Source organism: Cibotium barometz, chromosome 62 (genome assembly GCF_041138505.1).
Source record: "Cibotium barometz isolate CiBa-2024 chromosome 62, ASM4113850v1, whole genome shotgun sequence".
Lineage (NCBI taxonomy): Eukaryota > Viridiplantae > Streptophyta > Polypodiopsida > Cyatheales > Cibotiaceae > Cibotium > Cibotium barometz.
Window position 1 is genome coordinate 9,467,597 of NC_141107.1, and position 72,089 is coordinate 9,539,685.

Consider the following 72,089-nt stretch of genomic DNA (forward strand, 5'->3'; position numbering starts at 1 on the left):
GGCTCTTTATGGCCTTCAGCGTGCTCTTAGAGCATGGTATGAGAAGATTCATGCATATTTGATGTGAAACGAGAAGAGTCTAAAGTATGCAGGTTGAAAAAGGCTTTTTATGGCCTTCAGCATGCTCTTAGAGCATGGTATGAGAAGATTCATGCATATTTGGTTGCAAATGATTTTTTCCAATAGTCCAACCTCTATGCGAAGAGGAGTAAGGACACATTTTTGGTCATTGTTCTATACGTTGATGACATGCTGCTCACGGGACCCGATATAGATCAGATTTTAGGCTTTAAGGCTAATTTACAATCATCGTTTGAGATGTCAGATTTGGGGTCCTTGCATTACTATTTGGGGATTCAGTTTATGCAGTGCAATGATAGCATTGTTATGCTGTAGTTTAAATATATACAGAAGCTATTGAAGAGGTTTAATCTTGAAGACTATAAACCTGTGGCTACACCTACGGAGACAGGTACTCGACTTAGTCTTCAAGATGCAGGAGACTCTTTTGATGCTAGTTTGTATTAGCAAGCTATTATATATCTGCTCCATTTGGCTCCACTAATTCCACTATACAATGCAGTGCAATGATAGCATTGTTATGCTGTAGTCTAAATATATACAGAAGCTATTGAAGAGGTTTAATCTTGAAGACTATAAACCTGTGGCTACACCTACGGAGACAGGTACTCGACTTAGTCTTCAAGATGCAGGAGACTCTTTTGATGCTAGTTTGTATTAGCAAGCTATTATATATCTGCTCCATTTGGCTCCACTAATTCCACTATACAATGCAGTGCAATGATAGCATTGTTATGCTGTAGTCTAAATATATACAGAAGTTATTGAAGAGGTTTAATCTTGAAGACTATAAACCTGTGGCTACACCTACGGAGACAGGTAGTCGACTTAGTCTTCAAGATGTAGGAGACTCTTTTGATGCTAGTTTGTATTAGTTTATGCAGTGCAATGATAGCATTGTTATGCAGTTTATGCAGTGCAATGATAGCATTGTTATTTGGGGATTCAGTTTATGCAGTTGTATTAGCAAGCTATTATATATCTGCTTCATTTGGCTCCACTAATTCCACTATAAAAGTGTGTCTCGTGACCTAGTAGCTACCTTTTCAAGTGGGTTTATCTAAACCATTGGCTTGCTTTGCCTTCAAGGCAAAGTTTGAATGAGAAGATCTTGGTGGGATCATCAATCCATCCCATGGCCTAACAAATTTGATCGGGCTTCTCTAGGTACTAAATGGGATCTCTAGTTCTAGTAACTTTGGTCATCATCCTTGAGGTGGTGATTGGCTTGGTTTTGCCCAACTCTGACCTCTAGTTGCTATATTTGTCGCAACCCTCCTTCCCATTTCAAAATCCATCCTCAGCATGTCTTTTACGTAGTCACGTGGCACTAGAACATAAGGAGGTGGTTACACAAAACCCTATGTTTCAGGGTTTGATATCTCTTGCCCTATGGGATTGGTTGTGTGGTTTCCAATCGTACTTGTCCTATGCCAACCTAGCCTTGAGTCTACAGGCTTGGTGAAGCTCTGGGTACATTTTGTGAATGCTTGCATGGATCCCTTTGGTTTTGAGGCAGTTCAAGACATTGGCTCTTTACCCTTCCTTGGCAAGTTTTATATTCCTCATATGGTAAAGGCGCTTCTATAACGTGCTCCTATGGAGAGCAGGAATATTTCTTGTGTTGTGTGCCCTTGCTCTTGTACGTAATGAGGAACACTTAACCCTGGTGTTATAACAAAAGAGACATGTCCCATTCTATAGTGGGGTTGCTTATTGTTCATAGTCTACTTGGGATAAAGACAGCTGATGATCACAACACCAAATGTTTGAAACATTGTGGTAAAGATAAAACCAAATGTTTAAACATTGTTGCATCTGATATGGTTTAACTGCTTCTTGTGGAATGAATCTTGAGGTTCGTGGTCTTGCCCCCACTCCTTCACACTACAGTTGCACTTAAAGATAGGGTGGTGGAATACCTTCTTCATAAAATTTAAGGTGATGTTAATAGAGCCAATTTTGCTGAATCTAAAGCTTAGAGGCCTATGATGGCCTCTGTTTCCAGGGGTTCTATTGTTCCTCCACTTACGTCGATGTTTCATTGGCTCATTTCTTCCTAAAGCTCCTTTCTTGAGACGTGGATCAAAGGAGGAGTCTAGCCTATAAGAGAGCACTATGTTGAGTCCTACTTGTTTGTGAGGACCGAAGGCTTAGTGGCTTCTTCGAGGAAGTGTGGTTTGATGTGCACTATAGTTGACTATATTATCATTTTCAACAATTGGTCTAGATCTGGTTTACATCAAAGGTCCTTGGTGTTTCTGGTGTAGGTCTCAAAATATTTTCATCTCATCACTCCACTCAGGTACCATATCCAATTTGAATAGGCAAGCATCAAGAAGGTCATCGTCGATGCTCCATTTGGAACTCTAGACAGGTGGTTGGCCAACACATATTGTGTTCCCTTCCTTACCGTGACAATAAAGTCAAATTCTAACAACAATAGTAGCCAACGTGTGATTCTTCTTATGGTGCAAGGTTTATTCACTAGATATAGCAAAGCTTGATGGTCCACAAAAAATATGAACTTGTTAGCCAAGAGATAATGTCGATATTTCTTGACTGCGTAGACCATGGCCAATCCTTCTCTTTCGGTAGTGGTGTAGTTCACCTCTGCATCATTCAATTGACGCGACCAGCAAAGCAAACTGGATAGTCCAATTTGAACTCACCAAGTTAGGCTAGCACGCAACAATCAATTGTAAAATTTGACGCATCGATGTGTACGTGGAATATGAGATCCCGATTGGGGGTCGCAAAATGGGTGCGCTTGCCAAGGCTTGTTTCAGACGATCATAAGCCTCTTGACACTCTTTGGTCCACTCAAAGACAATGAGCAGTTTATACAAGGGTTTGGCTATCTCTGCATAAAATATGATGAAGCATCGATAATAACCCACATGACCCATAAACCTTTGCACACCTTTGTAGTTTGGTAGGTAGTGGTAGTTCCAAGATCAACTTGACCTTGCTATCTCATCAGTGGATATGCCATTTTTTGAGACTATGTGTCCCAATATCACACCATGCTTGACCCAGAACTGGCACTTCAAAGGGTTTAGTGATATCCGATATAATTGGCAACGTTCAAACACCTTCCTTAAACAGTTCAAATGATCTTCCCATCGAGAATATGCACATAGATCATCAATAAACACTTCCAACCACTTCTGCAAGTAGTCCTTAAAAGCTGTGCACATTAACCTTTGAAAGGTTGCCGGGGCATTTGTGAGACTGAACGACATTGTAAGTGAATGTTCCCCACATGGTATTGAACGCAGTCTTATGTTGGTCTTCTAGTGCTATGGACACTTGATTGTATCTTGAAAACCCATCCAAGAAGCTGTATGCTTCCCTTCCAGAGCCACTCTTTCCAATACATGTTTGGTATACGGTAATGGGTAATGGACGAGTGGCTGCATTCACTTTCTTAAGATCAACACGTACTCTTAGTTTCCCATTCTTTTTAAGTACTATCACAATAGGTGACAACCAATCCGTATGTTCAATTTCATAGATGGGTAATGGTTACGAGTGGCTGCAATCACTTTCTTAAGATCAACACATACTCTCAATTTTCCATTCTTTTTAAGTACTATCACAATAGGTGACAACCAATCCGTATGTTCGATTTCATAGATAAAGTCAGCATGCCAAACGTAACCCCGCAAGTGAGAGTGGAGGAGTCTATGATGGGCCTGCAGAGGTCAAAGAAGTAGACTTGGCTAATCCTAAGCCTGTCTACATAGTCAAGGACTTAAATAAGGCTGAGGAGGCTGAACTTGTAGCTCTCCTCTAGGAGTATAGGATTTTCTTTGCATGTACATACCATGATATAAAGGGGGTTCTCGTAGAGGTGGTACATCAAACTACCCGAAGCTAACACACTACCTGAAGCTAAACTAGGATTTTCTTTGCATGTACATACCATGATATAAAGGGGGTTCTCGTAGAGGTGGTACATCAAACTACCCGAAGCTAACACACTACCTGAAGCTAAACTAGTCCAACAATGACCCTATCCTATGAATCCCAAATATGCAAGCATTGTTAAGGACCAAGCAAAAACAACCTTTGTCATTGAGCATGGTGTATATGCTTATAGAGTTATGCCATTCGGTCTAACCCAATGCACCAGCCACATTCCAAAGACTTATGAATATTGTTTTTAAGGACTTCTTAAGAAAGTTTCTCGAAGCTTTCTTGGATGATTTGTGCATTCATTCGTCTTAGAAAGAGCATCTAGCATACCTAAAAAGGGTGTTTGAAAGGTGTCGATTTTATCGCATATCCTTAAACCCTTACAAATGCCAATTTTGGATGAAACACGGATTTATTATTGGGCATATAGTGCCTAAAAATGAGATTTCCATTGATGAGAGAAAAATCAAGGTCATCTTGTGTTGAGAAAACGTGGTGCTCATGCTAGATCATGTGTGTGGAGGAAAAGAGCTCACAAAATACAAGAACAATATCTTGCTTATTAAGTTGTTTATGCATACAACTAGGCCTTGCTCAATACAAAATGCCTCATAGCTCCACCTTTAAATAGGTGAGCAAGTGGACCTTAAGTCCATTCACACTCACACCCTTCTCTTCCCCTTCTACATAACCTTAGTCCCTTAATACCCCCCCTCAATACCAACTATGAAAGGGATCAATAACCTTGGTACCGGAGATGAATGGCCAAAAGCCTTTGGACATCATCTTGTACTTGACAAGGACTTGCCAAGTGTGGAAGCCCTCTCCCGAGAACTTCTTGATTTGAGTGTTGTCCTTTGACATTGGGTATTGAAAGAGATTATGAGAGAGTAATGGGCTGATTATGAAGAAGAAAAAACCAGAAATTTATGATATTTAGGCTTAATTAGAAAGAGAGAGGCTTATGAGAGTGCAACAACCCTAATCAAGTTGAGAATGTTGCATAAATAGGAGATTAAAATAGTAATTTTTATGGTTTAGCACTTAGGGTTTGTGCTTAATTACTAATTTTGATGGGGATTGGCTTCATTAGTGTTAATGAACACTTTGGTTGGTGATTAAGATCACCATTAGTGTGTAAAAAACACAATTAGTGCTTAAAAGCACATTTTTAGTGTCAAATGACACTTATTTTGGTGATTAGTTCACCATTAGTGTTTAATAACACTATTAGTGTTTAAGAACACTTTATAATAACCTCCTTTTATTGGATTAATAGATTAATTAGTGTTAAACAACACTATTAGTGCTCATAAGCACATTTTGAAAGCTTTGAAAGCTTGAAAGTTGATGTTGATGATGAAGCTTGTTGAGAATGAGGTTTATGGATACCTCATGTGGTTGACCACTCTTCAAAATCAAGATGAAGGTTCAGCAACACTCATTCAAATCATCACTTGACTGATTAGAGCAAGGGAGTAGGTGATTAGAGCAAGAAAACAAAACTTATGAAGCTTTAATGGAAAGCTTCATGGAGAAAGAGAAGCACCGCCTGGTTTTTTGTCTGCAAACCGGCGCGTTGATGCACCATTGGAGCTCAAACCTGAGCTGTGAAGTCCTCACTCAATGGGCTACACAAGCCCTAAAGTCCCATGGCCTATAATGGCTCACAGGCGGGGAATGGCTGTACGACCAGCGTTGCAGCAGAAACTTGGAGGCGGCGCATACAGTGACGAATGCCGCAGCAGCGCAACTACCATTTCGACAATTGGCCGTACGTTTGCATTCGCCTAGGCCTCCTCTTCATCTTCCTTGAAGGAATCTCCACGAGATATGGCCTCCACAAGTTGCTGGAAGGCCTCCACCAACAGAGGGTTGTATTGAAAGGTGGAGCTATGAGGCATTTTGTATTGAGCAAGGCCTAGTTGTATGCATAAACAACTTAATAAGCAAGATATTGTTCTTGTATTTTGTGAGCTCTTTTCCTCCACACACACGATCTAGCATGAGCACCACGTTTTCTCAACATGGTATCAAAGCCTAGGTTGATTAGGCCCTTTGTGGTGTAGATTAGGTCATAATCTCCTCAATTTTCTTATCTCTTCACTTGTGGAGCTCAACCCCCAGCCAATGGAGGCTCTCTAGCTACTCGTGGAGGCCTCATCTTGGGAAGCTATCAACTGAAGAAACGTGGAGGACATTCGGGCGCTTCAACTCGTACAGTCAATTTCTGGATTGGTCGTCTCCTCGCGGCGGCATTCTCACCTGTGCAAGCCGGCGCATTTTCTGACAACAGCAGCCGTGGCTGTACAGTAATACGCCGGCTGTAGTCTACTATAGGGCATGAGAGTGGAGGGCTTTTGAAGCCTAATGTCTCTCCTATCTACAGCTCAAGTTTGAGCTCGAATGGTGGTTTGATGCGCCGGCGGCTACAAGAAAAAAACCAAGCGGCCCTTCATCAACTCCATGGAAGCTTTCCATTAAAGCTTCAAACTTGAATTTTTTCTTGCTCAATACAAAATGCCTCATAGCTCCACCTTTAAATAGGTGAGCAAATGGACCTTAAGTCCATTCACACTCACACCCTTCTCTTCCCCTTCTACATAACCTTAGTCCCTTAATATCTTGGAATTACTCCCATTAACAAACTACAAGGGAGTCTAGAGATTCATGGGCCATGTTGGCTACTGTCGTCGGTTTATTCTTTTCTATGTAGAAATAGCTTGTCCTTTGTGCAAGCTATTGATTGTATTTATATGGGCCGAGGAGTGGCAACAAGCTTATGATGCATTGAAGCAAGCCTTGGCCACCAGTGCTCTGATTTTGCGAACACTTAATTGGGATCTCATCTTTTATGTACACATTGGTGCCTCTAATTTCACAATTAGATGTGTCCTAGCACATCCAAGGGAGCACAAATTGGACTATCCTATTAGTTTTGCAAGTCGGCAACTAGATGAAGTTGAAATCAATTACACCACCACTGAGCGTGTGAAGGGCTAGCAATGGTTTATGCTATTAAGAAATTTTGGCATTACCTTCTTGCTAACAAATTTGTTTTCTATGTTGATCATCAAGCCTTGCTATATTTGGTAAACAAACCATGCTCCACGGGAAGGATCATAAGATGATTTTTGATTCTTCTCAAGTTTGATTTTATAGTAGTTGTGAGGCCTGACAAAAAACACGTTATGGCGAATCATCTATTCCACATACCTAATGGCAAAGCACCGATCGGGGTTGATGATGTGTTACTGGATGCTACACTATTCAAGGTTGAGACTATTCTAAAATGGAGAGGTATGGAGACCCAAAGCCATACCTTAGACGCCAACTCAAAATCTTAAGTAGGAATGGAGAGTAGTGGCTCTCAACTCATGTGCCGACATCACCTTCACACATTTTCTTGCACGAGCACACATTAGCACGCATGTGGATGGGCACATGCACATACATCCCATTCATTCTCATTTGCAAGTGCACGCACACATTTACACCCAAACGGGCATCCCACCCATTCAACCAACCCATGCATGTCCACCACTACATTTCATGCATGTGCACCTTACACATTGTCATATGCACACACGTCTACATGTGCACCCACCCCTTTACAAAGCGTGCACTTACATACTTTCACACACATGCACGTGGTGTGTGCACACGCCTCCCCACATTCCTCCCTCCCTTCTATTTTTTCCCACATATTTATTTTATTTTTTTTTCTTTTTTAATTCTCTCCTCCCACTGCTTGTTGCTTTTGTTTTATGAAATTTATATTTAAAAAAGAAAAATACCCCCTATTTGCTCTATTTTTAAAATCCACAAGAAAAAGAAAAAAAAACATGAATAAATTAATTACTTAATTCACTAATTAATATGCATAGGTCCCTATATTTTATGTATTTTAAAAAAAAAGCAAAACCCTAAATCCCCATCTACCCCCCCCTCTTGGTGGCAAAGCACCTCCCCCTCCTCTCTCGGCAAGCATCCTCCCCTCTCGCTCTCTCGCATGCGCCGCTCCCCCTCGCCCTTACAACTCCCACCAACCCTACCCCCTCTCTTGCCCGTGTACAGCCACTCTCCTGAGATCCATTGCATTGTCATCATCTGTGCCATGCTAACTACGTTGATGCCATCGTTACCTGCTTGGTTGTCATCTTGTCTACACCGTCACGCCTGGCTACCTCTGAGCCTCTTCATGCATCTCATGAGTAGCCCTAGGGCCCTGTTCAGCACCACCCCTGCTCGTGCCGCCTCTATGTTCTCCGCTCGCCAGTCAGGACAATCGACAGGGCAAGATGATCAGGCTCGCCTGTAATTGTAGCAAGAACCGCCATAGCTATTGCCTCCCTAGCCATAGCCACTACCTTCATCTCCTTAGCCTCCAGTGCCCCTAGCCAGTGCCAGTGCCATAGCCGGAGCGTCTCCTATGGCTTCCCCATCATCAACACACCAATCAACTTGGCCTTTTCAACAAAATACAACCGCTAAACAGAGAGTTCACTATGACGGTGCTACGGGGCATTGTTTTCCTTGTATTTGTCTACATGTAAGATCTTCCCAATGGTAGTGTACATAGTTGTTTAAGACTAGTAATAGAGACCGGATCATTTTTAAGTTTGGTCACCCTAATGCTAAAACTAGTCGTTTATATATAACTCATTTTTGACAGTAAGCAAGGTAATCATTCCTTTGCAGTAGTTTTATTGTGAGATCTCCTTCTTCCCTCTCCTTGCTTGCTTGCATGGTATTAAATCTTGCTTGCTTGATGGATGCATGCTAGATAGGTTTGATTGTTGGTTTTCTTCTTGTGTTAGCTTCCCTTTCATTCCCTGCCTATTGTGTGAGAGAAGCACTCTAAAGACTGATCTTTTTTTGCCTCCATCTAGGCAATGAGATCTCTCCCTTCACCCCTTTGGCAAGGAGCATTCGGTGTGACAATAGAGTGACGATGCAACAGATGAGCTAGCGCACCCACAATAGGAAGTTGCATTTGTTGCTCGAAGGCAAGAGTCAACAATACATTTTTCGGCAAGACTAAGGTAAACTCTTGACTTGAACATTAATGGATGTTAGTACACTCACACACTAATTAGGGTGGACTAAAAACTAGGGTGGATTGAAAACAAATTAGTGTATGCATGGCTTATCATAGTAAGTTTATGTTAATATAAATGTCTCTTTAATTCATGTATATTAAAGCAAACACAAAGGAATGCTAGCACCTTATTTTTTACACATTAAGAAAGGATAATAGTTGTGTGTTGTTGGTGAGAAAGACTTGAACTCCTCTTTGGTTAAACGTCCCACTCTTTTGTTGTGTTTTGTTGCCGACGACTGAATAAAGACTTTCACATTGGGCTATTGGATTAGAGATGTCCATTGGCATTGACTATAACCTTTAGTCTTCCAAGCTACTAATGCAACCTTGTTTATTTTTTCTATGAGCTACATCGTGAACAAACTATAAAGTTTCTTTAGGTGAACACTCCCAAAGCAGTGTGCTCAATAGGAGTAGGTTGGCATAAAATTGTAGCATTGGAGGATTATCAATCGGTTGTGTAAGCTCATTGGAAGCTAAGGATGGGCTTGAACTAGATTCAAAGGAGTTGGAGAACCTTGGTTGCAATCAAGATTTCCAAATCAAATTGTGTACCTCTATCCTATGCAGAGGTCCTAACTATCTACTCCAACTCATCTACACAATCCCCAAGAAGTTGTTACTTTAACATATGACCATCTCAAATTGTCTACTCTAGATCATCTACACAAAATCCCAAAAAAGGGTCGTTACAGTTCTTTCATTTAAGTTGACATATGATTATCTCAAACTATCTACTCTAGCTAATCTACACAAACCCCAAGAAGGATTGCTGCATTCTTTCATCTTACGTTTGGCCATCTCAAAAAGACAAAACCTCAACCTGATGGCATCTCATTATTTTTATTTATGGGACATACTATCAAATGTCTTTTTAAAGCCCATAAAACAAGATATTGTCCCCTTCCATATGTATCAAAATAGTAGCAAGCTTGTGTGTGTACGTGCACATATCAAGACAAGCTAAAGATTACAATAAAGGGTTAGAGCACTAGTTTGATGTTACTAAAAACAATTTGTATAATAATCTAGCCTTGCCAGCATAGCAAAAACCATAAAATTCACAACTATTAGTTCAATAGTACAATTTCCAAAATTACAATCCAACACCATAAGCATACAAAGCAAACAAACCAAAGTTGCCATTGCTACTTAACCAACAAGCAAGGGAGAAGGGGAACAACAGATACTTACCACTATCCTACAACAAAACTAAGATGGTACTTAGATTTGTGATCGGGAAGACATGCGTCACATGTCAACACTTGCTATCATGTTGTCTCTCGTTTCCTCACATGCATATATATGTATGTCTGTATGTGCATATATATATATATATATATATAGACATACATAGGGTTTGGGAATTCCTACTACCTTCTATTCAAAGGTAGTAGGAATGCCCAAACCCTAAGGCCTACCACGCACTAACTTAAGGCATGCAAGGTAGTGAACTACAATGACTAGGGTAGCGAGCTGCAACATATTAGAGTTCACATGCATGAACAGAAAGCCATAGCACAATATTGAGCGTAAGTATATGAGGAGCAAACTAAATGAGTTCAAGGTTATAAACATGAATGTATTGAAATTTAACTACGGTTAAAAGCGACGGTCATATACCATGCTAAGGTTCATCATGAATGTGTCTGTGCGCGCATGCACACCCTCCTCTCCCCCGATCTCAAGAGTAAGTTCACATAGGTTAAGTAATAGGCTACCACACATGTGGATAACATGTTGCCCACCTATCATAGGAATTAGATAACTAGTGAGGACAAAAGCTTCCCTTGCAAGGGTTTGGGAGTGTAAGTGAAAGTATAAAAGACAAGTACCACTAATAAAAAACACGCACATGCGCGCGCGCGCGTGTGTGTGTGTGTGTGTGAGAGAGAGAGAGAGAGAGAGAGAGAGCATGTGCATATGCACCTATGAGCAACATCTCAAAAACTATGACCCCACAACTCTCCTTTGAGAAGTGGAGTTCAACTGCCCATCAAAGACTCATAATGTTACATAATCACATGACACTCTTCTAGAGAGTCTACAAGGTCATATGTGCTACATGCATGGTACTCATCATGATATCTAACAAAGGGTCTTCTCTATCAAATCTCCTGTCACCTAGAGGTAGTTAGATGTACAGATGTCGCCACGTGGGTTCTTTGGCTCTAGTTGCTCTTGTCATAAATTGGATGAGTGACTTTGTAGTGCCATATACTCTTCATGGCTTTCACATTCAAAGAAAAAGACATTAAAAGCAATGACATGAGTTTGGAGGTGTGAACCTAGAAACAAAAGCCTACCTAAAAAAGGATTCAAAAATCAAGACCTTAAAAATCTCCCAAAGTCCTATCTCGTACCTCATTAAGTAGAGGGGCACTCATACATGAACCTCATACTCAATGACCCAATTGCCCTCTAGGAAGAAGCTGAGGAATCTATCTAGAATCTATTTTGACAAAGATCACATGATGACAGGCTCCTTGGGCTTTATCTCTTGCGCATGTCAAACAAGAAACCCACATAGCTCAGAGGAGCCAAATCTACTCTTTTTGTCTCAATGTGACGCTGGTTTGATGAGACCCAAGCTGCACTATTGAGATCCCAAATGCATGTGACATGGGTACATCCCACATATACCTAACATCATCTATCATTGTGAAAAGGTGGCTCCAAAACTTAGATATCCTAGATGAGAGCATTTGGAGTCGATCTATGTTTTGTGAAATATTTATCTAAATAGTCCAAGAAATACCTAAACAGGAGTGGAATCCATCCTTCTAGTGTGGCATCATATCAGCCTACAAGATACGAGGTGTCCAGGTCATACCTTAAGTTTAGAAAGTTTTGTTCTCTGCATATTGCTGTCAACAACCAATGAATTGAGACTTCCAGAAGTCGAAATAGCCAGAAAGTGGTGATACCTCAGGTTCGCAGTTTAGACTTAGTGACTCTTTTTACAGTTCTTTTCTAATCAATACACAAAATTTACGAAAGCTCTTACAAGGATGCACCTTGTTTGATACTCTGTTTCAAACAAGTCAAAAAGTGAAAGATAAATGCATAGAACACACACCTTGTGTCCCACTTCACTTGATCACAAGTCATCACTAAGGTGAGGCAATCCATACCATATACATGAAATGCAACTATGTCAACGATCCAATCGTAGTGCACACATGTTTCCTTGTGTCAACGTATAGCACCGATTCTAAAGTGCATCACATCACACAATATGATTGGATCTCTGTTTGGCAATGGCACTAGTCATTGGCAAGCAAGAAACAAGGAAGCAACATTAAACAACACCCTTCAAGGAACATTCTGAACTCTCCATTGATTTCCAGTAAGGGATAACGCCACACCAATAAGGGCCTGACAAAAACACCCCATAAAATAGCAATCATTCTGGTGTAGCAGCATCCTAGATATGCATTATCGAGGAACGCATTGTTCTGGGTCTAGTAGGATCCAAGAGAATAGTTCAGAAATCAAATTAAGCAAGGCCACAAAATGCTCTTCAAATGTACAATTAAATTGAGACAGGCTGATGTAACTATCTTCACTTTGGAGATCCAAAACTCCATGTAATCGAGTGCACATGTCCAAGGCTAGAATATCAATGATGCATCATCACTTTGAGCTTCACCAACTGGAACCTGAAGCAATAGTTTGGCATCCTTTTAAGAGTTGGACCTCAAGCGTCTTCTTCAATTACCCTAAAAGGGCAAGGTAGAACCACAATTTCATGATGCTTCAGCTCCGAAACTTTGTATTGTCATTCCTTCTCGTGGGTACATGTCAGCACTCTTTAATGGATCTTCTTTTTCTTTCTAGGGGGTAAAATAGTAACATTTTTCATATAGTCTCGTGCATTCTCCTCATTTTCAGTGTCATTCCTTCTCATGTACAATTCATCATTCTGGTGGTTGTTATCGAGCCCATTGGAGTGCTCACTGTTGCTGCTGTTTTGTTTGCCATCAAGACGACTCTGTTTGCAACCAAAGCTCCAACCTGGAAAATCCACCAGTCCTGGAGACTGACTTTCGGAAGCCTTTGAGAACAGCATTGTGGGACTGGATTTATAAAACGCAAGTGGTACTTGTTTCATCCTCCTTTTAACCTGCGAAAAACAAAACCTGTCATTACAAATGTTGTTTTTGTTTTATTGTTTTTTTTTGAAAGGCAGGATTTGAGGACAGCTTTACCACCTCTTCTGAGAAGATCGTGGCGTACGACCCCGAACTGAAATCTTTGATAGCCAATTCTGTTGTTTTTGCTCTCACTGTCAGATCAGTCTCAAGAGACGCTACAAATCTGCATCAAATAGATCAAATTATATAAAAATGGGAATCAATCAAGAGCCCTGCCACTCAATGGCTGCTATATCTTTGACATGGATTGGCTATGGGGTATCATTAATACTCTGATGGGGATATCGAGGAGTTTATTGATAATCTCATAAAAGCAAGGAAATTGCAGCTTAGGCACCTATATAAGTGAGTGGGTGTGCACATAGCTGTGTTTTGAGCCATCAGTGTGTGGTCTGGATCTAGTCTAGCCCTAGAAGCAATTACTGGCTGCCCAACTCGCTGGTGGTTGCTGGGTGTGGAAGAAGATGCATCCTGTAATAGACCATGTGCAAGGTTTGTAATCTGGAGGCCTCATACTCAGGTGTTTCACCCTAGTTTAACTCTCCCTGCTCACAGGTGGTCCCGAGCTGCCGGGCCTAGGGTTGGGTTGGTGAGTCCAACTACTTTCCATGTCTCTGTGAATGTGTAGCCATAGATTTGGTGCCCTGAATGCAGGTTGATCGTGGATGGTAAATTCTTACGTGGGGCCTATACCTGACTAGCTACAAATCGCTCCTTCAGCATTTTTTTGAACATTTTATCGGACACACCAGTAAGAGAAATATGAAAGGGCCAGAAATTCAAAAACATACCTGGACACTGCAGGACAATAATGGCGACGAAGTGTGTCCATTTCCCACAATGAGCTCTCTATTACAAAAAAAGCCCCTAAATTAAGTCAATTAATTAAGACCCTCACATCTGCCATTATTATTCATTTCATAGAATTGAGCTTGCTTGAACCTACTTAGAGCATTAGACTTGGATGGATCGGATTCAGAAGCGTTGAATGGATCAGCTCCTGGCCTTTCTGTTGCCTGTTGCGCGCCTTGGCTTTCGTTTCCAGCAGGTGCTTTTGACTCCTTGTGGTTCAGTACATCCTCATGGGAACCCGACACTAAGGGCTCTGCATCACCACAATCCTTCTGCACACGCAAAAACCAACAACATCAATAAGTTTCCTTGCACACGTAATAAGGGTAAATTCTTTGGACAAAACCATACATTTTAACAAAATTCAATGGTTGCTCCACAAATAGCAGTGCAAAACACACTGGACATACCCAAAATCCTGCCACCAAAGCAAACCAGAAGGTAAGAATCTAAGATGTTAAAGAATTACCGAATGCACTAGGCAATTGATAGAAGGGTGACGTCGAAGGAGATTGTGCACGATTGCAATCACAATGAGTGCACCAGCAGGAGGCGATGTAAGTGCCATCCGCCCAAGCTTTTTGGCAAAAGCCGCAGCCAGGTATGACGGTAACAGTGGAGATTTCAAGCATACATCTAACAACTGCAATTGAAACCCAATCAAGAATTACCTCTCAAAGAAAAGGATAGGAAGCAAAGATGTTTAAGAAAATGATGCTGTACCTCAAAGAATCGAGCTCTATATTTCGCTATGAACATCGAAGGCTCTAACAGTGCATACAATTTGTTGTAAAACTCCGGGTACTCCAGCCCATACTGAGTTATTAGTGAGAAGAGGCCACTTAAAGCCATGATACTAATAAGACCTCCTTTATTATAAGAGTTGGTAAGGAAGTCACTGGAAATAAAGTACATAGATAGAGTCAGTCCCTTGCAGGTCATGAAAACTGGCATGACTCTCAAGACACTGAAAAGTTGTGCTTGAAATTCAATGAAATTTGTCCATGGCTGTGTAGTCCAGTTGTTAAAAGGATTTAACTCTCTAGGCAGGTGCCAGTGCAATGTTGTGTATAACTAATATATAAATATTTTTTTTTTAAACAACAAATTCTATAAAAGGAAAACAGCATTGATTGCATATGGGATGGTAAGGGAGAAACCTGAGAAGAATAGGATTTGAAAGGTTAGGTATTATTGCCTTATGCATGTGTCCCAGCACCTGTATAGGATAAATAGGCACACCACCAAGCATACTTTAGATAGTAGCACCTCCATATTAAGGGCAAATTATTATTTCTAAACAAGATCAACCAACTAAAAGTAGAAAGCGCTGCAACAATTTGACACAGATCGATATGTGAACATGTATGAACGTTGGATGTATATATCAATTACAAGTGATGTTTAGCAACAGACCGAGCAAATCATAGTTTGACAGGTCAGTGAGTATATGTGAATGCTCCTTTGTAAGGCTATTGGGGCTAGTTGCAAGCATTAGAGAAGAAAACACAGCAGAAGACTGAAATGCACAAAAACGCAAGCACTTCCAGTAACCTGTAACTAACTCTATATAGCTTTATGAGAAATGCTCCAAATTACAAAGGAGTGCCTCCACAACTAATTTAAACTAACCCAAAAGGTGACCAATACCAGATGAAACCCAAGATGATGAAAAACACATCATCTCCCCCAAATGCTGCTGATCTCTACTAACTCACATTTTCCAATGCACTCTAAAGAGCTCGCTAGGCTGTTGGATGGCTGAAGAGGGGGAGGGGGACTATGATTGAATCGGGGAGGGGCCTATTTATAGGACATACGAACCCCTCAATCCACAGGCCAGGTGCTGCTTCAGCTGCTCCCTGCAAGTCATGGGCTGGTCGGCCAGGTAAAAACCTCCCAAAAGCCTTATAATTAAGACCCGCCTTTCCAGAATGCTGGCTTGTCCATACCTGCCCTGTTGTCTGCTGCCCATCCAGATCTGTTGTCTTGGTCATCTATCTGCCCTTCCTAGAACCAAATAGCCTGTTTGATCCTTAAACTTGAGGAGATATTGAAGTTCAGCAACAGCCTCTTTTATACTAATAGAGAACCATCTCTTCCGGCACAAGTACTGTTGGTATCAAGGTCTTGCCCTTGTGTTTGTGTGTGAACGTAAACACCCACTTATGCTTGTGTGTACGTGAATCCATTCTTAGGAGGGGCTTACATAATACCTAGATATTTTATGTGTTTGACAACAGCAATTATGTTATGAGCTGAACCTTTGTACCTATAAAGGTATTGTACTCTCTCTAAGGAGGGGCTAACATAATACCTAGATATTTTGTGTGTTTGACATCAGCAATGATGTCATGAGCTGAACCTGACGCCGATCTTCTTCGATCCTGCGTTGGGCTTCCTCATAGTCCCGTCTATCTGCTTTTTCTTGCTGCTTTCTTGCTTCAGCTTCTGCTTTTTCTTCTCTCCGTCTAGTCTCGTCTTCTCTTCTTTGTTGTTCCATCTAAAAGAAGAGAAAAATGTAGTCGGGGGTTGCTGGAGGCGAAGGAGGACGAGCTGCTGTTTCCTCCAAGAGTTGGAGACGTTCCATGAGAAGCTGGTTCTGAGCTCTAAGTAGAGCTATGGTGTTTGCTGTAGTTGGAAGAGCAAGGTCTCCTTCGGGGGAGACGTCTTGCGGCTGATGGGTACTCTCCTCTGTAGACATGATGTTGAAGTCGGTGGTCGTGCCGGAACACAATCTGACCATCCAAGGGTGCCCTCACGTGTGTGGACAAGCTGAATCTGATACCAATGTAAAATGCAGTGGAAGTATTCGTAATTGAGGATCTTGTCACACAAATGCTCACACCGTATCCCGAGTTTTGCGAGTTTAGCAATCCACTTTAAGACTTCAAACTTTAAGAGATTGAGAGAGAGAGAGATGGAAACTGTACACCGTATGGGGTTCCGAATTACCCACTGAAGGGGCCCCTATCCCGTTACCGGAATAGTACTTGCTTTATTACTTTGAAGAGACTGACGGTGGACTGACGATAAGCCAAACGCAAGATCTCGGAAGACCAAGAGTCGGGCTGAACTGTACAGGGCTGTAGAAGCATCAATGATGTCCAATCTTGAGCCTATGCACTCGTCCCAATGGAATGAGGGAAGGCTGCAAATCTGAGGCTGAGATAGGGGCTGTTTGGGACTGTTCTAGGCTATGTATGAATGCTGAAAACTGGTTGTATGCAGAAAACACAAGGTTTACTGATGGCTGAATGCTGTAGACTGCTGTGTTTTGCTGATGGAAGGCTGGATTGCTCATGCGTTGATGCTCCTATGGCTGTAGGATGAAACGCTTCTCCAAAACGCTGAATGCTGAGGTGAACTATGGGCTGAATACTGAAACGTTGAAGCGCTTGATGTTGATTGCTGAGATGATATGATATGAATGAGCAAAGCAAGCCTATTTATACTATACTGAGGGCTGGTTGGTTGGCACTAAATGCTGGCCGTTTGGATATTAAATGCTACACGACTGCATATGATGGATAAATGGTGTTAAATGCTAGAAATTATGGAAAAAATGCCAGATAAATACTAATAAATATTCTCAGGCTACCAGATGCTATTTCAAGGCTTCTGCAATGATCTATATGCAATGGATGAATGATATGCAATATGCAGAGTGCTTTCTAATGCAAACCCTAAGGTTTCTACTGACTCTACATGCATGAATGCATCTCTTCAAGTGGGTTAAGGGACTTGGACTGACTGACTGACTGTCTGAGGCTGAGAATGACCTACGTAGCTCGTGCTTGACTTATCCTGGACTGAGGATTACAATGGGGTCACGGCGTACGACAAATATCATCCTAAAAGGTGCTAATACCGTACAATGTTGCACTGATGATGATGAGCCAATTTGTCACCATGCACTACAGTGCAGAGTGCATGTGACAATACCGCTTGTCCAAGGCAATGGAATCGGAGTTGGACCGCCAACTCCAAGAACTGTTGCAATGTGGCTTCATACATCCTCGTGTGTCACCATTTGCAACCCCGATCCTGTTCGTCAGAAAAAAAGATGGTTCTTCTCGATTGTGTGTTGATTATCGTGTACTCGATAAGCTGACTATCAACCCGATGCCTCGAATAGATTACATTCTCAAGAGACTGAATGGGACCAAGGTATTCTCGAAACTGGATTTGAAGAGTGGGTACCACCAGGTTAGGATTGTTGAGGGGGACATCCCCAAGACAGCCTTCTATACGGAACGGACTCACTATGATTCATGAATTTGTGGTCATGCCTTTTGGCTTGATGAACGCCCTTGCCACATTCAACTACCTGATGATGCAGATATTCAGGGACTCAATTGGAAAGTGTGTTTATATTTTTGTACGACATACTGGTATTTTCAGCTACGATCGAGCAACATGACATTGATGTGGAGAAAGTTTTGAAGTTGTTGAAAAGTAATGAGCTCTATGTCAATGAGAAGAAGTCAGAGTTTTATCTATTTGAGGTTCACTACCTTGAATACATAATTCGTGCCGAGGGCATCCGACTTGAGCTAGCCGAGGTGGCCAAGATAGTCAACTGGGAGATACCACAGACCACATGCGATATCCGATCCTTTGTGGACATATGCCAAGCATATTCCACCCACATTAACAGATTCTCTGACCTCTCAATGGATCTTACAGATTTGCTTAAGGGTGTCAGGACTAGAAGGCAGCATATCCAAATGACTCCACGGGCTTTGAAGGCATTCAAGAACCTCGAGGTGGCTTTGTCAGAAGCTCCTTGTCTAGTGCTTGCCTCGTGGGACGAACCGTTCCAAGTAATCATTGATGTGAGTAACACTGCGATCGGACCTCTGTTACAACAGAATGGCCATCCAGTAGCTTACATGTCCCGTAAGTTATTGCCCGCAAAAAAGAATTACTTGGTCTAGATCGGAAACTCCTGGCAGTAATTCAAGCCCTGAAACATTGGAAGCACTTCCTTTATGGCCGAGAAACTTTTTTAGAGGACAAACTCATTTGGACCTATTTTTCAGCTATAAAAAAGCCCCTCTAGACTCATTATTAAGGTTCCCCAACTACATACTATGATGAGGGCACTTTTCAGCCCATTCGCACCACTTTTCACTGCCCAACCTGCGCAACCAAGAGGTTGCCATGTCTACATTTTGGTGTCCACCCACCGTCTAGTCCAAATGTGGGAGCCTCCTTGTTGCAATGCAACTGTCCAAGCGCCCATGGCAACCGATCTCTCATGGGCGTTGCCTGGTCATAGACTCTAGTTGTTACATCCAAAGGCTAATCGGGGTTAAGACCTTCAAGTTAGGTTAGCCATAGCCTAGGGGTTAGGCATCTTAAGTGGGGGGTTAGAAGCTTTTATGAGACGTGCCATATTTGGCTCTTGGTTTAGAGAAGGCCTATATAGGTGACTTTATGAGTTAGTTTGAGACAGAGCTCTTCAAATCTAGACTTGAGGCCTTCAGTCTACTCCGTGCTTACATCCGATTGGTGTGTACTGGTGGTATGGGACGCCAAGGACTTCGCACATAGAGCCATGTTTTAAGGGTGAGCCTGGACAGCTCTCTAGTTGGGTGGTGAGCTAGATGCCAATGTATTTGTTTGTTTCCTTTTTGTTTATGCTTAATCGCAAGGCCTGTTAGCCTAGGGGGAGAGAAGAAAATCCATCACCTAGATCTTCTAGGTTCTAATTTGTGGGCTGCTTTGTGTCTTCCAAGGCCCGATGTTCTGGGACACTTGGGGCAGAAGACGGAGCAGAGTCAGAGGTAAATGGAGAAGACGCTATGGTTATGTATGCTCATATGGTTATTGAAATCGTTGCATATCTATGGAAAAACAAGAGATTTTTGTTATGTCGATGTGCGTTTATTGTTCTTTGAAAGTCCTTGAATGCATGTGCTTGTGGGGGACACCACTCACTTATAGGCATATGCTCACTTATGGTAGTGCTATGTGTAAACATGGCTTAACCAAGGGCACTTTTTCCCATGTGGTTTTTCCCTTTGGATATCAAGTGTGAAAGGTCACTCTATTCATATAACTTTTGTACTTCTATATTATATGGATGTGACACACATGCAAGAGTTGACTTGCATTTTGTGGCTACCACACATTTGTTGTTTAGGCTCTCTCTCTCTCACACATTTCTGTGTGAGCTTCTTCTTCCTGCACCTAACCCTAATCTGCAGGACTATGTGTGTGAGTGTGAGTCCACCACCAACAATTGGTATCAGAGCTCTGGAGGTTCCGTCTTAGCTCTCTGGAAATTCCGTTGCATGTGAAAATTCCGTCAACCAGACTGGATTTCCGTCGCCGTCCGTCACCCTCTTCTAGTGGTGAAAAGTCTGACAAAGGGGATGCAAACAAGCCTAAAAAGAAGGGCGAATGTCACTACTGCCATAAGCCTGGACACTACATCAATGAATGTAGAAAGTGGATTGCAAAAGAGAAAAAGAAAGATGCAGGCAATGCAATAGCAGACTCTTTTGATGACAAAGCACAACAATCAGCTAATGTAATTCAGGAAGAGCACACCTTTTTGGTCACATGCACTAGTGACACACCAAGTGCTTCAAACAATGATATGTCTTGCATTGCATCTGACAGACAAGATGTATCATGGTATTTTGATAGTGGTGCTTCGAGCCACATCACTTCATGCAAAGATGTATTTCAGCACTTGGTTTATGCTTCAAATGGCCACACTGTATCATGTGCAGATCATACCACATATCCAGTAAAGGGAATTGGCAATGTCATACTTGTTGCAGCCAATGGTGCCAATATATGTATGAAAAATGTGTTGTATGTTCCAGGGATAAAGAAAAATCTGCTCTCCGTATCAACCATAAACGACCAAGGTTTAAAGGTTGAATTTGAAGACGGGAAGTGTTTGGTAAAAGACTCATCAAAGGGTTATGAAATAGTCACTTATGGAACACGATACAAAGGCTTGTATAAGCTGGACAACTATGACAAGCGTACTTATGACGCAAATACAGTGGCTGCCCACACTCCTGCTATGCATGATGCAGAGCTATGGCATGCTCGTTTTGGGCATGTAAATTTTCAGAGTTTGATGCTTTTGCAGAAGCATCATATGGTTGATAATATGCCGCCTCTTGAGTCTCCAACAAGACATGTATGTGAGGGCTGTATTTTGGAAAAGATGCATCGAAAACCATTCCCCAAGGATGGAGCTGTTAGAGCTGAAAGTAAATTACAACTCATACACAGTGATGTTTGTGGTCCAATGCGGACACCATCCATAGGGGGGCTTTATTTCGTCACATTCATTGATGACTACTCCATGTTTGCTTGGGTTTACCCCTTGAAAGTGAAAGCAGAGGTGTTTACATGCTTTCGACACTTTGTAGCAATGGCTGAAAATATGTGTGGATGTAAAGTCCAAACACTCCGCTTAGATAGAGGTGGAGAATACATGTCAAATGCATTCAAGGATTTTATGCTTCAAAAGGGCATCAAACACCAATGTACTGTGCCTCATACACCGCAGCAGAATGGTGTAGCTGAGAGGAAAAACAGATCTCTCATGGACATGGCAAGATGCATGGTGAAAGCACAAAAGTTGCCTCACAATTTTTGGATGGAAGCTATAATGTGTGCCACTCACGTGTTGAACAGGTGTCCAACAAAAGCTTTGAAAACCATAACACCATTTGAGGCTTGGACATGGCAAGATGCATGGTGAAAGCACAAAAGTTGCCTCACAATTTTTGGATGGAAGCTATAATGTGTGCCACTCATGTGTTGAACAGGTGTCCAACAAAAGCTTTGAAAACCATAACACCATTTGAGGCTTGGTATAGCCGAAAGCCACTCAAAAAAAGGGAATAGATTATGAGGAGACTTTTGCTCCTACTTCGAGAATGACTACAATAAGATCAGTGATTGCATTGGCTGCACATAAAGGATGGAAAATGCACCAATTGGACATCAAAACTGTATTCTTAAATGGGGATTTACAGGAGGAAGTATATGTAAATCAGCCCATTGGTTTTGTAGTTCCTGGTGAGGAACATAAAGTATGTAGGTTACACAAAGCATTGTATGGGTTAAAGCAAGCTCCAAGAGCTTGGTATGATAAAATACATGCTCATCTAACCAGACAAGGTTATGTGAATAGTCCAGCTAAAAGCACATTGTATGTGAAGAAAACTAGTGCCGATATTCTCATAGTCATCTTGTATGTAGATGACATGCTCATTACAGGGACTAGCAAAGCACAAATTTCAGATTTCAAAGCTGATTTGATGTCAGATTTGGGGCCTTTACACTACTATCTTGGCATACAATTTATGCATACAGATGATGGCATTGTTATGCAGCAAACTAAGTACATAAAAAGTTTGCTAAAAAGGTTTTACATGGATGAATGTAAGCCCAATTCTACTCCAGTAGAACCAGGTGTACGGCTTACTATGCATGATATTGGAGAGCCTTTTGAGGCCGGCATTTACAACCAGGCAGTGGGATGCCTCGTTTACTTGTGTAACACGAGGCCTGACATATCTTTTGGGGTGTCTTTGTTGAGCAAATTCATGCACAGCCCAGGCACAAAGCATTGGCAAGCAGTCAAATGCATTTTTCGTTATCTTCAAGATACCCTGGATCTTGGTTTGTTTTATCCCAGGGAGGCAGCTTGCAGCTTTATGCATACAGTGATTCAGATTGGGCTGGTGATTATGATACCAGGCAATCCACCAGTGGTAATTGTTTTTTTTTCTTGGCAGTTCATGCATATCTTGGTTGAGCAAAAAGCAACCCACTGTTGCCACATCTACTTGCGAGGCTGAGTACAGGGCAGTCTTCACAGCTACAGTAGATTGTGTATGGTTGAGGAGATTATTGGCTGATCTTCATGAGTGTCAACAGACACCCACCACCATTCTCACTGATAGCCAGAGTGCTATGGCCGTGGCACTAAATCCCATATTTCATGCACGTACCAAGCACATTGAGATTAATTATCACTTACATGCAGGGGAGATCAGTTTATCTTACTGCCCTACATAGGATAATGTTACAGATCTATTCACAAAGGCTTTACCTCGAGAAAAGTTTGAAGCTTTCCGCAAAGCTTTGGACTTACTCTCATACAGAGAGTGATCTGCTACCTTGTACAGGTTGACACTTTAACTACAGGGGGGATTTGTAGGCATATGCTCACTTATGGTAGTGCTGTGTGTGAACAGGGCTTAACCAAGGGCACTTTTTCCCATGTGGTTTTTCCCCTTGGATATCAAGTGTGAAAGGACACCCTATCCATATAACTTTTATTGCTTCTATATTATATGGATGTGACACACATGCAAGAGTTGACTTGCATTTTGTGGCTACCACACATTTGTTGTTTAGGCTCTCTCTCTCACACACATTTCTATGTGAGCTTCTTCTTCCTACACCTAACCCTAATCTGCAGGACTGTGTGTGTGAGTGTGTGAGTCCACCACTTGTAGGCATATGCTCACTTATGGTGTGAACAGAGCTTAACAACCAAGGGCACTTTTTCCCATGTGGTTTTTCCCCTTGGATATCAAGTGCGAAAGGACACTCTATCCATATAACTTTTGTACTTCTATATTATATGGATGTGACACACATGCAAGAGTTGACTTGCATTTTGTGGCTACCACACATTTGTTGTTTAGGCTCTCTCTCTCTCACACATTTCTATGTGAGCTCCTTCTTCCTGCACCTAACCCTAATCCGTAGGACTGTGTGAGTCCACCACCAACATCACTTAGGAGTTCTTGTGTAGAACATTGATGATAATTAATATAATCTTAGTGGATCCTTTGTGGACAATCTCTTGTGTCTCATGCTTATTAGTAGACTCTAATCTTGCTTAGTGCTTAACGTTGTGTGTTATGAGTCTATTACATGCAAGCTCACAAGCTCATTCTATAGCTTAGTGAGTAGTTAACTCATTGTGAGTGTGTTAAGCTTAATCTAGAGTCGTCTTAATCTATGACAAGGTTTTTAACCTTAAGCCTATCTAACCTACTTCATTCCGAGCAGGCACACATAGTCCTGCATAGCAGGACCAAAATGCAACTATTAACCAATTTCAAAAAGGACTTACACCTTTTCGTAAACCAACGGGGTCAAAGGAAGCCGAAGAAATGTTAGCCATACTTTAGTAATCTTTGATTTCAACTTCTTCACATCTTGAGAACGCTTCACCTACAAAAAGGTTCCAACCAAAAAATAAGTCCATTATGGAATGCCAAGAAGTTCACGAGCATGCACATCAGCCAAACACATTATTTTGCATGTAGCAATCCTTACCTTTTCAGGGGTCTTGTTGGTAACTGGTTGCTGACTTTTAGTATTAACTGCCCCCTTATCATCTCTTTCAACTACAAATCAACCAAAACACCATTTGACACTTTGCTAAAAATGCATATTTTATATGCTGGTCAATTATGGTATCTTAGACCCAAAATCCACGTGTATTAGATTTTGTCATGCCACTCTGATATTTTGTTCGCAGTGCCATAGAAGCAAGGATAACGCATATCTAAAACAAATAAAGAGAAGCTCACCGTTAGGCTTGCTCCAACTTTCAAGGGCAGTTTCTGAATCCTTGCCACTTGTTTTTGGAGCATTCAAACAAGTAAGAATATCACAAACATTGCACATAAGAGACTGCAAGCTGCAACACAAACAAAAGGATCAGTTGCAATTCTAGGAATCTATCCCAAAAGTCAATCCTCTGAGCAAGGCACCTTAAACCATGTATCATGGCTTGATTGTTGGAGACCTCAAGTTTTGTGTGACATGTACACTTGTGCAATCACAGGCATACTGAAGCTGCCAATAAAATGATCTCATATCCAATGTTGGGCTCAAAAGAATGAGCAAAACAAACAGCTCTTACAAACACGTAGTGTTGAAATCTTTTCACAAGACGAGTAATCCTCTACAGTTTGAGATACACACACAATTTCAAGAAGAGATCTTAAAGCATTATCACCTCATTCCCAATGAAGCATCACCACTTGTGCCCATTTCCTCACCTGTCAAGAAATTCATTTTGACGATTCATTGAATCATATAATTTCTCCTTCTACTACTAGAATGAATTAAAAGTATAATATACCTTGGTGCTTTGGCCCATGGTGTGTGACAACTAGTTTCCTCAAATTGTTGCAAGTGTAACAACTGCAAGGAAAACCACACTTCAGAACCTCATCTATTTAAACAACATGCCAATTTTCTGTACATGATCACAGATTATACAACAAAAGCTAAAAGTTAAGTAATAAAAGAAGCCTTTAAAATTATTAACACTCTCAAACTATCATGGCAAATGGTCAAAAAATCCTTACCAAACATCAATAAAGTTGAAATATTTGGCTACAAGATGCTCGATTATCTTGCTATTGAAGTCTTTAGATAGCACCTACACTCAATCATAAAAATAAAGGTAAGTTTTACCAAGTTACAAACTTCAACCTTACACATATCTAAGACTTGAAAACAATTATTTTCATAATGCCCTAAACAAATATCTACGTTCTTACTCGACTGTAAGGTACAAAATTAAGAGGTCTTTTCTAAAGGTGCATATTGTTAGAAATTGTGCATCTCAGTGTTATAAGACTCTGCCTATTTTATGGGCTTTTATCTATTTTTCTCTCCTTGTGTAGGTCATGAGGTTGTCGGCCAGCTCTATGAGCAGTTGGCCAGCTTCCTCACAACACTATAAAAGGGGCCTCCCATTACTCATTTGTAGTTATCCATTCCAAGCACTCTGTAATGCTCCCCTTGCTGGCTATTGCCATTGTAAAGCTTCATGCTATTAAAGGTGATCTTGTCCACAAGCTCCCTATCTCCTTTGCTCTCTCTCTCTCTTTTCTTGTTTATGATTCCGCCAATGCATACTCCAACATGGTATCAATCGCTTAGGATTCCGGCTGCCATCATCTGCGATTCTGATCCTTCCATCTGCTGCGTTTTCTGGAGATCCAAACAGTGGCTGCATTTTTTCTCAACATAGCTGCGTTTTCTGCTCCCGGTGCTCTTCTTCATCAGCGTTTCACTTCCCTGGGCTGCCCTGCTGCTGCTGCTTCTTCGTACCAAATGTCATCAGCAAGACTCTTGGTGCTGTTTTCCAGCGTTTGATTGCGGTGAAAGAGTTGTTTTCTCTGTTTTTACAGTGTGGACTGCAATGGAAGGTGTTCTCTTTGCATGTGGTGCAACCTAACAAGCTGCCCCGACATCTCTGCTTCTTCTAATCTTCCCCTCCCTCCGGTTGGGTGTTTCCAGCGAGTTTTGGTGGACTGTTTTGCTGCTGTCCAGCCTCTTTCTCTCTCAGATTTGAGAGCGGGCTGATTGGTCCCAATGCCTTGCTTTGTTGGAAAGTGCTCGAGAGGAGTCTTGGAGTGCTAAGATTTGTGTACTTTGTTGCTATGGATATGGCTCCCCCTTGTACAAACAAGTTGGACGGAACCAACTATGCCCATTGGAAGCTGAATATGCATATCTGGTTCACCCTGCCAGGGTTTGTGGGAGATTGTTCACGGCAGTAAGAAGAAGCCCGAGCGTCCTCAGAACTCGAGGAGGTGGACCCAAGATCAAGAGGATGAATTCCTTGCGGAATTACAAGATTGGGAGAATCATGATTTGAAGGCGCATTCAGTGCTTGTGCGGACCATTACAAAGGAGGTCTCACCGACCGTGCAAACTCTTTCCAGTGCACATCAAGTATGGTCCAAATTGGAGGATATCTTTGCTCAACATTCATTGATGCGGGCAATTACTTTGCAAGGACAGCTCTACGGTTTGCTATTTCCTGCTGGCAGTTCTATGTAGTCGTTTCTCATGAAGGCCAAAGTTATCCATGACCAGTTACTAACAACGGATGCTACTTTGTCCTCTTCTCAGTTGGATGCACTTATCCTCACCAAGCTTCCCCCGAAGTATGATGTGGTTTCTCAAGCTTTGCGGTGCCAAGTCACAACCACTCAATTGGATTTTCATGACCTTAGCTTCCTTCTCTTGGAAGAAGAGTCCGTCCTCGTTTCTCAAGGTAAGATCAAGGTGTCTCTTAACAGTTTAATCAGGCACCTACTTCAGTTCAGAAGAAAGGTCGAAGTCATTGCTTCTCATGTGGGAAGAGAGGACATCTCTAAGGATTGTTTGTCCAAGAAGAAGGACAAGACTGTTCGCACATTCATCCCCAGTTTCTGCCCATTTCTGGTGTCCTTTTGGTCCCTTTTGTATGGCCCTTGATTGTGGGCTGGCCACCCCTTTTTTCCATATTTTTTTGGGATTTTTCCCAGCCTATTTGGTATTTTACCAGTCGGCCAGCTCATCTGCTCCAATCGGCCAGCTTATTGAGCTCCAATCGGCCAGCCCTCCTCACCTATAAATAGGTGGGGCTGGCCTCTCATTTCTCATTCAATCTTGTACATATTTTGCTCCCTCACTCATGAGACTATCTGTGTCTCTTGCTTGGGACTGTTTTGCTTCAGTATATTCAGCATAGTTGCTCCATATCTCTCTCTCTCTTGCACTCTATATTCAGCACACTCTAGTGCCCCTTTTGCTTCCACTCTATGCACTCTTTCATGGTATCATCGCTCCCGGTTCAGCGACTCCTCTGCTGCTTCAGCCCTATTTTCAGCACCCTCTCCTCTGCGTTTCTCTCATATTTGCAGCCTCTTTGTTGCTGCGTTTTCTGGACATCATCTGCTGATCACTTCCTCTTCGTTTTTCTCTCCGGTGGTCATTCCCTTTTGCAGAGGGGGTTTGTGGTGTTTCAGGCTTTGGTGGCACCCTTGGTACCTGTGGAGGACACTACTTCTTCTGAGATTGTGCGTTTTCTTGAGCAGAGCCCAAGCTACTGTCCTTGTTGTTTGTTGCCTTTCCCTCTTGCACCCTCTTACAGCATGTTCCCAAGCCTTGTGTGGCTACCTTTCCTCTCTATATCAAATCTGCATTTTTTGCTTCCCTCTTTTGGTGACCTCAAGGTTGGATGTACAGTCGACAAAAGCTTCTGCGTTTTTTGCTACAACAGAATTTTCGGGTGCTGTCCAGCCTCTTAGGGCTGCATTTTGGTGGGAGGAAGGGCCCTATATCAGCGTTTTCTAATTTGGACAGTTTTATTTTATGAGGGTTGGTCCTATCAGCTTCAGATTTGGCTCCCATGCCACTCTCGTTATTTCCTAGATAAGGCAGACAAGTTGGATGGTGGTAACTTTCAGTCATGGAAGTTGTAGGTTACTTCTATTCTCAGGGAGTATGGTTTGATGGAGTTTCTCTCGTACAAGAATCGGTGCTTACCGGACCTTGCCTCTACGGAGGATGTGTGTCGGTGGAGGAAGACTGACGGACAGATCTATGGCTTTCTCCTCCTGAATTGTCAGGATTCGGTTCTTCTACACTTCATCTATGCTCCTGATGATGCTTCTACTTTCTGTGGGGCAGTTGCTTTGTGACCTGTATGGTGATGCCAGTGATCGCCAGTGATCGGCAGATGGTTTCTGCTTCTGGATGCTATGCAGCCAGTGATCTTATGGATACTTCTTTTGGAGATGTTCCTGCAGTGAAGGATAGCGGGCTAGTTTTGCTCACTGCATCTGAGGAGTTTGTTTCTCCTATTGCCTTGCCTTTAGTTTCTGTGCATACTTCTCCTTGCCAGGATGATATATCAAGTAATGTTTCACGATGATATATCTAGTAATGTTTTTGAGGAAGATAGTGGGCTATCTTTGCTCACAACTTCTGAGGGGGATTTTTCTCCTATTGCTTCGCCTCTGACTCTTTCTTCGACAACCAATGACCAAGATGTGTTGCTGGTCCCTTTACCTTCTATGGAGGAGCCTGCTTCTACGTTGTGTCATGCTATTGAGGAGGCTACTACTGCTTCAGTTACCACTACTGTGAATGTTCCTATTTCCCTTACTCTGTGTGAGGATTCTGGATTGTGGTCAGGTGTGTCCGTGACCGTGCCTGGGCACAGTGGTACTTCCAAGGCTTGAAGGATTGGGATTTGGATTTGGTTGGGCCTGTGGAGTCCCGACTTCAGTTTTCAGAGGAGGCAGTTGAGTTCTTACATCTAGCGATGCCGACCTTCGAGGAGGATGCTATTGTACAACATTTGGCTACTCTTGGTACAAAGTTGGTGCAGATGGACTCTTTCTTTTGAGGGTATTATCTTCTTGGAGCTACAGGCTTCTAGGGATTCCTGTGACACTGTGTTTACATTTGGGTTTGGCACCGATATTTGGAGTAGCACGATGCAGCCTACATGGTTGTTTTCTTCTAGAGGAGTAGTGTACCTGGTAGCTTGTTCTGTTGCTTTTGTAGCTGAGTTGCTAGGAAGATTGCTTGTGGAGCTTTCCTGGTACCTGTTGTTGCTGCATTCTTTTGTCTTTGACAGAGGACGACTTCTTCGGCTTCTCGGAGTTTGTTCAGCATCTGGTACTAAGAGGGGGTGTTAGCACATTCATACCCAGCTTCTGCCCATTTCTGGTGTCCTTTTGGTCCCTTTTGTATGGCCCTTGATTGTGGGCTAGCCCCCTTTTTTCCATATTTTTCTGGGATTTTTCCCAGCCTATTTGGTATTTTACCAATCGGCCAACCCTCCTCACCTATAAATAGGTGGGGCTGGCCTCTCATTTCTCATTCAGTCTTGTAACTATTTGTGTCTCTTGCTTGGGACAGTTTTGCTTCAATATATTCAGCATAGTTTCTCCATATCTCTCTCTCTCTTGCACTCTCTATTCAGCACACTCTAGTGCCCCTTTTGCTTCCGCTCTGTGCACTCTTTCAAAGACCAAGGGCAAGTCTTCATCTCAGAATAAGGACAAAGACAACACACAAGACAGTGATACAGATACTTCTAGTAACTCATCTAGGGCTCCTAGGGCGCTTCCAGCTCGAGAGGACCAAGATGGTGTACTTCTCTAGTATACATGTAGTTTCCCTCATGTGCTTCCAACCAGAGAGGGCTTGTGGGCAGGAGAGGGGACTGGTAGCAGCTCCATTTTTTGGTGCATGGGAACCGTGAGTAGGTCATAAGGCTGTCGGCCAGCTGTATGAGCAGTCGGCTAGCTTCCTCACAACACTATAAAAGGGGTCTCCCATTATTCACTTGTAGTTATCCATTCCAAGCACTCTCTACTGCTCCCCTTGCTTGCTATTGCCATTGTAAAGATTCATGCTATTATAAAAGGTCATCTTGGGACAGAGGAGCCCAGCTAGCAGGTACATGGATCCCACTATTGTTATATGCTGATGATATTGTGTTGATCTCTGACTCCCCTGAGGGTATGCAGCGTCATCTGGATGCTTTACATGAGTTTGCACATGATAGTGGATTGTCTGTCAACCTTGGCAAAACCAAGGTTATGGTGTTTAACACCACGCCACAGTGGGTTAGGCGATCAGCTCCCACATTTACATATGGGCAGGAGATTGTGGAGTATACAGATGCATATACATATCTTGGGGTAGTATTCAGTGGGCCAGTGTTTTCGATGAGGAGAGCAGCAGAGACTAGATTGACTAGAGCACATGCAGCCCTGGGTGGTTTGGAGAGAATGTGTTCGTTTCTCTGGAGGCACCCTCTTTCACTCTCACACGGACAGAGATTACCAGACTCATCCGTCAGAATTTAGTTCAGTTGGACATTAGGAGGACATGGATACAGCCGACTGAGGAGCTGGGCACAAAGATGGCTTTCTACAGAGAGCATTTTCTTCAGCTCACAGCAGATGGTTTTGTGATCAGACCCAGTTACATGGATGTACACTTGTCTCATGCAGTACGATGTGCTATTGGTCAGATTCGCACATCCTCACACCAGCTTGAGATTGAGATTGGTTGATATAGAGGTATACCAGCTGAGGCCAGGATATGCCGAGTATGCCATGGGGAGCCAGAGATAGAGCTGCATTATATATGCCATTGTACTGCATACTATGAGATACGTGGTCGTTTCCACTGTTTATTCAGAGAGGGTTTTGGACAACTTTCCAGAGTCATGGGGTACCAGGACCAGAGGTGTTTGGGATTGTTCTTGCTTGAGCTGCGGAGATATAGAGATAGCCTGCTTAGGCGCACAGAGAGCCAGACTCAGAGGCACATTACAGACTTCTTTAGTCCAGCCATCACTGCGCCAGATGGACCACAGCAGCAGCAGGACATGGATACCGCCCACACACCAGCGGTACACTGATTGATCGTGCGATTGAGCTTGGGTGGTCCAGACGCCCACGACTACGGAGGAGGGCATCCCAGCATAGACAGAGGTTGCAGCGACGGATTCGGATTATTCTTGCGAGACATGCAGGACACCCAGTTAGGGTGCTGACCACAGAGGATATTGAGGAGATCCGCCAGCGTCCGATGCGGCACATATTATGAGATGGAGGCACCTCCATAGTGTACCCCCCCGTCCCACATGATATTGTATCCCCTCACTGTACTCCACTCACCTCCATAGCGTACCCCCCCCCCCTCACTATATTCACACCCTATAAGGGTTTCTGTTTACCTTCCACTTCCAGTTTCATTTTCTAGGTGCCAGTAGTATCATCTTTATTTTTCATTTTCTGGTTTTTTATCCAGACATTGTATCAGATCCACCATGATGTAACTTTTTGGTCTCATAGGTCATTATGGCCTTTTGAAGACGTTAATATAACATTTCATTTCATTTCATTTCTCTCTCTCTCTCTCTCTCTTCTTGTCTATGCTTCCTCCTGTGCATACTCCAACACATATTATCAAGGAATTTAACCATCCAAAAATAGAGAAGCCAAGCCTAAGAACTAGCTTTTATTTACAAAAACCACACTTATACTTAGCCATAAAAGACTTAGCAAAGATCGTCATGTTATGTATAAGTTATTAAATATTTGTTTCAATCCATCCCAACTGAAGGACATGTAACCATTGTCGTGGAATCAAGACCTCTTTAAGGTCCTCTTTACGAGGAGAGTCCACATTTAAGCAGCCCAGATGCCCAGCATTTAGGTTTGCCAGTTTGGACACTAGGCGGTATTGAAAGTTGTTGGGAATAAGCCGATTGGGAATAAGCCGAACTGCTCTAATCAAGCTCTAGTTCATGTAATCAGTGTCTCTAGGAGTCTGGTGTCAAAGGTCTCATGATAGAAATCAAGGGCCAAGGCTAAAGGCTCGTGTGCTAGAGGAAAAGTGGCTCCTGGGCTCCCCTTTTCTCTGAGGTCAAGTGCCACTTGTACCTAGAGGTTGGTCGGTTTGCCTCTGCTCATTGTTGCTCGCCTTTTTCACATTGTCACTCTCTGTAGCAGACCTATTGTGACACTAGAATACCCAACAACAAGTACTGTCACTACTCGTGTCACCCACCTCCACACCACGACGCGGATGGGCCAGCCGATTGGCCAGCCCATCTACTCTCTGTAGCAAACCTATTTCGACACTAGCATACTATCAAACAACAAGCACTCTTACTCCTCGTGTTGTCCACCTCCACACCATAGATGTCACGTGCATGCCCATGCCATAGCTAATCTTCAGCATGAACATTCTTAATCCCTGATTAGTCAACAGTTAAGTTAGCATCAGAATCATCCTCATCAGTAGCCACATCATCATCAGCAGCAGCATCAGCATCAGTAGTAACATCAGCATCATAATCATCATCATCAGCATCAGCATCAGTAGTAACATCAGCATCATAATCATCATTATCAGCAGGAGGGCTTGGAACCCTGTTGGCAGCCAGTAGAGATGTTGCCGGCTGCTAGCAAGGGTTCCAACATCAAGCAGCCAAGCGACCAGAAGGAGGTGGCATCTTGTGTGGGCAGCAAGGCATAAAGTGCAGAAATTTTAGGGATTTTTTCCTATGGTTCATGTCCACAACAGGCCGATAAGCCCTGGTAGCTGGCCGACCTGTACCTCTCAGCATATATAAGCATTCAGTCATTATTCAACCGAAGGCATCAAGTCATTCAGCAGTTAGAAAGTTCATTCATCAGTTAGCATGTAGAAAGGGGGCAGAGGTCATCCCCTAGGAGCTGGACAAGGGCCTGCATCATGTACAAGCATTTATGCAACCTTTAAGTACCATATAAAAGTACAAGAAAACCTTGATACCAATCTCTCTCTTCTTCTCTCTCCTATGTCTTAATCATGTTTATTTAGCATCTTGTCCTTAATCAGGCTTAGGGCTATGGATCAATACAGCAAAGGCATCCACGCATGCAATATTGGTATCAGAGCATTCAGGCTCAGCCCACTAAGCATTGTCCCAAGAAAGGTGCACAGTTCCAACAGAAAGGATGCAGTAGGGTAGCAGATGGAGTGGTTTGCAAGAGGCGAAGCCAAAGGAAACATTCTCTGAGGGTATGTACACAGAACCAGTACATCATTAAGCTCTCAGAAGAGTTCCAAAGGCCTAGCAACAGGCATGATCAGTTCTACCAAGTGACCCGACATTGTGTTAAGGGTAAGGGAAAACAAGCATGGGGACAACAGTTGAATAGGTGCTCGGTTCTTCAACAAGACTTGGAAGTGGAGATCAAGAGTGAAGGTGTTTAGACAAAAAGATCAGTCAAGGTCAAGGTCAAGTCAATTAAGTAGAAGTCAAAGTCAGTAGAAGTTTAAAGTTAGAAGTCCATGGAGGAAGGATGACAGAGTGTCCACCCCGTCATCAAGTTTAGCAAAAGGGAATGTCACATGCACGCCCGTGCCATGGCTAATCTTCGGCATGAACATTCTTAGTCCTTGATTAGTCAACAGTTAAGTCAGCATCAGAATCATCCTCATCACTAACCACATCATCATCGGTAGCATCAGTAGCAGCATACCATCAGCATCAGTAGTAACATCAGCATCATGATCATCACCATCAGCAGGAGGGCTTGGAACCCTGTCGGCAGCCAACAGAGATGCCGTTGGCTGCCAGCAAGGGTTCCAACAGCAGGCAGCCAAGTGACCAGAAGGAGATGGCATCTTGTGTGGGCAGCATGGCATAAAGTGCAATATTTTTACGGATTTTTTCCTATGGTTCATGTCCACAGCAGGCCAACATGCCCTGGTAGCTGGCCGCCCTGTACCTCTCAGCATATATAAGCATTCAGTCATTATTCAGCTGAAGGCATCAAGCCATTCAGCAGTTAGGAAGTTCATTCATCACTTAGCATGTAGAAAGGGGCCAGACGTCATCCCCTAGAGGCTGGCCAAGAGCCTGCATCATGTACAAGCATTTATGCAACCTTTTTGTACCATATAAAAATACAAGAAAACCCTGACACCAATATCTCTCTCCTTTGTCTTAATCATGTTTATTTAGCACCTTGTTCTTAATCAGGCTTAGGGTTGTGGATCAGTACAACAAAGGCATCCACACATGCAACAATAGAGCAGATAGGCCAGCCAGACCATCTGAGAAATGGGCATATCAGGCAGTAGCCAAAAAAAGGCTGGCCAAACAGTTAGGCAACAGAGGCAGGTCAACAGCAGGCTGATCCTTTTGAGTTTGCCAAAGCTCCACACAGGGCCATTCTAATTGTCAGATATTTTTGAACTCACGGCTTCTCAACACATCAAAGCATAGACAATTGGAGAGCAAGGGAAAGATCTGGCGGCCACCATTTGCTTGAAGATCTTGGATCCATAGCAACGTGGGCTGAGATCAGCAGGGAAATTATCATATTTTGTATAATGAACATTCAGTTGTATTTTCAAACGATCTCTCTAGTTTGCCCTGGGATCCAATAGAAAAAGTGAGCAGACCATTGTCCTCGTCTGCTCCGTGGATCGCCACTAGGATATTGTGTCTGGTAAACACTCCTAACCACACTGGGGGGTTGGGTCTGGAATAGGCATCAGCCACTCCTAAGGGATAGCTGAGTCAATGTCGATGCTGAGCCTATCTCGACCCCGAATCCCTATCAGGCCTCGCTCCTACTCCTCCAGGGATAATTGCTTGTGTGCAATCCAATCTCCAAGAGACTTGGCTGGTCCCGTACTCAAGGCTCCCCAAGATACATGCGGTCGGGTCCCTAGCATGTGGCCACTGGGTAAACGGTGTTAAGCAGTTTTTATGAACTCTACCAATGCACAAACTAATGCTAGGGGTATGTATATCCTGGGATATGGGGAAACCTACTCGTCATGCTTTGCATCTGGTCATTGCTGAATTTGGTTTTTGGAACTCTTTTGGGGCCTGCTTCAGATGTTACAGGTTTGGTCATCTCACTAGAGACTGTACATTTAATGGACACATGCTTGAGTAAAGGCATTATGTAGTACCCTTCCGAATATACATCAGCTAGCCTGAGAAAAAATGCATATGATGCTGCAAAACACTACGTACATCCAGTGCCGCGAATAAGAGCCTGGTCTGGAAGGAAGTCATGACACGCTCACGAAGTGCCTGTATTTTGAATCTCGTCTTGTTCGCATCCCAAACAGACCGGATAAAGCCTTTGTTAAGGATATTCCTAGCATCCAAATCAGCACTCTCCAGGTCTTTTCTCAAGGCATCTGCCAAACTCAAAAGAAAAATGGAGATGGTCTGAGATTACATCAATACAAGCATTACTGTACTGACACTGGATGCGAGTTAATTGCTACCTAGAGCCCAAGCACTGCTGTTGCTGCACCCAATCGTTTTCTTTTGGAGCTCGCGGATGTTTTCCTCCAGGTTTTTCACGAATTGCTTCAGCTCCTCCAACACAGCGACATTTTGGCTCCTCTGACCCCACAACTCTATGGCCTTGGCGATGGTTGAGAGCACCCAGTTTTTTGTGTAGAGCAACCCAAGATACATGCGGTTGGGTCCCTAACATGTGGCCACTGTTAAGCAATTTTTATGAACTCTACCAATGCACAAACTAATGCTAGGGCTGAATGTAGGAAGTCATAGAATAAAGAAAACACCAGTTTTTTGTGTAGAGCAACCCAGTTGCTAGGGGGGTGTAGTTAGGATGCATGTTGCATGATGTAATTGCATTGTTAGGGGAATAGGGGAATAAGATGACATTTTTTTCTTGATTCATGTATATCGGGGAAGGCATGGTGGTGGCACATAATATGATAAAGATTCTCATGGTATAGGACATTTACATTATCAAGATGAGATGCCAGATATTTTTTGGTGGCCAATCTCTACACATGTTGGAAGCATGGACAAAGGCTACGGGTGTGAAACTTATTGTTTTTCAAAAGTTTTTGGGAAAACCTATGTTAAAGGATGGCATCGTGGATAAAATCGGCGCATGAAGAACAAAGGAAAAGTCACATGTTTTAAGGAAAATTCTAGAGGATGGAAACAGACAGAAGCTTACGATTATCAATGGAGAGGAAGGGTGGCAAGGAAGATGTGCTCGATCCGACTGAAAAAGAATGGAAGCAAGATACATGCACCACACGATAGAGCTATGGCTTTGGGAGTTAAAGCTGAAGAGGAAAGTATGGTGGAGAAGAAAGAGAGCCGGTCATCATCAACTAAAAGACATTGTTTATGGTTGCATGATACGATTGAAAAAGAAAGAAGATGGCCACCACAAACTGCAGCCAATCTTTGCTAGAAGGCACGATCATGAGGTGGTGCAAAAAACAAGGAAAAGAATGGTGGCGGATAACGAAGCTATAAAAGCCTACGTAAACAGTGCAAGGGCTAGTATTCCAAAGTGGATTCTTGTTTTGTTTATATTTTGTTGATGGTGAGTGTCCTAGTGCTGAACTTGTTGTTGACGGCTATCCAGTCTCTGTAAGAGCCAACTAAGTAAGAGAGTGGTCAGTTTTCTAGCCATTTTTTTTCAACATTGGTGATTGGCTTGTTAGTCTATGAAGTTGACAATACCAACGGCCGGCTACTTCCAGTTGTTGATCTCTTCAAGAGCTAGATAGCGTGTGCTAAAGCAATCTATGTACAGAGGGTGGGTCACTTCTAATCTCAACATCCTTCTTGTGAGCAAATCAAGCTCAACTGAGCTCAACTCAGGGCCGACTCTGCAACAAGAAGTATATGTAGAGGAGAAGTGTATGTTGCGAAGAACTCTCTTGTGTTTTCTTTAAGACACCATCCATACCATAGTTCTTTTTGTGAGAGTGTTTTGACATCACATAGTGGCTGTTGAGAGAAGTTGGTCGCCTCAAACCTTGTAACTATTGTTGTTTGAGAGTCTCTCTCTCATATCTGAGAGATCCTTATATATTTTAAAGAAATAAATCAGTGGACCGTGGAAAGTTCTTGTATGTGCTTGTGAAGAACACTGAGTGTGGTTGTACACGTGGTGTTATCTTGCCAAATGTTGTCGTTGGTGCCCGAGGTTTCTCGAAAATTGTGTTAGTAGTGGTGCTTTGTTTGCTGGTGTTGTGGGTATTGGTGATATGATCATGGTACTGGATTAAGCTATATAGAGGCATTGTGCTACTCTACCAAACGCATAACATATGTTTTGGTGCCTGCACGAAGGAGTCTTCTTGGGAGTTGAGGTGACTGGGGAAAGGACTCAAAGACAAGTGTGTGTGTGTGTGTGTGTGTGTGGTTCAAAAATGGCTCAAGATTTTCCAAAATTTCTTGGGTTACCTAATGAAGATACAAGTCGTTTTATTGAGGAGTTGGAATTTACAGCTTTCATGATGGATAGGGATACTCCATAAGTTTTGCTACAAATCTTGGCTTATTGTCTTAAAGGAGAGGCTAAGACGTGGATGCAAGTATTTGTTCAAAATTTCCGAAGTACCCACATTCCTCCTTGTGAGCTTGAATACAAAGAAGTGAAAGCTGCTTTTTTATCTCAATATGCCAAGGAAAGGGATCCCAATGGGATTTGGAGAGAGCTTTGTAACTATCAACAACAGGCATCTAATCAAGAGGTGGATCAATATATGATTTAGTTTGCTGAATTATGGAACAACTAGAGAGTTGCCTTGCATCCTGAAGTTCCACCCGAAATGATAAAGAAAGAGAGATTTGTGGCTGGACTTAAGCCAGACCTCAGATTGAAAGTAGAACTGAAGAATCCTCTTCGTTTTGATGAAGTTGTCCAATTTGCTCGAGAAAAAGAGTGGAAAATGAAGAGACTTGGGCAATTAAGGTTGCAGGAAGATCCAACAAAAAGGTATGTCATCAATGAAGTCATTTCTACTGCCAAAGAAGAACTAGCTCCTCCTGAGTTAAAGGGGAGGGATGATCCTTGAAAGAGGAATTACATGAAGTTGTTGAATTAATGAAAAACATGAGTCTTAATATGGTTGGTGGTGCAGGTGGAGATCGAGAAAGGAAACCAACTGGTGGAAAAGGAGTTGAAACTCAATCAAATCAAAATGAACAAGCTCCATGGCAAGGAGGAAGGGGTTGTGGAATATATCCAATGAGTGTACAATGCTTTAATTGTGGTGAATGGAGACATTACGGTACATACTGTGATAAACCTCACCGCATGGGAGAAGATATATTTCCTTTGCCTCAAAACCTGAATAACAAAGCAAATGACTTTGATATAGAGATTAAAGATGTTTCTCAACCTAGCAACAGTGGTACTACTACTGATGAGAAGGGAAAAGGTAAAGCAAGAAGCCTTATCGGTGTGGAAGAGAAACTAGAAGTGATGCCTGTAGCAAAGAGAACCAAAGCTTCTATCAATGGAGAGGCTGAGCCCAGCTCAAAGAAAGGGAAGCAAGAGATAACAGAACACTCAAAGAAGAAAGCGAGAATGCCAAGAAGACATTTCAAAATGATAGACTTGCCTTTGGGAAAGGAACATGAAGATTATGACTTGGTAAAAGATCTGGCTCAACAAAAAGCATATCACTTTTGGTCGAATGATGGGTATGTGCCCAAAGCTGAAGAGGGAATGGAAACGAGCGGTGAATCCTAACAAAAAAGCTATTCCAAAACCATTAAAGGGAGTAATGTCTGTAGAAGAACTGCTTGATATATGTCCGTCTGTTGAACTTGGCATCAAGGAGTAGGGTTGGGAGAAGCCTATATTGATGGGGGAGCCCAAATTTGTGTGCTCACCCAATCTTGAATGAAAGAACTGGTTTAAAGATTGCTTCTCAATCTCGTTTTAGGATCAGAGTGGCGAATCAAGCTAATGTGCATTGTAAAATCAACTGTCATGTCATGCCAGTAAGATTGGGTGCCTATCCTCTCATTCTAGGGAGGCCATGGCTACAGAAAGTGGGTGCCATTCAGAATTGGAGAAAGGGGCTAATAACTGCACACACGGGTGCTGGAAAAAGGATGAGCTTTGTCATGGTAAATCGTATGAAGCTAAATGAGGAAGAGGAAAGGGGTGCTGAAGAAGAGGAGATTGAAAGTGAAAGTGAAGAAGAGAGTGATGATTCTGAGATGGAAAATGGGCAGGTGTCTTTTACTCTTGGAGAAGAAGATCCACAAGAAGTTCAACTCACACCCATACATGAAGCAAAAGAGGAGGGAAGGTTTGAAACCATGAAGAACCTAATGCAGCCAAAGGCTTCCACACCTCACCTGCAAGAGCTAATAGAGAAGATGCTGAGTACCAGTCTTACGTTGAAGGAGAGGCAAGAGTATCTTGCTATGTTTGCCAAATTTCCTAATCTTTTTATTACTGTTTATGAAGAGATAAGAGGACTTACAGGTGAACCACTCAAGATTGAACTAAAGGAAGGTATAAAACCAATGTTCCAAAAGTTGAGAAGGTTAGGACAAGAACAGATTCAAGTACTCAAGGAAGAGGTACATAAACTTTTAAAAGCCGGTTTTATTTATCAAGGTGAAAATTCATATTGGAGTAATCTGGTTGTGATCAGACCAAAAAAAGATGGAAGATGGCGGGTATGTGTAGATTACAAACCATTGAACACAGCTACAAAAAGGAATCACTAACCCTTGCCTTTCCTTGATGATATTCAGGATAAAGTTGCAAGACATGAGAGATATAACATTTGTGATGGGTATTCTAGATATTTCCAGATAGCCATTGCACTTGAAGATCAAGAGAAGACAACTTTTATCAAACCATGGGGAAGTTTTTGTTACAGGGTTATGCCATTTGGTTCAACAAATGTTCCTTCTTGGTACCAACAAAGATCGGATGAAGTGCTTGCACTATTCTTAGATCACTTTGTTAAAGTTTTCTTGGATGACATTTGTATTTTCAGTTCAAGACATGAACATTGCAATAAGTTGGAGCAAGTATTTAAGAGGTTAGATTCAAGGGGTGGACAGCTGAATCCAAAAAAGTGCTTTATTGGATAACCAAAAATCAAGCTTCTCGAGCATATGGTGTCTCAAAAAGGGACAGAGCTAGAGCCAAATGCAAGTGAAGGAGATTCTTGGAGTTGGACCCCAGGTGAAACTGGGAGTGTGTATGAGCTGCAGATCTTGCACAAGTTACAAAAGCAGTCGGTGTTGGATCCTAGAGGATTGGATTGGTGTATGCAGGTGACAAGCTGGTGAACTTATCATTGGCCTTTTGATCCAGGTGGTGGCTTACAGATGTTCAACTACTGAAGGACATGAATGTCCGCAGGCTAAGGGGTGGGCAAAATATGTTAAAAGCAGTTTTTATGAACTCTATCAATGCACAAACTAATGCTAGGGCTAAATGTAGGAAGTCATAGAATAAAGAAAACACCAGTTTTTTGCATAGAGCAACCCAGTTGCTAGGGGGGTGTAGTTAGGATGCATTTTTTAGCCATCTGATCATCACTCTTGTACATAGCATGATGTAATTGCATTGTTAGGGGAATAGGGGAATAAGATGACATTTTTTTCTTGATTCATGTATATCGGGGAAGGCATGGTGGTGGCACATAATATGATGAAGATTCTCATCGTATAGGGCATTTACATTATCAAGATGAGATGCCAGATATTTTTTGGTGGCCAATCTCTACACATGTTGGAAGCATGGACAAAGGCTATGGGTGTGAAACTTATTATTTTTCAAAAGTTTTTGGGAAAACCTTTGTGTTAAAGGATGGCATCGTGGATAAAACCGGTACATGAAGAACAAAGGAAAAGTCATATATTTTAAGGAAAAGTCTAGAGGATGGAAACAAACAGAAGCTCACGACCATCAATGGAGAGGAAGGGTGGCGAGGAAGATACGCTCGATCCGGCTGAAAAAGAATGGAAGCAAGATACTATTAGCAGTCATCTCCTGTCTGTACATTACAGCTGTGGCTCTGGGAGTTAAAGCTAAAGAGGAAGGTATGGTGGAGAAGAAAGAGTCGTCATCTCCTGTCTGTAAGAGCCAACTGAGTAAGAAGGCCAACAGTTTTCTAGCCTCTTTTTTTTTCCCCATTGGTGATTGGCTTGTTAGTCTATGAAGTTGACAATATCAAGGGCCAGCTACTTTCAATTGTTGATCTCTTCAAGAGCTAGATAGCCTGCGCTGAAGCAACTTGTGCACAAAGGATGGGTCGCTTCTAATCGCGACATCCTTGTGAGTAAATCAAGCTGAACTAAGGACCGACTGCAACAAGCAGTATATGTAGAGGAGAAGTGTATGATGCTGCGAAGAACTCTCTTGTGTTTTCTTTTAAGACACCATCCATACCATAGTTCTTTTTGTAAGTGTGTTTTGACACCGGCTGTTGAGAGAACTTGGTCGCCTCAAAGCTTGTAAACTGTTGTGTTTGAGAGTCTCTCTCTTATACCTTATATATTTTAAAGGAATAAATCAGTGGCCTGTGGGAAGTTCTTGTATATGCTTGTGAAGAAGACTTGAGTGTGGTTGTGCATGTGGTGTTATCTTACTAGATGTTGTCTTTGGTACATGAGGTTTCTTGAAAATTGTGTTAGTGGTGCTTTGTTTACTGGTGTTGTGGGTATTGGTGATATGATCATGGTATTGGGTTAAGCTATATAGAGACATTGTGCTACTATACCAAACACATAACAACGAATCAAGGGGTTCCAAACCAAAGGCTGCCGGAGCCGCTCCTCTAAGGCAACTAGAACTATCTGTCTAAGGGCTGGCTGAGATGACCCTAAGCCCGAAGTAAAGTAGCTGCAAATCTGTCCTCAAAAGCTAGGCTAAAACCACGGGCTCACATCTCTGTGAAGATCCATTGGGTACTCCATGGCCAATAAGTGCGGGCTAAAATCCAGGCCATAAGAAATCCTTCCAGGACTCACCACTGGGAAGGTGTCCTCTAACAATCAGCTTGCCCAGTAGGACACGGCTCTGAATGGCAAGATCGATGAGGCCAAGCCCCCCTATGCTACATGGCTGAAAGATCACTCACCATGCCACCTTGGCCCTAGCTGGCCTCCCATCACTTCCGGCCCATAAGAAGTTCTGGATCAATCGTTGTACCTGCCCAATGCATGCCCGAGAAAAGGCCCAACACGAAGTGATGTACCACATGGTGGCTAGAAGTACCTAGTTCGCCACTACCACTCTACCTGCTAGGAAGAGCCTCACCGAGCTCCAATCTAAAAACTTATTCCGAATGAAGAAGCGGGGTGAGCTGCTGCTCGGGACAGATATCAATGCCAACCTGGGGATCCACTAAAAATCTTCAACTGGTCGCCAAGTGCTGAGCCTACCCAAAAAACCACAGAACTTGTGCTAGTTGATCTGTGCTCCTGATGCGCGGTAGAAAACCTCGATCGCCTCTGCAAATCTCTGTAGATTCCCCACATCTCCTGCAAGGAAAGCTATTGCATCGTCTGCAAACTCTGAGTCCAACAGCTCCTCCTGCGTGGAGAGGGAGAGAGACAATCCCTGAAGCCCAATCTCTTGGGCGGAGAGAAAACTACTCATGGCCTCAACGACGAATAGGAAGAGGTAAGGTGCCAAAGGACAGCTCTCTCTAACCGAGCGGGAGAGGGGGAATCTATCGCCACGGGCTCCCTGAATGAGAACCTGGCTGTGTGAGGCTGAGTAAAGTCCTAGGACTCCACGAATCCACTCCATGGGGAATCCCATCCGGCTCAAAGTGCCCTCTAGAAAGCTCCAATCCACCCTATCATAAGCTTTCTCAAAGCCTAGGAGTAGCATAATGAGGTCCTGCTACCGCATCCTGGCCGAAGCTGTCGCCTCCCAAAAGGTAAAGATGTTGTCTAGAATGCTTCAATCCTTAACAAAGCCAGTCTGAGTATCGTGGATCAAGTCTGGGAGAAAAGGCTGAAGTCTTCTGCTGATGGCATTGGCCAAGATCTTATAGGCTGTCCCTAGAAGAGTGATGGGTCTCCATTGCCGGATCTCCAATCTGTCACCACCCTCCTTGGGAATCAAGTGAATCAAGCCCTCTAAGAGCCTCTTTGGCATGGCACTTGTGATCATAATCTCTTTGAAGGCAGCTTGAAGGCCACCTTCCATGAGGTCCCAATGGCAAAGAAACAAGGAGACTGGAAGCCCACCCGCCCCCGCGCATTTGCCCCTGGGAAGTGTCGTCAATGCCTTCGCCAACTCCTCAGCAGTAAAAGGTGTCAATAAGAATGACCGAAGAGAAAAGGGAACCACCTCCCTCATATGCCGCCAGACCCTCTCGCATGCTTCCACCACATGTGGAGATGCTAGGGCACCAGTGAGAAGGGATCGAAAAAAGTCCGTGGCAATGGCTCTCACCCTGGGGGGGGGGGGGGGGGGGGGGATCTGAAACAATAGCTCCATCCTGGCCATGCAACCTGCAAATACCGTCTCTCCTCCTGTGGGATCCGGCTATCTCAAAGAAATCCCATGTGACTCTATTGTTAGAATTGTGCATCTCAATGTTATGGGGCTTTACCATTAATCTGGGTATTTTATTGTATTTCTCCTATTTATTTGTCCTGTGAGAAGTCGGCCAGCCCTAGAGGCAGTCAGCCAGCTCACTGATGCACTATATAAGGAGTTCCCCATTATTCACTCCTTCATCCAATTCCCTTGCACATGCCATTGCCATTGTAAAGCTTTACTGCTGTTATAAAAGGTGATCTTGTCCAACTCTCTCATTCTACTTTGCACTCTCTCATATGTTTACTGTTTATGCTTCCGCTTGTGCTATCTCCTTCATGGTATCATACGCTTAGGTCCAGGCTGCTCCAAACCCTGCAAATCTGCCCATTTCTGTGCGTTTTGCCTCCATCACTTCTCCGGCTGCAGATCAGTCCATTCAGTTGCTGCATTTTCAGTACCTTGCTGCGTTTCTGGTCCAGCCCTCTTCTGGTTGCTGTCGGCCAGCCCTACAAGCTGTGTTTTGCTCTTCAGAGGCAGATCTTGTAGTGTTTTGGCTGCGTTTTCTCCTACGGAGGCTATCCGTCCAGTTTTGGTGGCTGCGTTTTCTTCTACAGAGGCAAACGGTGAAGTTGTGGCTGTGTTTTCTGCACCAGCTTCTGTTTTTTGGTGAGTTCTTTGCATTTAATGCTGCCAGACAAGTGGCCCTACATTGTCTTCTTCGTCCATGAGTCCCTGCCCTTCCAGTAGGAGGTTCACAGTGGATCTTGGACTGTTTTGCTGCTGTCCCGCCTCTTTCTCTCTACGGTTTGAGAGGGGGCTGATTGTTCCTGGTGCCTTGCTTTGTTGGAAAGCACTTGATAGAAGTGTTTGAGAGCTGAGATTTGTTCTTTGTTGCTGTGGATATGGCTCCCCCCTTACGAACAAAGATGACAAGTTGAAAGGACCCAACTACGTTCATTGGAAGCTTCAGATGTGGGTCTGGTTCATCCACAAGGGTTTGTGGGACATTGTTCAAGGCACTGAAAGGAAGCCTAAGCATCCTCAAAACTCTAGGAGGTGGACTCAGGATCAGGAGGATGTGGTCTCACATGAAGTGCAAACTCCCAGTGCTCATCAGGTATGGTCAAAGTTGGAGGATCTCTTTGCACGAGATTCATAGATGGGGGCAGTTACCTTGCAGGGACAGCTCTACAGCTTGTTATTTCCTAAAGGCAATTCCATGCAGTCTTTTCTCATGAAGGCCAAGGTTATCCATGACCAATTACTAGCTATGGGTGCTGCTTTGTCCTCTTCTCAGTTGGCTGCTCTTATCCTCACCAAACTTCCTCCGGACTATGATGTTATTTCTCGATCTTTGCGGTGCCAAGTCACTTCCACTTAGTTGGATTTTGATGATCTTAGCTCCCTACTTTTGGAGGAGTCGTCCATTCTCATCTCACAAGGTAAGTTGAAGGTGTCAGTCAACAGTTCTGACCAGGCACTTTCCACTTTCCTTAGTTCAGAAGAAAGGTCAGAGCCGTTGTTTCTCTTACGGGAAAAGAGGACATCTGTTCAAGGATTGTTTGTCCAAGAAGAAGGACAAGACCAAGGGCAAGGCTTCATCTCAGAGAAAAGGCAAAGACACCACACAGGATAGTGATACAGATTCTAGTACCACTTCTAGGGCTCCCAAGGTGCTTCCGGCTTAGCAGACCCCAAATGGTGTGTTTCTCTAGTACACATGCAGTTTCCCCCCCCCATGTGCTTCCAGCTAGAAGAGGCTTGTGGGCGGGAGAGGGGGTTGATTACAGCTCCACCTACTGGTGCATGGGGACCGTGATTCGGAGTTCCAAGCATTAGACATCTGGCAGGACATGGTTATCTTTGGTACAGCAAAGATTATGAACTGTATTTGTTCCAAGTTCATTGTTCGAGGCTTTTGGGACGTGATGTGTTCCGTCCACTGTTGGGGATTATGGGTGCGGTGTGTCCAGCAGCTCATCAGCTCATGATCTATTCTTGGAGTTCATTGCACACTTGTGTGGCAATTCGTGGCCAAGCAAAGTTCCTTGCTGTTCGTGATGGCATCTTGTTTCGAGGAAACAGGTTGGTGGGTGCTCTCTCCGAGGTGATTGCAGTATTCGCGGTGCTGGAGGGTCCATGGTTGCATCTTCATCAACTTATCTTCTTCCGACTCTTGAACACTATGAGCTACAAAGGGGGTGTTAGAATTGTGCATCTCAGTGTTCTGGGGCTTTACCATTTATTTGGGTATTTTATTGTATTTCTCCTATTTATTTGTCCTGTGAGAAGTCGGCCAGCCCTAGAGGCAATCTGCCAGCTCACTAATGCACTATATAAGGAGTTCCCCATTATTCACTCCTTCATCCAATTCCCTTGCACATAGTTCAACATCCAGTTGCTGGCCATTGCCATTGTAAAGCTTTAATGATGTTATAAAAGGTGATCTTGTCCAACTCTCTCATTCTACTTTGCACTCTCTCATATGTTTACTATTTATGCTTCTGCCTGTGCTATCGCCTTCATCTATCGCCTACCTCAATCCAAAAAGAGGCCCTAGCATGATACCTGTACTCCACCCTCCTCTCCTTTATGGATCTAATCTCCATGGGAGGGGTGACAAGCTGACTCTCAATCCACAGCTATCCAAGGACCTCTCCTGAAGCTGTTGTATAGAGGCAAGACTCCTCAAGCTCCTCTCTTGCTCCCGGAAACCCTCTAATTGGCTCTAGGCTGCCTCCTACAAGAAACAGCTAATCTCCAATGTGCACGCAACAGAGCCTGAAAGAAAATCCAATCTCGCCCATATCTACTCTATCTTGATGCAAATCTCCAGGTCCTGAATGAGGCTGTCCTGTGTCCTCGAGCTCACCTGCCTGTCATGCCTCCCGGGGTCCTCTAAGGACAAAATAACCGGGGAGTGGTCAGAAAATGAAGTACTGCCAAACTACCAATCATACCACCTCGGTTGCAAGCCCACTCATCAACATAAAATCTGTCAAGTCTAGAGAGGTTGGGGCCGATGCTCCTCCTATCCGATCTCAAGAAGCAAAGGCTCCCAGGGCTATGCCCAAACTCTGGAGGATGCCAAGGGTCATGTCCCTGATTGCAAGAATCATCTCCTCCCAGGCTAAGTACTCTGCTCCTGAAACTGTGGCCGTGCCACCTGCAAGTCTGTCCTCTGCTGCCTCTATCATGTTAAAATCACTACCCAAGCACCAAAAGTCGGTCTGAGGGAGGGCCTACCGTACTGAGCTCCAAAAGAGGGCTCTACCTGCCGCCGCATTCGGAGCGTAAACGTTGAGGAAGCCAATGCTATCCTCTTCAATAGTAATGGTAATCCACTGTGCATGCCTCGGGACAATGACTCATGAGCTAGTCACTGCCAGTGGTAGCTGCTCATTGACAAAGATACACACCCCTCCCTGTGTCCCAGAGGGGCCGAAAGATGGGACCAGAGTGTGACTCCTGCTTGGAAGATTCTTCCCGCATCTGCGGGTGCACCCCTCTGAGAGGTGGTGCTCCTGAAGGAATAAAATGTCTGAGAGTCCCCCAACCATGGCTCTCTGGAGCTCGCCTCGTAGGACACCTCGTCTCTGAAAGCATTGAGGCCCCCTACATCCTGAATGTTCCATGAAACAATCCGCATATCAGTCTCTGTGTGATGCGGCACTAGCGGAATCGCCCTCCGCTCGAAGAGTCTTGGGCGAGGGTTTAGACGGGGGCCAAGGCGCGCTAGGTGGGCACTGATCTTGTCCTCCATGTGACGCCACTCTATACGAGCTTGAGCGTATGCATGCTTCGGACTCCATCGATCACAATAGAGGTATCTATAAGAGGGGGGAAGAGGTACCGCAAAAGAAATATGCATGAAGACAAAAAGCAACACCTCCAAGCTGGAGACTACCATCTTCCCGTCCTGGCCTCAATGAGCAGAGCCTCCAAGATCCATCCTAACCAAAGGCCAAAAATGGGTGAGAATGTCGGTGATGTGAAGATCATGGAGGTGCTGGGAGACCTGGACTGCCTAGCCTTGGATGGCAGGCACCACCCCACTCTATCCCGGGGGCTACATTGAAGGGAAAAGAGAAGATGATCACGCCATTATCTAGCATAGAGGGCTTGGAGTGGTAAAAAACCACACATACCCGAACAGGGGCTATTGTCTCCTCAAAAATGTTGGTCCCTTCTGTCGACAGACATCGGAAGAAACTATAGTCCACGAGCTATCCCAAGATCTTGGGAGCCCCACCTGGGGACTCTCGCGGAAGAGCCCTCACGAGGGAAGTCATCTCTACCAGCTCAGAAAATCGGTGAATCAAGCGATAGACGGATCCGACCGGTTGCCTCCGCTCCAGGTCGGGGGTTGCTGGGGGACGACGAGAGTGCTTTGGAGAGGTAAGAGGGGGGGGGGGGGGGGGGGGGGGGGGGGGGGCCTCAGATGATAAGGGCGGGGCGGGGCGGGGGGAACTGCGGCGGGTAGAGTCGGTGTCGAAGCAGGGAGAGGAGAGGGGAGGAGAGGGGAGGGAGGGCGGAGGGGTGGAGAGGCGGGGGAGGGGTGCTGCTCGAAGAGGACGGCTGTGGGGAGGGGCTCACCGGGGCTCAGAGAGGCTGGTAGGCCTCTCATAACACTAGGGGTTAGGGGGGGAATCGCGACGAGGGATCGGTCGCCATACTGGTGGGGGCAGAGGGGCCCGCTTCGAGACTCGCGAGGACGCATCACCAACAGGAAAATCCTGAGATAAATGCTCATAACGGTTCTTTGACAGAATCGAGTCCTCCCGACATATACAAGCCTGGTGCGCGCGCGAGCCGTCCACCACTCGCCGATAGCTGGGTCATCTGTAGTCGAGGCTTGGTGCTCTGTTGTTTGAGGACCTGCCTCTCTCCCAGTCCCTTGATGAGAATCAGCACAAGAAACGGGGGGAGGAACCACTGGAGACTGTCTCCTAGCTTGCCGCCGAGGGCAAGCTCTGGCTAGATGGCCCATCTGCCTGCAATTGAAACATTGGTCTGGGAGGCCTGAATACTCCACGCGCTCGTGTATGGGGTCGCCCCAAAGGCTAGGAAGAGGTGTACAATGCGGTACAGACTCCAACGAGGCCACACAAATACGCAGGGATGGAATCCTAGCTGCCCGCTCGAGGGCCGAAGCAACAGTGGAGGGGAGACTCCATCACTCTCCCGATGGCACCACCAATCACTCAGAGACGAGGAAGGTACTCCTTCCTAAGGCCTGGAAAACAAATTGTCACTGGGAAGCCTGACGTGCCAGCCAGTGGGTTAGACGTTGGATCAAAGCCGTGCTACCACCGTGCAAAGAAGGCCTGCGCTGTACGCAATGCAAGGGGGCTCAACTGCATGACCAAGTCTGACGCCGTTGGCGAGTCGAATTCCACCTGGTAGTATCCGCGTCCCAGAGGGTGAATAACGGAGCGGCTACCGTGGAGGCTTCTTGAGGGCGAAGACCAGAATAGCCCAAAGCTTGCCTAATAGAACTGGAGCACCAACCTGCACGAAATGGGTAAAAGAAGAGAGGTGGAGAAAATGGCAATGGGGAAAGAAAAAAGGGAGGCGGATCAGAAAAAAGAAGAGGGGAGGGGAGAGGGAACAGGCTAGGGTGAAGGGAGGTAGGAGAGAGAGAGAGAGACGGGAGAAAAGAGGGAGAGGAGAGGGGGAGGGGGGTGCGGGCGAGGCTAGGCGGAGGAGAGGGAGGGAGGGCAAGGTAAGGCAAAGGAGGAGGAGGCGGGAGAAAAGAGGGAGAGGAGAGGGGCGAACAAGGCCGAGAGGGGGGGGACGCTAGAATGCGCACAGAGGGGGAAGACGGGCAGCGAGGGCAAGAAATGCGCACAGAGGAGGTGGCAAGCAACGGGAGAAGAGGAGGGGACGACACAGGAAAGCGCACAAAAGGGCGGGCAACAGAGAAGAGAAAGGGGGGGGGCGACGACCAAAAGGAAGGGACGTAACAGAGCGACAGAGGGAGGGGGCTGCAAGCAATGCGAAGGGGAGGGGGAGGGGCCCAAGCGACGCGAAGGGGAGGGAGTTCAGGAGCTCATGCGAGGTTCGTAGTTTACGAGGGTTAACCTATTGCATGTTACAATTGAAAGAGTGCACTGAGCGGACGCAGAGTGGCACTAGAATGTGCTGAACAGAGAGTGCAAGAGAGAGAGAGATATGGAGCAAATTATGCTGAATATACTGAAGCAAAACAGTCCTAAGCAAGAGACACTACAAGTCCCATAAGTGAGGGAGCAAAATATGTACAAGACTGAATGAACAATGAGAGGCCAGCACCCACTATTTGTAGTAGAGGGCTGGCCACCTAGAGCTCAATAAGCTGGCCGACTGGAGCAGAGGAGTTGGCCGACTGGTAAAATACCAAAAAGGGCTCGGAAAAATCCCAAGAAAATATGAAAAAAAAGGGGTGGCCAGCCCACAATCAAGGGCCATACAAATGGGACCAAAAGGACACCAAAAATGAACAGAAACTAGGGATGAATGTGCTAACACCCCCTCTCAGCACCAGATGCTGAACGTACTCTGAGAAGCCGAAGAAATCGTCCTTTGTCAAAGACAAAAGAAAGCAACAACAACAGGTACTAGGAAAGCTCCACACTCAATCTCCACAGCAACTCAGCTACAATAGTAACAAAACAAGCTGCAAGGTACACTGCTCTTCTAGAAGAAAACAACCATGAAGGTTGTGTCGTGCTCCTCCAAATATCGGTGCGAAACCCAAATGTAAACACAGTGTCACAGGAATCCCTAGAAGCCTGTAGCTCCAAGAAGATAATACCCTCAAAAGAAATAGAGTCCATCGGCTCCAACTCTGTACCAAGAGTAGCCAAATGCTGTATAATAGCACCCTCCTCGAAGGTCGGCATCGCCAGATGTAGGAACTCAACTGCCCTCTCTAAAAACTGATGTCGGGACTCCACAAGCCCGACCAAATCCAAATCCCAATCCTTCAATCCCTGGAAGTACCACTGTGCCCCAAGCACGGTCACGGACATACCTGACCACGATCCAAAATCCTCACATAGAGTAAGGGAAATAGGAACATTCACTGTAGTAGTAACTGAAGTAGTAGTAGCCTCCTCAATAGCATCACACAGCGTAGAAGTAGGCTCCTCCATAGAAGGCAAAGGGACCAGCAACACATCCTAGCCACTGGTTGACGAAGAAAGAATCGGAAGCGAACCAATAGGAGAAAAATCCCCCTCATAAGCTATGAGCAAAGATAGCCCACTGTCTTCCTCAAAAACATTACCAGATATATCATCCTGGCAAGGAGAAGTATGCACAGAAACTGAAGGCAGGGAAACAAGAGAAACAAACTCCTCAGATAAAGTGAGCTGGCCCACTATTCTTCGCTGTAGGAACATCTCCAAAAGAAGTATCCATAAGATCACTGGCTGCATAGCACCCAGAAGCAGAAAGCATCTGCCGATCACTGGCATCCCCATACAGGTCACAAAGCAACTGCCACACATAGAAAGTAGAAGCATCATCAGGAGCATAGATGAAGTGTCGAAGAACCGAATCTTAACAATTCAGGAGGAGAAAGCCATAGATCTGTCTGTCAGTCTTCCTCCACACACACATCCTCCGCAGAGGCAAGGTCCGACAAGCACCGATTCTTGTACGAGAGAAACTCCATCAAACCATACTCCCTCAGAATAGAAGTAACCTGCAACTTCCATGACTGAAAGTTACCACCATCCAACTTATCTGCCTCATCAAGGAAATAACAAGAGAGTGGTACAGGAGCCAAATCTAAAGCTGTCATCATTGATCCAATCAATAGGACCAACCCTCATAAAATAAAACTGTCCAAATCAGAAAACACTGATATAGGGTCTTTCCTCCCACCAAAACGCAGCCCCAAGAGGCTGGACAGCAACCAAGAATATGCTGTAAGAGGGTGTAAGAGGGAAAGGCAACAACAAGGACAGTAGCTTGGGCTCTCCTCAAGAAAACGCACAATCTCTGAAGAAGAAGTGTCCTCCACAGGTACCAAGAGTGCCACCAAAGCCTGCAACACCAAAGACCCGCTCTGCAAAGGAGCAAGCCCACTGGAGAGGAAACCCCAGCAAAGGAAGCTGCTGTCTTGAAGAAAATAGGCCGCCTATGTCCCAAACTCCACGTGGAATAGAAAACGCTGATCAAACAATACCTGAAGGCTGTGTTGATGAAGCCAAATTGAAAGGCGCAGCAACCAGCAAGTTCAGTCCAGATAACGCCGCATGAAAGAGCTACAAATCTGAAGGAAACGCAGAGAAGGAGGTGCTGTAAACAGTGCTGAATCTGGGGCAGCAAAAAGGTTGCTAAACCGGGAGCAATGATACCATGAAAGAGTGCACAAAGCAGAAGCAGAGTGGCACTAGAATGTGCTGAACAGAGAGTGCAAGAGAGAGAGAGAGATATGGAGCAAACTATGCTGAATATACTGAAGCAAAACAGTCCCAAGCAAGAGACACTACAAGTCTCATAAGTGAGGGAGCAAAATATGTACAAGACTGAATGAACAATGAGAGGCCAGCACCCACTATTTATAGTAGAGGAGGGCTGGCCGACTGGAGCTCAATAAGCTGGCCGACTGGTAAAATACCAAAAAGAGCTGGGAAAAATCCCGAGAAAATATTAAAAAAAGGGGTGGCTAGCCCACAATCAAGGGCTATACAAATGGGACCAAAAGGACACCAGAAATGGACAAAAACTGGGGATGAATGTGCTAACAACAATGACTAATCATGTGGTTAGAGGCGCCATAATCCACATACCAAATATCTCTCAATCCTGACACATCTCATGTCTAAAACTGAGCATGTGCCGCATCACAAATAGTTGCTCACTCTGTCATCATCCTGTTTACTTGATGATGCATAGTTGCCTTGTTTCACTTTTGATATCATTATACTTTTTATAGCAGTCCTTTGCAATGTGCCCTAGTTTGCCATAGTAATATGCTATTTGTCTTTTGATTTCTTTGTCAAACCAGCTCCGCGTCTCTGGCTCTCCTTGCCTCTAGAGTGGCCTCTTCCACTATGAGTGATTTTCTTGTAATCAGGGATTAGCTTTTAGTTGTGCACGAGAGAGCCATCAAGGTAGGGAGGGCATTCCCCGGGGCATGTGACACCTTGTAACCCCCATTGTCACCCCGGAGGCCTAACGTGCCTATCCTATGCGGATATGTCCAGTTCGAAGTTAATATACCACAATGCTAAGTTTTCTTGTATCTTGAGGCACTAGTCTCCAACAAATAGCAAAGCCAAATCAAGTGCATATCATGTTTATTCGTTCAGCTTAAGCAATAGTAAAAGATACATGCTATGGTTGTTTCCCCCTTCACTGGGTGTGCTGAGCTATTTTTCCAAATGCACACCTTCATTAGAAGAGCCATCTTCTTATCTACATAGATACACATGTATGCATGTGTTCAATCATACCACAAACTACTTTAAAATCTGAACATTTGGATTCCCATGTTTCTTGTGGAATACATGATAATTAAGCTTCATAACGTTCGGATTCGACTCTAAAAAGCTATGAAAAGACCATATCAAAAAAACCTTGCAGCGCTACACGCATCAATCATGGCATATAACACTTTGTATTCCTTTCACGGGAAACAAGACTCATAAACCTAATCCAACTGATTTTAAATATATCTACAAACAACTTGAACATCTAGACTCCCATGTTATTTGTAGAATACACAAAAAATTAAGCTCCTATACTATCAGTCTCGACTCTAAAATGCTATGAAAAACCATGTTAATAAAGCCCTGCAGCTATGGAATGGTTACTAGCATCAATCATGACATGTAACACGTATCTACAAAAAAAGAATTTACAAAAAGATAGCTTTTTAAATCCAAATATGAGGGACTCACCAACGTAGAACACAGTTTGCTGTAGACTCTGTTGCTGAAATCCCCTTGCTTTTCTTGTCGGATAAATTCCATCAAGCAGTCTATAGCAGCGACCTGAGGTAACACACGAGTGGGTCACTCAAGAGTCATCAACAAAAGAATAGAGAAATACCTCTAGTATCAGAGGCAGACCTGTAACGACGGTGGCATTGCAGGTGCAACCATAATTTGAAGCAGGGTGTCCAGAAATTCACTGTATTTGTCCCACAGCCAGCTTTGGTAGATGGCCTTCGCTTGATCTGCATTCTCGCCTGTCTTGTTCTGCAGAATCTCCTTGGCATTTAGGGAGGCCTCGGAAGAGAGCTCGCCACTGGAGAGGAGGGGCGTGAAGAAGGCCTGCAGAGAAAGCAGGGCTTGGAGCAGGCACTCAGAAGAGGGAGAAGGCAAGGGGGACTCGAGGGCTTTGGAGAGGATGGAGAGCAGCGCTGGGGCGTTGTTGATGTGCGCCTTGGAAGCACGCAACTCCTCGCCAAGTCGCTTCACCGTTCGCAGAGACAACTCGGAAGCCATGACTCCTCTAGTATTACCTTCAGAAAAACTCTAAATGGCTGTGCTTAGAAAAACTTAAATGAATACGAAACAAAATCCTCTCTCCTCTTTGATGGTGTATATTGAGGCTTTTTTTTTTGTGTATTAATTAATTAATGTCGGGCATTAGTTAATACAATGAAGGTCTCAAAGGTCTCATTTTAGCAAGCACCTGCTTTCCTTCCACCTCAACCACTCCTCCTACCACTGCCCCAGCTTTCGTCCACCCTTTGTCGTGCTTAGAAAAAACTTGAGATGCTCCCTATTCAACTCTTCTCCTCTGTCCATCCTCCCCACAACTCCTCTCTCTCATGTGTAGCACTACCTCCGCCTTGCTGAGATACACTACTAGAGAGAGGAAGAATTCTCGCTTTCCTCACAAGAGAAAGTAACTGCTACGACTACTAGCATCAGCCAGGTTCAGTTGAAGTAATGTATGACGATTGTGCTAGTGGGAAAATAAAAGATTGCATCGTAGAGAGTACAAGCGCAGTGGAAGGAACGAGAGAGAGACAGAGGGGTCTCAGTAGAGGACATGTAGCAAGAAATACATGCTATTTCTATATAAGAAATACATGCTATTTAAAGATAAACATTAAAGAAATTTGAGAGTTGCAAACATTTCAAGCTCAAAAAAACATTGGAGATTTTGACCTTTCTGTTGCACCACTACCTAATTAATTTATGGCACGCACAAAAAAACGTTTTGGGTGCATATTCTCCCTCTCTCCTTTTTCCCCTCCCTCTCTCCCCTATGGGGATTGACAATCTCCCTCTTTCCCCTACAACAGTAGTAGGGAAAAGGCTCTCTCTCTCTCTCTCTCAGCATGTATGAGTAAGGAAGAGTAAAGAAGAGCCCTCTTTATCTAGGAGGGGCTCCATTTCATCTCTATCCACCTTCTCTTTGTCTCTCTCTTTCTATATTTCTATGTCTCATACAATAAAGTACATAAAAGGAGGTATGCCTAGAGGGCAAATAGGCATGTGGCTTGCTATTAGGAATTTGGTGCACATACAAGGAGAGGGGAGATGTTGGTCGTTGGGCCGCTAGGACACATGGATAGAGATAGAGCGTGTGCTATTTTTTTATTTACAACCTCTTTTTATAAGGCATATGAACTATAGATGTGTTAACTAAAGCTCGTGAAGTGGGCATTAATTAATCCTACGAAGACAATTGCATGCAAATATGTGCCCCTCACAGGTGACCTACACATGGGACAACTGGACCTCTTGTTAGTGATGGGGTTGGCGAGGCTCATTTGCTTAGTTTTGTAACTGCTAGTAATGTAATTGCACATGAAAGAGACAAATATTAATTGGGAGCATCTCAACAGACTATATAGAGCGAGTTTCTTTAAAAGATGATGCTGGTTTTAGAGATGATGTATGGAAATCTGGGGGATGCCTCTTCATATGGTGGTCTTTCTTTGGAAAGTTATGTAGTTGGGTGCCTTGCTTATGGGAAGGAAAAGTACAAGCCCATGGGCAGATGTGCGCCCAATTGTCTAGGTGGTGCAAGAGTGTTTTTGGTTGCTATGTGTCATGGTCTAATTGATGACTTAGCAAGAGCTTGTTGGGTCCATTAAATGAGTCTAATTGTGTATTCACTGCCATCAAATTTACTTGCCTTTGCGAAGTGTGGACTTCTTCAAATGTATCATGGTCTAATTGGTTGCTTGATTGGCAAGAGTTTGGATCCATCATATGAGTCTAACTGTGTCTTCATTGCCATTAGATTTACTTTCCTCTAGGAAATGTGGACTTCTTCAAATGTATCATAGTCTAATTGCTTGCTTGGCAAGAGTTTGGATCCATCATATGAGTCTAACTATGTATTCATTGTTGCCATTAGATTTACTTGCCTATGGGAAGTGTGCACTTCTACAACTGCATTATTGTTTGGGTCATCTTGTCAAAGGATCTTGTACAAGGAGATTTGCCTTACCCATATTAACCAAATAAATAGAAGAATTCAGATATTATGAATGTAACATCAAACCTTGCACCAAGCATAAACACATAGAATAAACACATAAGATAATAACCAATACACAAGATTGGGTGCAATCGCCCCCTCCCTGCCCCCGACATGTGTGGCTCCTTCTCTCTCTCTCTCTCTCTCTCTCTCTCTCTCTCTCTCTCTCTCTCTCTCTCTCTCTCTCTCTCTATAAGCATGTATGAGTAGGGAAGAGTAAAGAAGAGCCCTCTTTATCTAGGAGGGGTTCCATTTCATCTCTATCCACCTTATCTTTGTCTCTCTCTTTCTATATTTCTATGTCTCATACAACAAAGTACATAAAAGGAGGTGTGCTTAGAGGGCCAACAGGCTTGTGGCCTACTATCAATAATTTTGTGCACATACAAGGAGAGGGGAGATATTAGTCATTGGGCTGTTAGGACACATGGATAGAGACAGAGCGTGTAGTGTTTTTTTATTTCTATGGCCTCTCTTTATAAGGCATATTAACCATAGATGCGTTAACTAAAGCTCGTGAAGTGGGCATTAATTAATCCTAAGAAGATAATTACATGCAAATATGTGCCCCTCACAGGTGAATACTACCTACACGTGGGACAATTAGACCTCTTATCACAGTGATGGGGTTGGCGGGGCTCATTTGCTTAGTTCTGTAATTGCTAGTATACTTGCACATGAAAGAGACAAATATTAATTGGGAGCATCTCAACACACTATATAGAGCGAGTTTCTTTGACAGATGATGCTGGTCTTAGAGATAATGTTTACTATGGAAATTTGGGGGATGCCTCTTCATATGGTGGTATTTCTTTGGAAAGTTACGTAGTTTGGTGCCTTGCCTATGGGAAGGAGAAGTACAAGCTCATGGGTCTTGCCTCTAGTCCTAGGTGCATGATAACTATGGTGAGCTCTTGGCATGGATTTTAGAGTTGCACTCCTATAGATGTGGGCCCAATTTTCTAGGTGGTGCAAGAGCTGTTGTGTCATGGTCTAATTGATTGCTAGTAGCAAGAGCTCGTTGGGTCCATTAAATGAGTCTAATTGTGTATTTGTTGTCGTCAAATTTACTTGCCTTTGGGAAGTGTGGACTTCTCCAAATGTATCATGGTCTAATTGGTTACTTGGCAAGAACTTGGGTCCATCATATGAGTCTAACTATGTATTCATTGCCATTAGATTTACTTGCCTCTGGAAAGTGTGCACTTCTATAATGCCTTATTGTTTGGGTCATCTTGTCAAAGGATCTTGTACAAGGAGATCTTCCTTGCCCATATTAACCAAATAAATAAAAGTATTTAAACACTATGAACGGAACAACAAATCTTACACCAAGCATAAACACATAAGATAATAATCAATACATAAGATTGGGTGTAATCCCCCCCTGTCCCCACCCGACATTTGTGGCTCCTTCTCTCACATGCGATATTTAAATCAAATTATTAAAAATATCCCTTGGATCCATTAATAGAGTACTTTTCAAAATTAGACTTTTTGACACGGGAAGGTAAAGGTCCTTTGAAAGGTCTGAAAAGACTAATGTAAAAGATAGTTATGGATCTTCTAATGTGATGGCAAATCTAGTCGATAAAAGCAAGGTTATTATTGAATGGTCCACAAAACCTTGGTGCCAATTTGACAACTAGATGTTTCTCTATGGTTTGTAAGCGTATATTTTCAATTCTTAAAAGTACATAGGCACCTTATTTAAAAGATATGTCTTTATGTTTCTTGTTTGCTTGTTTAGCATAATGCTCCTATGTGGAATGAATAGCTGCACGTATCTCTTAGGGAATAGAATCAAAATCAATAGTGAAATGATCAGCCACCTGGATCCTATGTGAAAGCCTCATTATCGGAATGGGTAAGGCTTTTCTATAAACAATCTCAAATGCTACACGTCTACTGGCTATATGAGGTGTGCTATAAGTGTAGAAGGTTAATATAATAATCCCAAAGTTTTGGTTGAGATTATGTATAGGCTCTAAGTAAATCTAGTGTGGTTCTATTAGTCACTTCTGTTTGACCATTGGAAAGCAGTCATGAAATCCAACTAAGTGTCTTTAAATCCTCAAACAATTTTTTTTGAAAGTGACTACAAAATTTAGAATCTTTGTCTGATAATACGATTAGTTTTGGAAAGCCATGATGTACAAAGATGTGTTTAATGAACATATTTGTGGCTTGTAGGAATGATATTTAAAGTCTTCTTGTTGCATGGAATAAAATAGCCTTCCTTATAGGTGGTCCATTAGAGTCCAAATCATATCAATTTGACCAACTATGGTAGGTAAGCTTGTAATAAAATCCATAGATATTTGCTTCCAAGGCTTGGCAAGTATTGGTAAAGGCATTAAAAGTCCTTATATCTTACCCTTGTAACTCTAATCTTTTGGCATATCATGCATTCGGCTACAAATTGAGCAATATATTTATTTATAGAAGGTCAATAAAATTCTTTGCCAACAACTTGAAGAGTGGAAGAAACACCTCTATGTCCCACATATGGAGGATGATGCATCTCTTCCATGACCATACATCTAAATGGTTGCGTTACGCATAATTTCTTTTCATAAAGGAGATAACCCTCATGATGAGAATAATTACCCTTAAAGTTCCAACCATTGTCAATCATACTAATCTAAATCTCAGAGAAATCTGGATCATTCCCATATATCTCTTTCGTAGCTTCAAATGTTTTACCGTCAATGGTGGTAGAAATATGATTAATACTAGGCCTCCTACTAACAGCGTCAGCACCGTTACATTTTCTTTTTCTAGGTTGATATTGTATCATGGACTAAAAACTCTGAATAAATGATGCCCATTTGATATATCTATCTGAGATTATGCTTGATACTTTACTGACATGTCTTAATAAAAATTCTGATCCCATCAAATAGTGTTTCAAAATCTTCAAAGCTTGCACTACATCAATAAACTCTTCATCATAAGTACTATTTGCTCTCTACTGGCTTTAACTTGTGGTTCTCATAGGCTATAGGGTGTCCGTCCTGCATAAGAACTTCCCCAATGCCATGACCCCATTAGCATCAATTATAATAACTACAAAGAAAGGTTTATCAAAGTCAGGTAGTTGTAGCACATGTGCATTTGTGAGAGCTTCTTTCAAAGCTTGAAAAGGTTTTTCTTATCGCTCAGACCAATGGATGGTTTTAGTTTTCTTTAGGAGTCGAGGCCAAGTAACAATACTCTCTACTTTCTTAGAATCAACTTGGATTCCTTCAACACAAAAACAATGTAGCCCAAATACTCAATCCTACCTTGAAAGAAACTACTCTTCTTAGGATTGAGGAAGAGTTAGTTTTCTTTCATAAGTTGGCCTAAATACTCAATCCAATCTTGAAAGAAACAACTCTTCTCAGGGTTGAGTAAACAATTTGTTTTCTTTCATAAGAGAGAATGCTAACTCCAAATGTTTTTCATACTCTTTGACATTTTTGCGGAAGACTAATATATCGTAAAAAAAAAGACCACAAAATTTTGATGCTTGAGGAAGATCTGATTCATCATACAACTAAAAGTCGAGCATTGGTCAGTCTCCAAAGGTCATATTTAAGAACTCATAATGATCGGTCTATGTCGTGAAAGTAGTTTTATACATATTGTCCTCATTCTTACTTGATGAGATCCAGATGTAAGGTCAATATTATTAAATATCCTAGCTCCCCTCAATTTATCTAACAAGTCATTAACTCTAGGGACACGATATATTTTTTTCACTATAATTTTGTTCAATGAATGGTATTCAATACATATACAATATGTACCATTCTTCTTTTTCACTAAAAGAACAGGTGCTTTGTAAAGTGAACTACTAGGTTGTATTAACCCTCTTGATAAAGTCTCCTTTACTTACTTTTGAATTTCCTTTTGCTCAAGTATATTCACTCTATATGATTCTTTACAAGATGGAGAATTTCTTGGCAATATCTCAATCTTGTGATCCTTAGGTCTAGAGTAAGGCAATCCAGGTGGGAGTTCATCTAAGAAACTGTCTGAGAACTTGGAAAGACATGGATGGTGAGAAGGGTTAGTGGTGTTATCTTTGAAGTAGTGACTGTATTAACTAGCACAAATATGTCTTCCCTTACTTCTTAAAGCTCTCTTTGCTTGCATATGGCTATGCAAATGAAACAATTCTCTTTCCTTTTGACTTTTAAGATAAATGGACTTACCATATTTTTAAGTTCACATCTCATGAGTATCATAATCTATTTTGGATTATATTGATGATGCCAAGGTATATTATACCTAAGATCACATCTATTCCCTGTAAAGGTGCTACTGGGAAATCTTAATTATCATTATAGGATTGAATATTGATACCTAGTTCTTCAGCCTTTTTTGTGCAATATAGTACTTTGTTTTTGTGAATGTAGTTTTGACATTAAACTGTGATGTACTAGGATTCAAGGCCAAAAATTTCACAACTCTTTTAGATATAAAATCATGCATACTCTTGTCATAATGTAGAACAACGATTTCCTTTCCTTTTATGGTTCATTTTACTTTTCAGAGAGAATGAACTTGAGTCTTGGATTTATCTTCAAAGTTAGTTTGTTCATTTTTGGAACTACCTTCTTGCTTGGCATGGATGTCATCGTCTTTGTCTTCATGTGCATCGCTACTTGATTACTCCATTTTTATTCTTCTTTGGACACTCGTGTGCATAGTGACCCTCTTTGTTACACCTATAACACTTCACCAAACAAGGCTTGCAAAGCTCATTTTTGGTTTATTCCCTTTTGTAGATATATTTGGCTTATTGATGTTCACTTGTAGTTGGTTGGTGCTTTCAATATTGAATTTGGGTCTTTCAAATGATCTAGAGAAGGGTCAATATATATAGGATTTCTTGATATAAATGGAACTGGTGCTTTAAACTCCTTGGGATGTTTTGGGGGCAGCTTACTGGAATTTATGAGCCGACTAAAAACGTAGAAATTTAGGGATGTTTTAGTGTATTTGTTGATGCTGCCCGAAGCTTTGCATGCGAACCTCCTCTTGATATGTCCAAGGTTGAGTGAATAGGACCAAAAAAATGTGAAAAGACCACTCTTTAAAGCCTTTTATCATTAGTACTAAATCTTAAGCTTATTTAGCTTTTTAGCTAAGAGTGATTATAAACTTTTTCATAATCTCATTGTAGAGAAAACGTGCAATGCCATTTGGAGCCTAGGAGATGGAATTAATGCTTTGCATAAAACCATAAGTTTTTTTTTTCATTTTTGAGACATGCTTTGTTTACCTACCTATTCCACGCATGTTCCCCATTCCTGCTCATTTAATCTACAACCTTTTTTCGCTATGGCAAATTGTAGCATCATTTTTGTGAGCTTCTTCTCTTCTTTTTTTCTGTTTTGTTGAAGAAACCACCACTTGATATAACATGGGGAGTTACTTTTATATGTAAGATTTAATCAAAGCTCTCTATTTTTACCAAAGGTCCTTGAAAGAGTTTGTTTTTGCCCCAAGGTCTTAAAACCTTGCACTTGACTTGAGATAGATATAAAACCCTTTTTTGTAGGCCCTTCAAGCTTTTGCCTGTGAAAAAAAAAGAATTTGTTGAAGCTTCATTCTAAACCTTTTGTACTACCAAAGAAATATTCTACCAAAAATTTATATTTGTGATTTTTCTTCACAAACCCTCATGCTCAAATTCTCCCTTAAGTTTGACCGTGCTTTGATACCATCATCAAAGGATCTTGTACATGGAAATTTGCCTTACCCATATTAATTGAAGAATTCAAATACTATGAATGGAACATCAAACCTTTCACCAAGCATAAACACATATAAAAAACACATAAGATAATAACTAATACACAAGTTGGGTGCAATCTCCCCCCCCTCGGGCGACATGTGTGGCTCCTTCTCTCACGTGCGATATTTTAATCATATTATCAAAATAGCCCTTGGAGTTATTTTAATCATATTATCAAAATAGCCCTTGGAGTTATTAATAAAAAAGTACTTTTCCAAAATTAGGATTTTCTTTTACAAAAAGTAACCTTTGTCCAATGTCCAAGGTATCAAAATAACATAATCTTTTACCCAATAATTATGTACAATGGTCCTAACGCATAATAAATTGAAATAGTGCATGTATGTGCACTTAGACAAAAATATTCGAGGCACCTAGGCATGTGTTCACGTCTAGTGCCCATCATCATCATCTTGGTACTTATAGCCTATAGTCATACAATCCACAATTTTAGGTCATAATGGAATTGGAATCACTCAATAGAATAATACTAACATGTGGTAGCAATCAATTGGATTCACTCAATAGAATAATACTAACATGTGGTAGCAATCAATTGGATTCACTCAAACTAATTACTATCATGTGAATTCAGAATTGTTTGGACTCACAATAAATCATCTTTGAACTAGGTGTCCCCAATGCATCACATGTAACACATCTACTATTAGAGAGAGAGTACATGTCACATGTACCACATCTACTATTCCAAACTATTATAAAGCTTATGGAGGCGTGTGTAGAGCATTAGAGTACATGTCACATGTAACATATCTACTATTAGAGCCTTACATGTCTGATACCTACGTGAAGGTTAACAATTTGTTTTTATTAGAGTGCATGGGTGGTGCTCTATGGCCTTTCAAACTATTAACCTAAGGTTTATGATGAAAGTTGAGGAGATGGAGTAAGGGTGGAGTGCACACTATAGTGGCTTAGTGATTTGATGTGGATTGTCGTTGGTAGCTAGATGTTGATCTTATCATGTTTGTCCCTTGTTGTTACATAGACTATAACCTTCTATGTTAACTATTTTTGAATACACAAGCTCTTGTGTTGGTGCTGAATGCACGAGAGTTGTTGAGTGACTTGCTGGTCGTTTTGCTTGGAAATCCATTTTTGTCGAACTTTAGGTGAAGTTGTTGGGGTTGAATTTGGTGGTGAGGTTTTCTTCACATTGTTTGATTTTGGCAACCATATGATGGAATTACCATCATAGTATCCTTGTTGTTGAAGTACATGCACATGCACATGCACCCATCTTTGATGAACACTGTAAATTGGTGGCCGATGTGCTTGGTGTTGAGGCTTTCTTCTTTGTGCAAGCTTAGGGAAGTTTGTGATGCGCTTGAAGACCCAAGCTTTGGTATTTCTTTGGTAGTACCCTTGTGTGTGCAACAGTGTTTTTGGTACCCACACTTGTTGCATTGGTGGAGTTCTTTGAGGAACTCGTATAGGCTTTTGTGGACTGTGTTGTAGAGTACTTTTCTTTTTCCTTGGCTTTCGAGTGCTACGTTGAGGAAGAGGTTTTGACTATCGAGGCACTCAAATTTGATTGGCACCTTCATAGTAGCCTTGAGCTACAAGTAGCTGCTTCTCCACCCACATTTTGATACTATTAAGATATCGTGATTGTGGGAGTCTTGGTGGAGTTTCCTTTAGGGTTGATGTGGAAGGTTTGGGGCCCTCCTTGACTTTAGATGGCGTTGAGGCTGCAGGTTTGAGACTCATGAGCATTGTTGATGATGAGGTTAGAGTCTCTTGTGGAGTGGCTATTGATGTGACGAGGCCTTTGGTGAGGTTTGTCGATCAAGATACATAGGCTCCGGGGTCTTTCCTTTGATTTCCTTGTTAGAGATAGATGGTTTGGCTCTGGGAACTTCTTCAAGAATAGCTGCTGATTGTAAGGTTTTGGCATCAAACTTTGTAGGTGAGGATGGGGTTGAAGGAGTAGATGCTTTATCGAAGTCGGTCATTAACGCAGATTGTAGGTCATTGTGTAGAAAGGCTTTTGTGGAAGAGGCTTGTATCCTTTTGCTTTCAGCATCATAGAAATCCATTAAAGTTGGATCCTCTTCCTTGCAGTATGGTATTGTCAACTTTTTGTCGTGTTGACCATCATGATAACTCTATTGCTAGAGCAAAGCACAGTGGTGCTTGGGCACAGCAACAATCAATTTATGCCCCAAGATCAAATCTACTTCCAACACATACTCAACCACAAAAAACTTGAAAGTAAGGGGGTTAGTTTCAATATACATTGTACGTTCAAAGTACCCCAGACATGGCATGTTCAAGTCTTGTGTAAAGGTAATCCTTTCAGGATGTTCCGTGAGTGTTGGTTAACCTAACAAATCCCATAGATCGAGGGTCATGAGATTGTGTTCTTGTGTTGGGGTAAAGCTGTGCATGAGCTTGTTGGAGGTGGTGGCATTCACCCCTCAAATATGCGCGGAGGTGGTCAAATGGCCTAATGTGATAAAGAGGGCTGCTTTCTTGTGACATGTGTACTTGGAGGGAATTAATCCCATACACAAAATGTGCACTTGAGTAACACTTGAATATAGAGAACGTTGAACCCCTCCAGAGATCATCCCTCCTAGGATCTTTTGGTAGCTCTGGAGGCTTCAGCCTGGCTGGGGGGCGAGATTGGGACCCCGCACTCGAGGCTGACACATGGCTCCTTCTTGGAGTCCAACATGGTATCAGAGCAGAAAAAAGACTCTGCGAACTGTGTGTTCTGTTCGGTTGCAGCAGCGGCTCCTCTTTATTGTTCCGACACGTCTGTTCCTCGGTATGTGGTGGTGGTTGGCTGGCCTTTGTTGTTTAGTCCGGTCTTGTGGTGGTTGGCTAGCCTTTGTTGTTTGGTCCGGTCTTGTGTTTCAGGTTTGGTCACTCCCACGTGTTTGCCTCGGGGTTTGTCCACAGGGGGGTGTTGGAGGTGGTGGCCTTCACCCCTTAAATATGCACGAAGGTGGTCAAATGGCCTAATGTGATAAAGGGGGCTGCTCGCTTTGTGACACGTGTACTTCGAGGAATATATAGCTGACCTGTTTTGTGAATACATAGCACTATGCATGTGCTATATAGCATTGTGCATCTGCTTATCCTCATCTGCAAATTCTTCATGGTCTATGTTCCTTCAGACGGAGTATTTTTTGAGGTTCAAGTTTGCTTATCTTCATCTGCAAATTCTTCATGGTCTATGTTCCTTGCAGACGGAGTATTTTTTGAGGTTCAAGTTTGCTTATCCTCATTTGCAAATTGGCCAACGCTCATTCGAGAAGCTCAAACCTTCCTTTGTGTGCAAGCTAAAGGACTGGAACACATGTTGCTGTGTGTACCACATATAAATGTTATACCTAAAAGATGCCTTCAATCGGATGCACTCAGATGCTTTTGGCTTTCATGGAAGTTTGTGAAAATGTCATTGTATTGTTTGCAAATCAGTGGCAGCCAAGGGAAAATGTGTTGTACACAAGCACGTCATGTCTGGAATTACAGAACTATGAGAATCTTGTCTATGTAAAAAGAAGGAGGATTCCATATATCATCAGTTCAGATGTATCATGGGGCAATGCAATAAATACGGTGTTAAAAAGATACGTTTGTGTCCACATGAAGAAAAGGAGACAACAAAGACAGTCATTGTTTAGGTCTTTGAGGATATTCAAGTTCAAAATAGACATGATGTAACCAGACAACGAAAAGTGTTGTCCACATCAAGCAGGTTGTTATCAAAGAGTTATTAGTGATGCTGAAACACCACACATCAAAGTTCATTAAGCATAACTTTAGGTACAGATGGCAAGCTGATCATTACAAGGAGTGTCTCAAGAATTTCCCTATAGATGTCATAGTATCTGTGTAATGGATTTTGCTAAGAACTACTCATTCAAACAGCAAAATGAAATACAATCCATGCATTGGCACTCAGATCAATGCACAATCCTTGTTCACATTACATATAGGCATAGTACAAGCAACTACCAAAGCATAATCAAGGAGATGCATTTCTATATCTCTGATGATAAGAAGTATGATACTCTCTTTGTGCAACATTGCTTCCAACTTCATAATCGGTTACTTGAAGACTAGGGTTTGAAATTTCGAAAGCACTGGATGTGGTATGATGGTGTGGCTTCACAGTTTAAAGATGCCCGACCATTCTATTTTGTTGGTCGCTTTTACAAATTGACAGGTGTGGAGATGACTTGGAATTTTTTCTGCTTTAGGCCATGGCAAGGGAGAACATGACGGTGCTGGTGCAATAGTGAAGAGGACATTAACACATGAACAACTCAAGTCTGATGGTGTAGTTCTTCAAAATGCTGCTCTGCTGATGTTGTAGCTTTCTTAATGGAAACTATGTCTCATGGTGTAAGTAGCTCGTATGCCTGCAGTACTAGCAATGGTCCCTAGATTCACTGAAAGTTTTGGTTAGTAAGTGCAGATGTTGTGGACAAGTCTAATGCATGGGGATGTGCAACACTCAAGGGGACACAATCCCTACATTCTGTGTGTGGGTTTTGCAAACTAGACCCGACATAGTTGAAAACAATCAAGGGGACACTCAAGGGGACACAATCCCTACATTCTGTGTGTGGGTTTTGCAAACTAGACCCGACATAGTTGAAAACAAGAAATTTGGCTTGTTTCTGCAATGCATGTATAGTTGGTCATTGGAGATCATGCTCTAACAAGTCGTATGTCCAAGAATGGTCACATATTGTTCTCAAGCCTATAACAGAAGGGTTGGACATGGAAGATATGCAAGAACCAATCAAATACTAGGTAGGGTGGCTGAGATTGAAGATGAGAGACCCATGTTTGAGGGATCATTGGATATGCTTGGCCAACTTCTTGTCGAGGGAGACAACTATGTAGTCAACGTAGAGATTTCCAATTCTTTGAGAAGATCCAATGATCCACTCCACCTTGCACTCTATAACACTCTGTCTCACAAGAGTTTGATCATACCCACAATGGTGTTGCCCTATGTGATAAATCCCCCTCTCTCAATCTTAACAATGCCACCTTGTTAAGCTAGATAATTATGATATTAAGCTTACACAAAGTAATGAACACTATTAGGGACTTACTCAAGGATTTCTCTACCCTTAAGCTTACACAAAGTAATGAACACTACTAGTAGTAGGGACTTATTCAAGGATTGCTCTACCCTTTGCTACTCAAGCATGCACACTAATGAGGCAATATATGTTGTAATGGAGCAACTAATGCCAATAACAGTTTGTACTTTGCAACTAATGCAATTAACACATGATATGTTGAGACTCTCACCACTTTCCCACACAATGACAAGAGACCAACAATGTAGAAGACCCACAACACAAAGATGTGTCCTCTCAACACATGAAAGAGCACACTCCCATGGGTCTAAGCATGGTGTGGTGGAATACTATATGAGTTATATAGCCCAAATTTATAGCATCGGTTTAGTTGGCACATAACAATTTTAAACTATTTTGTGAAAGAGCTATATAGAAGAGGCTGTTACTATAGGAAGGGCTGCCAACTTCCCTACTACTAACAATAACGAGCGTAGGACGGCCACTACTAACAATAATGAGCCCACAGTCATTTCAAACTCGTTTGGACTATGGTGCTACTAAAATGTTATCTTCCTTGCGCGTATTCCCTCTCTGTGTTCATTCTACTGTCTGTGTATTCCTGCTCTACGTGTTCACTGGACAGGTTTGCTTGTTACCTATTGCACACACACACACACACACACACACACACACACACACAGTTTGCACGTTACCAAAATATTGCAAGTCTCTCTCTCTCTCTCTCTCTCTAACACACACACACACAAGGTTTCATGCATTTCATTAATCTCTCTCTCTCTCTCTCTTGATTGTGTTCATTCAAGAATACTAATGCATCCAATGCTAAATCGGTGTTTTTTTTGGGCATGTGGTGCAGTGAAGGATGGGAAGGTCAGGCTCTTCAATGAAGTCACAAGCTTCTTCTGAGAAAGCAGAGGGAAGCACATCCATGATCAAGGAAGTTGCCCCACCTCACCACAAAAATTTTGTCGCTATACATAGTACTTTCATATGAAGATCGGGGTCTTTCCATGGTAGGAGTAGATCCCCACACCTTGTATGGGAAGAATGACATCTCTCATGAAAATTAGAGCTCTGTTTTTTTGTGCTCGAAGCCCCTTCTAGGAAATAGCAAGAAGATTAAATCATATTATGTGAAGCCAGAGTTTGCAGAATGCTTGGTCCATCGACATTGGGATGTCTATCAAAAGAAGGACCATTCAATTACGAGATCGGGCATCAATTTGCAAAAGCATTTACCCTAGAGAATCATGAGGCTGCAAAAAGGACTGAGAGCAAGGAGCAGTACACCATCACTTGGGCTCCATTCGGTCGCAGAGAGAGGGCAATGAAGAGCAGTGAGGAGAGACACAATCTGGAAAAGAAGCGCTTAAAGTGGGAAGAGCAAATGATGATTGTATCTTAGGATGATGCAAAGCAACATACTGTGAAAGGTCCACGTGCACGTCCACATCTGACAACACCCTTTCAATTCACCTAGACAAAGCTGAGTGAGCTGGTTGAGTTGCACAATGTAGCGGTTCAAAGGTTGGGGAATGTGAGATGCTCTATAGAGCAATCAAAGCAAACATTAGAAGATAGAATGAGAGATCTACATAGGGAAGAGGGTGCTCAACAAATCAATAGCACACCTATGTTTGTCAGCTCGGCGGGAGCTTGCACTTGCCACAGATCAAGGTGATCGAGACTGCCTCATGAAGCTCATAGCAAAATTTCAGGCCACACCATAGGATGAAATTGCCAAGCTAGAGATGAAAGTAAATGATGCAAAGGTGTGTGCCTTATAAAAAAAATTTATATTTGTTTGTCTACATTATGTTGCCAGTGTACTATATAGCACTGGTTACCTATTGTGTATTAACTTTATTTTGATGTAGCACCAATAATGCTATATAGCACAATTACCATGCTTTCTATAAGAATTTTTTCTTAGATCTAACATGGTATGCTTGCTATATAGCATAATTACCACGTTAATATAAGAATTTTTTCTTAGATATATCATAGTATGCTTGCTATATAGCACAATTAGTGTGCTATAGAGCTAATTTGTCTTAGATATAGCATGGTATGTTTTCTATGTAGCACAATGGGTATGCTATATAGATAATTTTTCCTAAATATAGCATTATAGGCTTGCTATATAACACAATTAGTGTGCTATATAGCTGATTTGTCTTAGATATATCATGGTACATTATTTATACAGCACAATGAATATGTTAAAGATCACTCCTGATCCTATTTAGCATAATGAGTATGTTATAAAGTACTGATGATGCTATATAGCAATGTGATATATAGTAGAGAATGTGGTATATAGCACAATACATGCTATATCTAAGAAAGATTATGTGTCATAGCAAGGCTCCTTTTTATGTAGCACACCTTGTGCTATATAGCACAACACATGCTATATCTAAGAAAGATTGTGTCATAGTAGCAAGGCTCCTTTTATGTAGCACACCTTGTGCTATATAGCACAACACATGCTATATGTAAGAAAGATTGTGTCATAGAAAGGCTCCTTTTATGTAGCACACCTTGTGCTATATATAGCATTCAAGAAGTCTCATCAACAAGGGGGGGATATTTGCTATATAGCTATAGTGAAGCCTCCACCTAAGGACCACCTTATGCTATATAGCATAAATTATGCTACATTGCATTCAAGATGTCTCATAAAGGAGAGAGAACTGCTACATAGCTGTAGTGAAGCCTCCACCTAAGGATCACCTTGTGCTATATAGCACAAATCGTGCTCCATAGCATTCAAGAGTTCTCATCAAGGGGAGATTATTACTATATAGTTGTATTATGAAGCATGAACTAAATACTGTCATATAGCTAGATTGTGTTAGGACTATCCATGATTAATAATGAGATTGAAGTCTTTTTTCTATTATTTGTATTGTAGATTGTATCGGCAAGATTTGAGGAGAAACTGACAAAGGAAACTACACACACTAGTTTTTGTGCTGGCCTAAAGAGGATGGCTGAGACATCAGGGCTGCATGCATTTCGTCGACTCCCCCCTACTATAGTTACTGATCCTCTCAATGGAGCCTATGTCGTTGGCTCATATAGTTGTGCAGGATGTGGATCCCCCTTTGATGCAACAGCCCTTGATGCCTTGCTGCCATGTTTATCACATGATGTGCTTTTTACACGTGTGCATATCCCAAGGTGTATGTGCATACCCTAGCTATAGGCGAAGTTGTGTCTGAGAGAGGGCAAAGCACATGGTAGGTCAGACTGTTTGCAACTATTAAGACAGAGCCCTGTTCTCGTAAGTTGCTGACTTGGTATACAAATCAAGTACTCCACATTGATGGTTCTGGAGTAATGAATACATTGAATTTGCATTTTCAGTAGTGACAAGCCAACGTCTAGTTTTGCGGCACAGGAGACCATGCAAGTACCAAAGAACATGTCAATGCATGCGACTCGTAAATTTATTTTCTATATTCGTAATAGAAAACTGTATCTTTCAAGTTTCTTTAGGGATCTTCTAATGTCTCTACATGTATACATGTAGAAAAATGCTCTCATGCTAGTTTGGACAAGGTGGGGGGTTCTCAATTTGAAGAAAACCCAACCCAAGAGGTGCGACACAAGAGTGAGGCAGAGTTAACATTGGATGATCAATATGTCAAGTCACTTAGGGAGATAAGCAAGGCGACAAAGAATCTTGGAGGAACCCCCTCCCCAAAACCTATGAAGCCATCCCCAAAAAAGTGCCTACGATCCACCCCAAAACGACTAGGTGATGAAGAATTTGATGTGCCCTTAATCCATGGCAGTAAAAACAAAAAGCTTGCTACAAAGCAAAAGTTGTATGCTTAATGATGGTATTGTGCATTGTCACATGCCATGCATTTCCCTTTTGCACCATCTTTAACAACTTTTTGTTATGGCTTTCCTATTCTTGCAAGTGTCTATATTCATTGTTGCAACTTTTTGTTATGGTTTTCCTATTCTTGCAAGTGTCTATATTCCTTTTTTTTTATGAATGTTCTTTTATTTCTTCGATTGCCACATGCCATGGATTTTCCTTTTGTAGCCATCATCAATGGAAATGAACAACTTCTTGTTATGGTTGTTCCTATTCTTGTAATATTTGACATGCATGTGCATAAACAAATAATATGTTGCAGGTAATAAAAAATCGAGTAGCAACTAGAGGCTATGAGGAAAACAAAGATGGATCCGCACTGTTGACGATGGTACAAGGAGCCAACCACATAGTGATACTACTTTCATGGATGTTTCTAGTGATGAAGGTAGTAAAGAAACATTACAGGTTCCAGAGAATGTCACTGTGGGGCAGAGGCCAATGTTAGTGTTCAAGAGATTTTCAATGCTAGTGTGGAGGAGGATGTTAAGATGGACACATTTGATTTCTATCGTAGTGGTGCCAATGCCAGTGTTGAGGACAATGCCACTGTGTCTAGTTCCAATGTCAGTGTGGAGGAGGATGTTAAGATGGACACATCTGATTTATGCCATAGTGGTGCCAATGCCAGTGTTGAGGACAATGCCATTGTGTCTAGTGCCAATGCCAGTGTGGAGGAGGATGTTAAGATGGACACATCTGATTTATGCCATAATGGTGCCAATGCCAGTGTTGAGGACAATGCCACTGTGTCTAGTGTGCCAATGCCAGTGTGGAGGAGGCTGTTAATATAGACACAGCTGTGGATGTCACTGTGGAAAATGATGTTAGGATGGCCAATGCTAGTGTTCAGGAGAATGTTAATGTCAATGTGGAGGAGGATAATAGCCATTGTGGTGCCAATGCCAGTGTTGAGGACAATGCCACTGTGGAACAAGACAATGCCAGTGTGGAGGAGGTTGTTAACATGGACACAAAATAGGACAATGTGAGTTTAAGAAATGATACTGTGGAACAGGACAATGCCAGTGTGGAGGAGGATGTTAACATGGACATAGAACAGGACAATGGTCTTGCAGCAATCCCAT

At 42.8% G+C, this 72,089-nt stretch overlaps 1 protein-coding gene across 2 annotated transcripts; it reads right to left on the reverse strand.

Annotated features, from left to right (window-relative positions):
• Positions 1-12,418: 12,418 nt before the first annotated feature.
• EMB2762 (CCAAT-binding factor) lies at positions 12,419-54,294 on the reverse strand. 2 transcript variants are annotated; one of them, XM_086795107.1, is made up of 15 exons: positions 53,846-54,294; positions 53,675-53,767; positions 25,497-25,570; positions 25,268-25,329; positions 25,142-25,184; positions 24,711-24,820; positions 24,454-24,524; positions 24,250-24,348; positions 15,276-15,334; positions 14,839-15,013; positions 14,585-14,758; positions 14,210-14,384; positions 14,055-14,112; positions 13,321-13,426; positions 12,419-13,232 (listed from the first exon to the last, which is right to left on the reverse strand). In XM_086795107.1, the coding sequence occupies exons 1-15, from the start codon at positions 54,221-54,223 to the stop codon at positions 12,921-12,923; spliced, it is 1,989 nt and encodes a 662-aa protein (XP_086651233.1). In that variant the 5' UTR covers positions 54,224-54,294; the 3' UTR covers positions 12,419-12,920. The 2 variants fall into 2 exon arrangements, with proteins under 2 accessions (XP_086651233.1, XP_086651232.1); XM_086795106.1 differs by having other exon boundaries at positions 14,210-14,387.
• Between the last annotated feature and the right edge of the window lie 17,795 nt (positions 54,295-72,089).

Excerpts from the sequence above, each read along its gene's own strand:
- EMB2762 (XM_086795106.1), bottom strand. The coding sequence starts at position 54,223 with ATGGCTTCCGAGTTGTCTCTGCGAACGGTGAAGCGACTTGGCGAGGAG. Across the intron at positions 24,525-24,710 it reads AAGTTGGAGCAAGCCTAACG|TTGAAAGAGATGATAAGGGG; the intron begins GTGAGCTTCTCT and ends GTTGATTTGTAG. Across the intron at positions 14,113-14,209 it reads ATCCAAGTCTAATGCTCTAA|AGAGCTCATTGTGGGAAATG; the intron begins GTAGGTTCAAGC and ends TTTTTGTAATAG.